Source organism: Hydractinia symbiolongicarpus, chromosome 13, assembly GCF_029227915.1.
Source record: "Hydractinia symbiolongicarpus strain clone_291-10 chromosome 13, HSymV2.1, whole genome shotgun sequence".
In the NCBI taxonomy this organism is placed as follows: Eukaryota; Metazoa; Cnidaria; class Hydrozoa; order Anthoathecata; family Hydractiniidae; genus Hydractinia; species Hydractinia symbiolongicarpus.
In genome coordinates, this window is record NC_079887.1 from 21,633,646 (window position 1) to 21,705,734 (window position 72,089).

The 72,089-nt window shown below is 33.9% G+C and overlaps 5 protein-coding genes across 5 annotated transcripts; 2 read left to right on the plus strand and 3 right to left on the minus strand.

Moving 5' to 3' along the window:
- Window positions 1-1,508: 1,508 nt before the first annotated feature.
- On the minus strand, window positions 1,509-7,366 carry LOC130624306 (uncharacterized). Its single transcript, XM_057439886.1, has 2 exons — window positions 3,443-7,366; window positions 1,509-3,370 (listed from the first exon to the last, which is right to left on the minus strand). The coding sequence occupies exons 1-2, from the start codon at window positions 3,570-3,572 to the stop codon at window positions 3,057-3,059; spliced, it is 444 nt and encodes a 147-aa protein (XP_057295869.1). The 5' UTR covers window positions 3,573-7,366; the 3' UTR covers window positions 1,509-3,056.
- A 545-nt stretch (window positions 7,367-7,911) lies between these two features.
- On the minus strand, window positions 7,912-12,012 carry LOC130623214 (uncharacterized protein K02A2.6-like). Its single transcript, XM_057438693.1, has one exon. The coding sequence runs from the start codon at window positions 12,010-12,012 to the stop codon at window positions 7,912-7,914; it is 4,101 nt and encodes a 1,366-aa protein (XP_057294676.1).
- Window positions 12,013-23,055: 11,043 nt separating this feature from the next.
- On the plus strand, window positions 23,056-44,023 carry LOC130624305 (A disintegrin and metalloproteinase with thrombospondin motifs adt-1-like). Its single transcript, XM_057439885.1, has 19 exons — window positions 23,056-23,215; window positions 26,420-26,490; window positions 26,664-26,822; window positions 28,702-29,301; window positions 33,826-33,999; window positions 34,251-34,430; window positions 34,690-34,863; window positions 35,299-35,472; window positions 35,752-35,928; window positions 37,374-37,547; window positions 37,622-37,795; window positions 38,044-38,217; window positions 38,611-38,787; window positions 39,156-39,332; window positions 39,950-40,120; window positions 40,484-40,645; window positions 41,202-41,290; window positions 41,737-41,914; window positions 42,810-44,023. The coding sequence occupies exons 2-19, from the start codon at window positions 26,433-26,435 to the stop codon at window positions 42,851-42,853; spliced, it is 3,216 nt and encodes a 1,071-aa protein (XP_057295868.1). The 5' UTR covers window positions 23,056-23,215; window positions 26,420-26,432; the 3' UTR covers window positions 42,854-44,023.
- A 1,300-nt stretch (window positions 44,024-45,323) lies between these two features.
- LOC130624024 (uncharacterized) lies at window positions 45,324-49,927 on the minus strand. Its single transcript, XM_057439588.1, has 3 exons — window positions 49,713-49,927; window positions 46,861-47,226; window positions 45,324-46,753 (listed from the first exon to the last, which is right to left on the minus strand). Exons 1-3 carry the CDS (start codon window positions 49,794-49,796, stop codon window positions 45,908-45,910), a joined length of 1,296 nt encoding a protein of 431 aa, XP_057295571.1. The 5' UTR covers window positions 49,797-49,927; the 3' UTR covers window positions 45,324-45,907.
- A 15,500-nt stretch (window positions 49,928-65,427) lies between these two features.
- Window positions 65,428-70,296, plus strand: LOC130623889 (TNF receptor-associated factor 3-like). The gene is made up of 5 exons (XM_057439429.1): window positions 65,428-66,174; window positions 66,319-66,370; window positions 67,701-67,805; window positions 68,100-68,213; window positions 68,819-70,296. Exons 1-5 carry the CDS (start codon window positions 66,005-66,007, stop codon window positions 69,809-69,811), a joined length of 1,434 nt encoding a protein of 477 aa, XP_057295412.1. The 5' UTR covers window positions 65,428-66,004; the 3' UTR covers window positions 69,812-70,296.
- The last annotated feature ends 1,793 nt before the right edge of the window (window positions 70,297-72,089 follow it).

Below are 72,089 nucleotides of genomic sequence, written 5' to 3' on the forward strand. Positions count from 1 at the left end.
GCGAACTTAAAGCGTCACAGTACTTCTCGCAATGGATACATAACACAAATTATGTTAAGAACAATTTATGTTTTAGGAATGATGATTTTTATTTTTAAAAACGTTTTTGAGAATCGATTCAATACGTGCTTCTATTTATTTTATGTGAGGTAGAATGTAAAGTAGAAAAAAAACTTTGCACGCTTTGAATATTATGCCGAAAGCTGTTCCGAAATTTAATATATTGAAAATTTTTCAATACGTCAGACTTGTGATTGAAAGAATAAATTAGGCTACGTTTTCAGTGAAGAAGGTCATAAAAAATTTTGTTGCTCTCTGAATAGCTCTACTTCTAACTCCTATAAAATACTAACATCGCTTAGCGTGGAACGGATACTCCATAAAATTGTAGATAGGTTTTCACAACTCATTTTTACAACTTACAGAGAACTTATGCCGCAAAGTTTTAATTTTTAGCTAAAACAAATATTTGTTTTTCCTAATTGTTACGATAATTTAAGTCATTTTAGGTAAACCTTTTTTGTCACGGAAGGTAAACTTTAAGGTTTGAATTTAGAAATCAGGAAATCTAAATATGATCAGAACATCAGAAAATCAGAACAAATGAATGTAGACGGAAATAGTGTTAAATTATTAATGTTTCTTTTTTCTTCAGTTCAAAGAAAAAATAACTAAAAAAGGAAAATCTAGAATAAATAACAATGTTTTACTTTTAATAAAAAATATCTTTCTTCTCTCTAAAAACAATTATGTTCGAGCTTCCTTTATAATTCATGAAAAAAAATGTGAAGCAGAAAACAATTTATTTCCAAAGTTATAGATGTGACATAGACATTTGACAATAAACGAACACTTGTATAAGAATAGCTTCTATTCACCAGTTTCAAGAACTTAAATAATTTTACTAGTAAGGATAGTAAGGATAAGAAACATTTTTTTTAGAAAAAAAAGTTTAATGCACATATAAAAAAATTACAAATTGTTTAAAATTGCTAAGATATTTTCAAAAACATTGACCGTAACGGTCTCGTAAAACTCGTTACGGCAATGGGGGCATCGTAATTCCGTCCATTGATCCACACACGTGAAGCATCCAAGTACTTGTTTGCAACACATTGAAATTGCTATTGGTGAAGCACTTATGTCTTGACACACAACACACTTGAATGTTTCTTTTAAAGGTTCAATGAGTAGCGTTGATTTCAGCAATGCTCCGACATCTCTTGGAAGCAATATATTTTCTTGCAACATGGTCTTTATTTCGTCAATACTTTCTCTCACATGATTATCCCCATCAGTAAATCGGTCTGAAGTTCCGACGAATTCTTCACGTTTAACGGCAAAAATCTTTCTCGCACTGCATCGCCAAAATGTATTGTCTAAAAAAGTAAACATTTTCAGCAATTTTAGCCTAGCTGTTTTTAAAATCCTTTCCATATACAAAAATTCGTAAACTTAAAATATAAATTTTCTTGCTTTTAAATATTACTTAAAGAACGCACCACGAGTAGCAGCAGTGTCTTCCATTTGAAGACCATTTGCGTGTACAAGTATTAATGGTTGTACACCGAATCCCTCTTCTGCAAAGCTAATGATCGCTGGGACATTTGCATTGGTTGGCGACAGTGTAAAGTTTTGCATTCTTGAAATTTCACCTAAATTTTAAATTTTTTTTTAAACAAAACATAAAGAAGAATCATTTATTAAGAATAATTTGTGTATGATTTTTAAACTACGCACTTTTGTTATAAGAAATGTGAAAGTAAATAAATAAATAATATAAATTAAAAAGAAAAATTCCACAAAAGAAATAAAAGTAATGCTTACCAACTTTTTTCCCTATCATGTTTGCCAGTTAGACTTTTATGATACATCCATCTGATTTTCGTTTTCTCGGCGTTGGCAACGGAGACGAAAAAGAAGATGACGGTAGTGGCGACGACGAATGTGGTAGTGGTTGAGAAGGACTAAATTGACAAAATGTACTTATCACTAATACTTCATCAAAACAACCCTAAATATTATGCAAAGATAAGCAAAAAGCTAATAAGTAAGACCTCCTTAGCTAGTTTTCAGTAAATTCAAATAGTCCGCACCTTGAAGATATTCGCCGGAACGCCCCAAATGGCACAGGCGATAGCGCAGGGGCTGATACTGCATTGTCACCGAAAACCTCGAATCGATCGTGCTCCATAGCTCGCTCTACGGCGGAAAACGTGCCATCTTCGTTCTGGAAGTCTATAGCCCCAAATTCTTTACTTATGTAAACGGATTCTGGGATTAACTACGAATAAAAACGTAACATATCAGAGCTGAGTGATTTCATCAAATTTAAAAATATTTTGTCAATAAGGATTAAAAATCAAGAAATTCTTGAGTTTAAAAATACAAATTAGGTAAAAAAAATTGCGTACCTTAAAAACAATGGCTAGCCTAGAAGCATTAGCCTGGCATTTTCGAATTGTGAATGTTAAATTTTCTTCACCATTTTTAAAAAATGTGATGCTCTCCATGGCGACTATCTGTGTTTTCCGGGCAAAATTTTGCAATAAATGAAAAAATTAAGAGCTCTGTAGTTATGGCATGCCATGGCTTCATTCATTATTTTTTAGCCATAAGATCAAACGATTCCGCTTGTCTGTCTTTTTTTATAAATTCAGCCGATTGCGGATACTTAACTGTAATATCACGAATAAGCAGATATGCGTTTCAAATATGTTTAAAACTAATTTACCCAAAAGTTAGCAAAATCTAGATTAAATTAAATCTTTTTTTTCATATTAGGCATTATTTATCTAAAAGATGGTTATTTTCCTTCTTACTGCAGTAATTTCGTGCAAGTCATGTTTCTTTCATAAGAAACTTCCTTCTTCCTGTCTTGTCGCATTCAAGATGTTTGAAATGAATGAGAAGAAGAAAAAACGTTTTTTCTCTGTTCTTCTATTTGGGTTTTCTATGTTGTAAATAGCCAGACTGTTATCTTAAAAAAAATATTTCCGTTCATTTTCGTTAGTTTTAATATTTGTTAGTTATTACATACAACGTCATGAGTATGGTTACAATTGGGCTAAGGTTACAGTTTTATTTATGTAAAAAAGGATAGCTTCTCTCAACATTTGTGGTCGTTCGTTAACACATTCGGAAAATATTTCTTCAACAGAAAAATGTTGGAAAAAGCTCTGATCTCTTTCTTCCAATTTTTGCTGTCTTCCTGCAAGCGGATCCTGGCCGAAGGTGTGCTCTTTCGACAATGTACCGCGGTACACTTGTTCATACAGCTGAACAGCTTCGTGTTTTGGGGGCAATTCTTCAACGGATAACGGTGTCAATCTGTTAGTATTTTCTTTTATTACTGACGGAACACCTCTACCTAAATAATATATATAACATTAATAACCCATAAATTTGTGAGAATAGATATTGAAAAACGTACTAAATTGACCTGGTATTGAGTGTTCATTCCACGCTGAAACAACTCGATTGACACCAAAACCAGTCACCAGACATACAATGGATGACACACAAAATTTTTGAACTTCATCTTCCATATTGATAGTATTGCTGTTGTCCATTTCTACCAGTATTTTTTTTACCGGATAATTTACCCGCGAATTTATAAAATTTTGTTTTTAAACAAAATATCCCTCAGTGGTGAGAAAATGTTTTTTGAACAACAAAACCTTTTTATGCTTTTTTCCTTTACAAAATTTATGTCTTTCAAACTATATGTTTCAAACTATATGTCTTTCAGTGAAAGCAACGAGAATTTAATTAACCTGTATATTTCATCGTAAATAAGAGCGTTGTTTTTTATTGGCATGGTGGAGTAGCCGACAATGAAGCGAGAATGACCATCAATGGCAATGACATGTGTAGCCCCATACTTAACAAGCTTTTCATTTTGATCATAGTGAATTTTATGACCAAAGTAATCGGCCCGGAAAGGTATTGGGTTAACCATTAGTGCGGTGTCAGTGCGTCTTCTCTGGTGGTTTTGGGGTGCAGCTTTTGCTAAAGCTCGTCCAACTCTATTATGGCTAACACGTATATTGTCTCTATTAGCAATATACCCTGTCATCATTTTCCTCCCATACGTTGGACCAACCTTAAATAAATAAATTTGGTCAATGTCATAAAATAGTGAATAACAGAGTTCATTTATAAAGACGATGTTTTATTCAAAGAAATGAAAATTTTTTTCAAGAAAAAATATTTCAGCAAGAGAAAAAAGTATTAATTAAGAAAAAAAGTTTTAACTTTTGTTTCTGGTATTTTTAATATACTCCAGTAACACAAGCCAGTTCAGGAAACAAATTTGTGGCGCTTTCTTTAAAAAATATTTTCCTCAAGAAAGCACGCAACAAAATTTACAGCTGTTTTCTCTACTTTACTCATATCTTAGAAGACGAGGAGGTAAATCGATAAGAAAATCTGCAATATAAATGTGTCATGTAGAGAAATGTAAAAATCTTAGAAAAACATATTTTTCTAACGAAATGCCGAATTATTAAAAAATAACTGAAGTAAATGTAATAATGTCTTATACATACTTCTTGAACTGCCGTTGCTACAATCTGTTCTAAATGGTCTTGTGAAACCCTTGGCGACAATCCATTTTCTTTACAATACCGTTTTATTGACTTTACGAAATAACCTCTTTCTCCTGGATATCGCGACTGCAAGATATTGCTTATCTCTTCATAAGTTTTTTTTTTGAGAAAAAAAAGAAAGAATTTCTTCAGTAAAAATTTTATTCATGTCTGTTTCTGTGGTAAGACAAACAACATTTAACTGAATCCTACCAATGTTATACAACTCTTTACACTTCACGTCAATTGATCTGATAGGCCAGAATTATCACATGACTTGTCACATGATTTGTTACTCTTTTAGGCATTTACGAGTTAAAAATTTTCAATTTTCTATTTAAACCAAAATTAACAATTGAACTTAAATTTCAATTTTTGATTCAAATTAAAAATCAAAAATTGAACTTAAAATTCAATTTTTGATTTAAACGAAATTTGATTTAATTTTCAAATTTAAAATTCTCTTAAAAATCAGAAATTTAGAAATTGATATTACATTTTGGGATTTTTAGCACCAAATGACCCAAAGTAATCCTTGGGTTCGTAGAAGAAAAACATCTGCGAAGGAGAGCGTACTTTTTTGCTAAAATATGAAGTTCCTTTTTTGTTTTTTGATTTGAAAACGAAAAACGAAAATTGAGTTTAAATTTTCTTTTTGTATTGAATTAAAAAAGAAAAATTGATAGAAAAATTGAAATTTGTTTTTATTTTAAAATGAAAATTAAATGTCCCTTTTAGGTCACGGATTCTTTTTAACTGCATTGCATCAATTTTCTAAAATTACGGTAATATTTAACATGAGCATCACATTTGACATGTGTTTATGTGGGTAGTATATTTGACAAAGATACGAGTGCAAAAACTTATCTATGTTACATTAAATTTGTTATTGTTTGTTAATTTAAACCAATTTTCGTGGTTAAAATAAGTCAGATAGGGAATTATTAACACCTGTTTAAGGCCAATTTTTTATCCAGTTTAAAGAAATTGTACAGCACCGAAATGTTTAAATTAAATTATGTTGGTACAAATCATAATGACAAGTACGGTTTAAGTGATAAAATTTTTGTTTGTCTTTCATTTATTATGTTATTAATTGACTAATTGAGCAAAACCATTTTGAACAATGGGGTACATATATGTTTGTTTTTTTCTGTAGGGATGCATCCGGCATATTGTGTAATACAGAAGTTAGTTTTGACATTTTACTTATTTCCTGGGAGAATTATTTTTAGCTCTAAACTCACTGGAAATCTGCCAAGAATTGGTAAATCCCTCCAAACATGAAAAATCTTTTTAATTAATAGTGCTCTTGGTTTCTCACATGTCCAAATAAAAATATTTAATTGTATAAACATTGATAAAATCGACAAACTTAAGCACTGTAATGGATTTTAAGTATGTCTATCCAACACCTGAAAAACAAGCCATTGACTCAACACGTTCCTAATATGGCATGTGCTCATTCACGCATCGCAATCACAATAAATAGAACAAAAGAGGCGTTCGTTATTGCTTTTTGTAAACTACCTTATTAGTGAAAAATCTGTCGGTGAAAAGTGACGAATTTTTGCCTTGGTGACAAATTATTGTAACAGAAGATTTTTTTCATCGACGATATTTTTTACCGACGAATTTTTCTGGACATTATTTTCTATTTTTACTTTAAAGACACCTTAGGGCTTCCTATTTACCCCATTATTGCTTAATTCTTGATGATAAGTACAGTAATCTCTCTAATTAACGGACACCTCTAATTAACGGACAAATCTTTTTCGCGGCAGACAGAAATTTTGCACCATAGTTGTCCGCTATTCAGAGAGACTATTGGCACATAAAGAGAATGCATTAAGTATTTTTAGTTTACTGGTACATTCTGTAATAATAAACAATATACATGCCAATCATTTCTGATTATTATCTACTCCTTTCTGATAGAATGGGTTTTCAATTCTCGAGAAGACTTTGTTTGCAGATTTAACAGTCTCAGTAATCCTGCAGCTTGAGGTTTTCAAACATTTCAGCAATCCACCGCGCCTGGGACGGTTTCAAATCGGACACAATTTCCTCGATACTTTCACATCACCAGGAGCTACACCTCTCTAACTAACTCTCAGCTCTCTTTAACTAGCCCCTAACACGATCTGTGTACCATTTCTTGAATTTGTAAGAGACAAGCTTTTTTGCTTTGTGATTGATAGAATTATCAGGCGACTTAAACTTGTTGGCTAAGTTATGCGGGCAATAGTTAGTTTACAATTATCTTGGAAAGAATTAACTCATAAAATTATCCACAAACTTCAACTTAAGCTAAGTCCCGTTTGTTGGGAAAATTTTATTTCATAAATTATTCCCAGACTCCTGAGAGTGAAGTGAGATTTTACAATTGACCGCCAGTGAGTAAAGTTGTAGTGGAATATGTTAATAAAATATAAATAGAAATACAAGTCATTTTCTTGTTATTGTGAATCCTTTATTTATATTCAGAATATTTCACAATTTACAAGGCTATAGTAGCAGTTTATGTTCTCTGGATTGAAGACAATAACAACTATCGGCCTATGCTCGCTAACAACAGCGGTGTAAATCTAATAACTTCGGTAACAGAACTTTGAGAAAACGCAACTATTTCTTAACTCAAGAATTCGAGCAAATTATTGTTTTTAATGAGTTCCTTGTTTTTAATAATTAGCAAAAGTATTTCCCTCGACCATCCAGCATAATCGAGTATTTCACCGATCTCAACACCACGGGTTTTCGCCTTTAAGCTACCAGCAGATCTAGACGAATATGAAGTAAAAACGTTTATTAATACCAGAAATGCTGCACATGAACTTACGCCATCTAGAGATGGTGTCCCTTGAAACAGGGTTATGTGGCTTAATTGAGCTTATAAAGAGCTTTGACGAGGACCTAAGTGTAGTAGTTATCTATCATCAGATAAAAAGTATTCTTCTGATAAAAGAAGCTAATCACATATAAACATAAAGTCTGATATCAGATGCTGTGACACCATCTTGGATCGTGTTTAGAGAGCGCGAGCCGAAACTCACGGCATCCGATATATACCTAGTAAAATATATTACAATCCCTCTTTTTCTCGAAGTTATTGTTGTTGATTTCTTGATTGTTTGTTTTATAACATGTTCACATATTTGCTTTTCAACTCAGTTCCTCTGCACGTACATAAAACGTTTTTGTTCTTCAGCTATACACATCGGTCTTTTACTATATACATCGTATCGTTCGTCTGCTATATATATACATCGTTTATCATTATCGTTCTTGTTATCATTATCTTGTTATCGTTCTTATTTTTTCTCTAAGTCTTCTTCTTGCGCTTCGGATTGATGATGACGTAACGCTCTGTAGTTTTTCTTTGTCGTTTCGGGTAGGTTTTTGCACCGTTCTTGTGGTTTTTCTTTTCGTATAGATCTTCTTCTTTGTTATGGCCATCATTCGGTTTAGATTGTTGGTTCTCATCAAAATTCGCATTGCTTGAGCAGGTACAAGGGTCTGCCCTGTTTCGCGCGTTAGAAACACTCGATTGCTTACCCTTCGCAGATCTATACAGTTTCGCGTGTCCGTTTGCTCGTAGAAACGTTTTTCCTTCCTTGTTTCGAACCATGATGCTTCGTTTGTATACTTTAATGATGGTGAAGACTTCCTTTAACCAGGGCGGTGAAAGTTTGTTTTTGTTGTCGGTAAGATTTTTCAACAATACCTTTTGTCCGACTTCAAAAGTGACAGTTTTTGCCTTGCGGTTCTGGTCGGTGTTTTCCTTGGATTTCTGTTTGTGCTTTTCATCATTCTTGTTTACTTCTATATCCAATTCACTGTTGCTTTTCACAAGTTGACTAACGTCAGGAAGATCATTCGTTAGCGGTCTACCGAACATCAGTGTTGCAGGTGGAACTTTAGTTACGGTATGAGGTGTGGTTCGGTAACTCAAAAGGAATGTGTCAAGAGTTTTACGCCAATCCTTTCCAGTGATGACAGCAGTTTGATTGTGTCGCTTCAATGTGCGGTTAAATCTCTCAACCTCACCATTAGCTTGTGGCCAGTATGGAGTTGTACGCCGGTGTTTTATACCATGTTGTTGAAGGTATCGGCTGAATTTGAAGGACGTGAATTGTGAACCGTTGTCAGTTACAATTGTTTTTGGATAACCAAAAATACTAAAGGTTCGCTTCATAACATTTATTATGTTTTGCACACCAGTGTTCTTGATAGAAGAAACTATTGGGTATCTGGATCTGTAATCAATCAAAACTAACAGGTTGTCACCAGAGGGATAGGGGCCTTGAATGTCCATTGCAATAGTGTTCCAAGGTTGTTTGGGAATTTCTGTTGGTTGTGACGGTTCATGCCTGGTGGTGGAGGGTGCAGTTACTTGGCAGGCATGACAGGTAAGTGTTAGATCTTCGATTTGTTTGTTCATCAGCGGCCACCAAACTTTTTCACGTAATAGTAGTTTAGTTTTGGTTGTTCCTTGATGCGTAGCATGTGCTATCTGCAACATTTTCTGTTGTAGAGTGCTTGGGATGACAATTCGTTGTCCTTTGAGTAAAATGTTATTCACACAGGATAACTCATGCTTTGCATGTCTGTATGGATTCAAAGCAGAATCTTTTGGCCAGGCCTTCGAGTTAATGGCTTTGGTGACTTTTTGAAGAATGATGTCTTTTGCAGTTTCATCTTGTATCTCTTCGATATTGCAGCTTTTAGGTACTGCTTCTGCTGCTGTAAAGTTGATAAAGGATTCAATTGAGTCGTCAGTTTCTCCTTCACTGTCTGTACAAACAGGGTCTCTTGATAGTATGTCAGCAGCATTTTTGGCACCAGAAATGTATTTTAATTTGTAGTTATACCCTTGTATGCGAAGAAGCCATCTCTGGATCCTCGGTGGTGGAGATGTGGAAGTTGGTGACATTACGTGCAAAAGACTCTTGTGATCAGTGGTGATATCGAAGTCACGGTCATATATGAAAAAGTGAAAGTGTGTGCAGCCAAAGGCAACTGCAAGAGCTTCTCGTTCTGTTTGTGAGTATCTCTGTTCAACAGGTGTTAATGCTCTACTTCCATATGCTACCGGCTTGAAGTTTCCATCTTTCTGTTTCTGTGTAAGTATGGCACCAAGACCATACGGACTTGCATCAACAATTATGTCTGTTTCCGCCTCAGGATTGTAAAATGCCATAGTTTCAGAAGTGCAAAGTTTTTCTTTGAGTAAATCAAATGATTTCTGTTCAAGATCTGTCCATATGAATGGTGTATTTTTCTTGGTGAGTTTCCTCAGTGGAGCTGATAATGTACTGTAGTCTTTGATGAACTGACTGCAATAATTTACTAGACCAAGAAAGGATCTGACTTCTGTCGATGTTGTTGGTGTTTTGAATTTGTTGACTGCAGTGACTTTGGAAGGGTCTGGAGATATGCCATCTGTTGTGAGAGTATATCCACTAAATAAAATTTTATTCTTGCTAAACTCACATTTTTCTGGGTTGACACGCAGGCCATTCTCAGAAAGATTACGAAGAACCTTATCGAGATTGCGGTCATGCTCAGCTTGTGTTTTTCCCCAGATAAAAATATCATCAGAGATGTTCTTTGCCCCTTCACAATCAGCAATTACCATTTCAATATTTTTCTGAAAATGTTCAAAGGCACTTGAAATACCATATATGAGACGCTTGTATCTGAAAATTCCTTTATGGGTAATGAAGGCAGTAATGTTTCTGCTTTCTTCGGCTAACTCAATTTGATGGTAGCCTTCTCGCAGGTCAATTTTTGAGAAGACAGTGGCTCCATTTAATAATGGTAGGATTTCTTCCAGTTTTGGAATAGGATGCTTCTCTCTGATAATGGCAGTGTTTGCTCTGCGCATGTCCACACACAATCTAATTTTGCCATTTTTCTTAGGTACTGCGACAATTGGTGAAACCCACGAAGTTGGTCCATTAACTGGCTCAATGATATCTAATTTCAGCAGTCTATCGAGCTCTGCTTCAACTTTCTTTCTGGTGTGAAACGGCAGTCTCCTAGTTGGTTGCTGGATGGGGGTGACATCTGGATCAATATGGAGTTTCTGTTTGAAGTTGTTAAGTTTTCCCATTCCTTTGAATACCTTGTTGTTTTTGTTGAGGACTTGTTCTGTTGATACTGGTATGCCTTTTGACAGACTTCTGCTACCTAACTGGAATGTTCTATGGTTGATGGGTGTTGTAGCTGGTCCAATTCGTAATAGATCTAGCTGCTCAGCTGTTTTGTGACCAAGTAAATTGCCTCCTTGACCAGGTATTACGTAGAATTTTGCTAGTATTTTATGGTGATTTGCTGCAACTGTAGCTTTGAAGGTACCAGTGATTGGGAGCTTCTTAGTAGCATGGTATGGGTAGATTCGGGCATTGGATTTCTGAAGCTGGATGTTGCTGAATAAGCGTTTATAGGTTCGAAAATCGATGATATTTGTTGTGCTTCCAGAATCAATGATAGCAGTCATTTCGCTATTGTTTACTAGAACGGGGAAGTTATTTGACTTCGTAGTGTTCATCTTGTATAGGTAGATATCCTCATCTTCGTCATCAGAGTTTTCATGGTTGGTTTGATGAACTTGCTGTTTATTTTTGGTGCGGCACATTTTTGCAAAATGTCCTTTAATACCACATTTGTTACATGTTTTATCTCTTGATCTCCGACATTCATGACTTTTGTGGTTCTTCATACCACAGCGACCACATTCTGGTTTGTTGAATGATTTGGTTGGGTTGTTCCGATGTGGTGGTGCATTGTGTTTCCTATGGCTACGATGAGGTGGTCTACGCCCATGTAGTTTGTTGATTTGTTCAGAGCTTTCTTCTTCAGTGTCATGTTGTGTTTGTTTACCATTAGCTATTTCTTTGTTTTGGTGTTCTGCAGATTCAAAAAGTCGTCCAAGGTCCTGTGTTTTCTGGAGATTCAAATCAGTTTCCATAAGTAAACGTTTGCGGAATTTAATATTCGATGTTTTTGCTATGACCATGTCTCGGATTTCATTGTCAGTTTCTGATCCATATTCACAATATAAGGAAAGTTGTCGTAGACGGGTAATGAATTGATCCGTACTTTCCCCTACTTGTTGTGAGGTTTGGTGAAATTTATGCCTTTCGAAAGGTATGTTCTTTTTGACTGAAAAATGTTCATCAAATTTATGGAGGGCTTCTTCAAATGTTGTTCCAGGATCAGAGAAAGTTTCAAATATTTCCTGGCATTTAGGTCCAATCATGTGGAGTAAAATTGCCCTCTTTCTTTCATCATCCCTAACTCCACTTGCTAGTATGTAGTATTTAAGACTGGTCTGCCATTTCGTCCATCGTTGACCAACTGAAGTCGGTTCTCCATTTGGGTCAAAGGGTGGTATGGCTGGAAGTTGCAAAACGGACATGCTAGCTGCACAGAAATGCTCAGAGCGCGCGCACAAGTATAACTATCGCTTGAAATTACAAAGGACAGCCTAGCAAAGTTTCCTTTCGCACAGTAAGAGTCAGCAAAATTTGTTGTTTTGATTCGAAAATTCACACGTCTTGTTTCACGCGAGATTGCTTTGTAATTATGAAATATACCTCTCCATGAGTTCTTGGAATCCTCGTCGCCAATTTGTAGTAGTTATCTATCATCAGATAAAAAGTATTCTTCTGATAAAAGAAGCTAATCACATATAAACATAAAGTCTGATATCAGATGCTGTGACACCATCTTGGATCGTGTTTAGAGAGCGCGAGCCGAAACTCACGGCATCCGATATATACCTAGTAAAATATATTACACTAAGCTCGGCTGTTTTTATCAAATAACAGTTAAGATTTTCAAGGACGCGCAATTTTTCTTTCCTAAATGCTATAAATTGTAAGGGAGTCATGTGATTGGAAGGTCGTGTTTGTTTTAGTTATACTGTAATATGTATAACTAACTAAGTTTAGCATATTTATATTAATGGCACGTAAAGTTTAGACCCTTTTTCTCCCAACAGCTAGTGTTACGAGGACTGCCAGATTTGGTACCAAAAGAGCTCGCTCTAAATCTTTTGGATGTGGTAGAGATCGGAAAGAGTCGAATGCAAGAGAAACATCCCATATAAAATTGTTTTTTAGAAGTACTATTTTTTTTCTCAAAGACACCCTTTATAAATCTTTTTACAATTGGTAGTTGTTTATAAGGGTTTTATAAGGGTCATAAGGGTTTTATAAGGGTCATCAAACTGCAATATTGAAGATAATGCACTACGGGTAGTGTTTATTTGGCTATAGGTTTTTCTGCATTAAAAAGTAAAGACAGAAAACGAAGTGCGTTCAGTATAGATGGTTGAAGGTAATCAATGTAATTTTCTGATGTATAACTTCTCCATTTTCTGAGAAATGGGCTATACTGGTTTTTTGTTCCCGTTCTCCAGCTAAATATTAGTAGGTTTGTAGTTGTACTGTCAAAGCTTTGTTTTAGATATTTTCCCCTGACACCAGACATGGTACGAGAGTCAGTTTTTTCCACAAGGGGTAAAGGGAAAAAACATTGTACTCGATGATCACAGTATACTAAATACCTGATTCATTTCTTGTATTGGCGCTTGTTGCTGATGTTGTTGGAAGAGGACATCCCCTTCCGGCGTTTTCCTAAAAAAGGGCAACTATTTCTGTTATAATATCTGTTTTGTGAGCCGTTATTTCTATAGTATAACTTGTTTCTATAACGGTTTGTATATAGTTGCTGCATGCTTTAATTTATTTCTCATTTTCAACTATTTAATGTGCTGTGGCAAGTTGTCACCAAATAGGTTTTTTTTAACCTCAGTAGACACCATATTCAAGTCCTTATACTCTTCTTTCAGTACAGATCTTACAAAGAGTTTTTTTTGGCACAATTCTGTATTCGCATGACCTAAAAAGCCAATTAGATCAGCAGTTTTTTGGATCAGACTTTTCCTATTTATATTTTCAGAACTAAGGATCTCATTGGCGATGGAAAGTGATGCAAAGAGAGGGTTCACTTTTGAGCCATTTTTACGTCTGAGCGTTTTTGCATACTGGACAACATTTGTCAGAGTTCTATGTTTAGTTTAGGAAAGAACATTCCACAAATTTCAGGTCTGGGATTTTTTTAGCAAGCTTTTTCATTTCCTCCTTGCCTTTTTTGCCTGCCCAATTCTGGTTTATTATAGTGGCCTATTTTTCTTCAACAGCAGGGCCTGTTTTACAAACCTCTGTAATAATCCTGATATGCTTTAATCCACCTTTTTTAAGATTTAGACATCTCATCATCCTTTTGCTAGCTATTGAATCAGAGACTGTTCAGTCTCTGATTCACAAGCTTGGAACTCCTTGTCGTTCTAAGATGCATACAGTTTTAGTTCATATTCATATGCTTGGCTGAGATGTGAGTATTCTCCATTCTGAGGTACATCATTTTTCCTCAAAGGAGAATTGTTTAGGCTCACTTGAGGAGCTGAGATAACTGTACGAGTAGCAGTGAAGGCACTTTCTTGTTGCTTAAGAGAGGTCACAATTTTAGGATGCTCTCCTAACCTGAGATTTTATACGCCCAATGTCGCAGTACTCTTAAATTTTTCTATCTCATTTGACAAAGATTTGAAAAGCGAAACTAAGTCGCAGTGGGAGGAATGGGTGTTGTGTTGTTGTTTTGTGTCTCCTCGCCTGCTGGTGTAGGATTTGTGGTCGAATTTCCACAAATACCACGTAGAGAAGATATTCCGTCGTCTGCTGTATTTATTTTTACATAGAAGAAAGTAAAAAAGAAATACTTATCTTTGTTCTATGTGCATACTTTGTTGTGGTTCGTCAATACTACGCTGCCATCTTACCTCTTTGACGGATATTGCCTCAGAAGTCTGGGAATAATTTCTGAAATAAAATCCTTATTTCAACGATCGGTAAACATATAAAAAAAATATTTCGTTACGTGTATGTTTTTAATAAGCAAGAATGAGTGAAACACTAAAATCCTTAAAGTACAAGCCGTCCCCAATTCCTTCTAGTGGATTGGAAGGCCCGTTACTATTAAAATCTTCTGCGAAAGACAAATGGCTTGTTAATACAATGAAAGAATTTGTTCGAATTTTTATAGTTATGAATAAAGTGGAAGTTCATCAATCGCAGATAATGAGGATGATGATGGTGATGATGATGAGGACCAGGACCATAATCAAGTCATTATGATCGACGAGTCAGAAAAAGGCCGACAGTCAAGAGGCAGAAGATTAGTCCGGAAGTCAAGAAACAGAAATCCAAAAACTGCAAGCAGAACCACAAAGTCAGTCGAGTGAAATTGATTTGCAAATAAATAAGGACGCATTGATGTAAATAATATATAAACGGTATTTTATATACTTTAAAAGCGTCAATTAATCCAACTGCAGCAAAATAGAAATATAAAATACGTTTTCTAGTTTATTTTGTAAAACTCCCCTGGCAAAAAAATCCGTCGGTGAAAATCGACGATTTTTTTCACCGACAAAATATTTCACCGCCAGATTTTTCACTGATGAAGTAGTCACAAAAGTTTATAGCATTAATCGCTGTATCAATCAAAGTGGAGGATTGTGAGAGAACAGGTTAATTAAGATTGGCTTGTCTTAGAAATCAATGATTTTCTGGCTTATCGTTAGCTGCATGTAACCCTGACGTGTCGATTTCACGTTCATACAGAACTCTTGAAATCAAAATATGGAATGTAGGAATAAGTATTTTTCTCTTTCTGGAGTAAAAGTTTCCGTGCTTTTTCTTCGTTTGCTCAATACACGAGTGTAACATACGTTGCCATTTGTCTAGTGAGATGATGATTTTGATCAATGACAGCTAATTTTCTTCGGCCAACAAAACTATCGTGGTACATATAAAAGAGAATGGTAAAAAAGTTATATTTACATTAAAGATGTCCTGGTCAACATTTTTATAAATATTTAATCCACAAATGTGCCCTAAAGGTATGGGTTTAGGTGTATACATTAGTCGAGCATTATGACATGACTCTAAGACACCAGCGTCAGGAATGTTTTTCTAAAATAAAATTGTCATTAGCCACCTAGGTGCCATGTTAGTCGAGCATTATGACATGACTCTAAGACACCAGCGTCACGAATGTTTTTGTAAAATAAAATTGTCATTAGCCACCTAGGTTCCATTGCAATCCGCCATAGCTTCTCCATTGCTGTTTATTCCTTATCAATTCAATTCTTTTGTTTCATCAGAGGCCCATGCAAGCATTGTCCATCATACCATACATGTCCATTAGTTACTTGATGAAGTATAGAATTCATGTAGCCTACAGAAAAACTTGCTTCATTAACTTTCGTAGCTACGGTTTTGAGTTACAATCTATAACCACAAATTAAAAACTATTATTTGTGAGACCTTAAATCTAAAACTATCGCCATTACATTCTTTTGCACAAAACTAAAAATGTTTCCTGATGTCGGCCATCCATTTAAAAAAAATGCTTTTCCCTCTTTTATTTCCAGCCTAGAATTTCAAATGTTAACAAAACAGAATATACGGTATAAAAGCTTCGTACCTCACTTATTTTTGCTGTCAACTTATTACTTTTGTGTCACATATCGATCTGGTGAAGGACATCTTGAAATGACAGATTTTCTCCTAATAAGGAAATAAAAATAAGTAAAATGTATAAAAGTAATTTATATCGTAACTGTTAGTTTTCACAAAACAAAGTAAGACTAAAATATCTATTTGCTGATACAGGCCAAGGAATTAGCTACTATAATTTATGTTGATTACGCAAACTTTGTATTAATTAATCAACTAGCTGTTCTTTTTTGACAGATCACCTCAACATTGGCATCTGGGAGAAACTAGATTCAATTAGGGACGGGTCTTCACGACAAAAAATTGCTAACCTACCAGCTCTTTTCAAAGCAGCCTTTGCTCCAGGGACAATCAGTAAATATCGTAGGGCATGGCATAGGTGGGTGAAATAGACCAGTAACTATCTTGAAGTTTTACACTGTCCGGCTGACCCGTTCTTTGTTTGCATTTTTCTAAACGATTTAGTCGTAGAAAAGAGTTCTGTCAGTACAGTCATTTCAGCTTTTTGTGGAATTCGATGGGGACACCTAAATACAGGTTTTGAATCGCCTACAGACAGCCCAATTGTAAAGTTAGCATTCGAAGGAGCTAAACGGCTACTTTCAAAAAATAGTACAAATCGCAAAAAACCATTTACTGCGGAAATAATTAAGACATTGGTGGCTAAGTATGAAAAGTCCGAAAATATGATGCATCTAAGATTCATAATTTTATGTATTTTTGGCTTCGCGGGCTTTTTTCGTATAAGTGAACTCCTGAGCATTAGACTGAAACACTTAAAATTAGAAAAGGATTCTGCCCAAATTTTCATTGAAAAGTCAAAAACAGATCAGTTGAGAGATAACAAGAGAGCACTCTTTAAGATCAGGGGAAGCGTCCGCAGCTGCTAACAATGGAGTTACTGAGCGATTTTCTTTTCTTTTTTTCTTTTCTTTTCTTTTCAATTTATTTAAAGTCGATTATTCACATATTTACAATAGTTTCCAAAAAAAAAGTAATTAAGAAAACTAATCTAAATCGACTAAATTTTTTTTATGTTTACAATTAAATAAAATCATTTTTTTTATATATATAAACAATAATAACAACAAAGTTCTATAAAGGGACCTTACATTCATCACAGTTACATTTAGATCCGTCCCACATTTTAATCATGCTTTTAAAAACTTTAAGGTTGTCACATCGTTTCAAATGTGATGGTAGGTTATTCCAAATCTTTGGTCCCAGGGCTGATAAGCTATTAGTTCCAAAAGTCGCGGTCCTTTTCCTTGAGACTACCAAATTATTTGTATTTTGTTCTCTGACTGTCCTACCGTTATCATTTAAACAAAATATATCTTTCATAAAAAGAGGGCTGCTGTTATTTATAGTTTTAGAGATTTCTATACACAATGACCGTAAGCGATTTACATTCATGTGACTCTTGCTGGAATTTTTAAGTAAATTTTCGTATGTACTTACCGTATCATTATACAGAAATCTTAATGCTCGTTTTTGTATCATTTCGACTTTAGATAAAGATTTAGAAGAAGAAAAATGCCATATAAGGGAACAATAATTGAAATTTGCGTAGATAAAACTTTGAACTAAAATATATTTTGCTTGAAAGGATAAGAAACTTCTAAATCGAAATAAGGCATTTAGTTGGGCTGATGCTTTGCGACACAAATCACTAACGTGTCTGTCAAAATTTAATTTATTGTCTATAGTCACACCTAGTAATTTCACATTATTTTCACTTTCAATAGTTTTATTTCCTATATTAAATTTTAGACCTAAATTATCTGCCTTATTCTTTGTCAGAATTATCGAGTGAAACTTTTCAGGGTTTGCAATCATTTTATTCTCTTTTAACCAGGAGAGGGCAGTTTTAGCTTCGTTTTCTAAAGTATTTATCAAATTAGGAATAGAATTTGAGAAGTTGGATATTGTGTTATCATCAGCGTAATTATGTAGCTTATATTTTTCTATAAAAAGAAACAAATCATTTATAAATATATTGAATATGATAGGTCCCAAAATAGAACCTTGTGGTACACCAGATAAGATAATTTGAAATAGACTATAGATCCCATTTATTCGAGTGGCTTGCTCTCTATCAGTAAGATAAGATAGAATGAATTGAAGAGACTTATTGTCAAATCCATAAGCAGCTAGTTTCGCAATTAGTAAGTCATGTGGTACACAGTCAAAAGCTTTTGAAAGATCCATCAAGATCGCACCCACCACATAATTCTTATCAAGTTTACTCTTCCATTCCTCAATTAAGCGAATTAGTACTTGTTGGGTACTATAGCATTTCCTATAGGCGGAGAGAAAGGTCGACAATTTTGATTCCATATAAGCGGTTATTTGTTCTTTCATAACCCTTTCGTAAAATTTAGAAAAAACATTTAAAACACTGACAGGCCTGTAGTTTGATATTTTAGTTTTATCTTTTCCTCCCTTATCCAATGGCGTTACAGCAGCTCGCTTAGCTTTGCTTGGAAATTTGTTTGAAACTATGCTACTATTTATAGCATCTGTTAGTGGCGTTACTAGGTGCCTTTTTGCTAATTTTGTCAGCTTTGATGGTATTGTATCTTCACCTGTTGATACTTTGGTGTTTAAATCATTAAACAGTTTAGAAATTGTATTTTCATCAACTTCTTGGAATGTGAAGTTCTCATTGTTGTTAGAATCATTGATTTCCTTTATTTTAATGATACTTGGATGATTTTCAAAACTATCAACAATTTCTTCAATCATTTTTGACTTATCATTTACATTCTTATATTTTATAGGATTTGGTTTCATGCCACAAGAATTTTCTAAAATATTGATGTAGTATTCGTTGAAAAGTTTGGTTAGCTGTTTTTTATCAGTAACTAAACTTTCATTTTGAACGATCGCTATATCTCCTTTGCTTATTCCACTTTTATTTGAGATCAAGGGTTTAACAGTTTCCCAAAACGTTTTTTTGGAAATAAAACCTGATTCTGTTACCCTTTTGAAATGGTTTTTGATAGCCTTTTTGCGTAAATTTACACACTTGTTTCTCTGTTTCTTGTACGTGATTTTGTTTTCAGAAGTAGGATTTTTATTGTATTTATTTTTGAACCTAGACCTTGTATATATTGCCTTTTTTAACTCTTTTGTCATAAATGGTGCCTCGTTTCCACGCAGAGTTTTTTGCTTCTGTGGGGCATGCTTTTCTATGATAGATGTGAAAACATTGATGAGGTTTTCATAATTCAGTTCAGGATCTTTACTATTACAAATAAAATTTGCGTTCTCAACATCACGTAAAAAGTTGGCTTCATTAAAATTTTTGTAACTTCTGTAAATAATTTTCTTGGATGCTAAGCGTGCTAAATGAGATTTTAAAAATGTTGTTACCATTTGATGATGATCACTTAATCCTGTTTCACATGTTAGTGTGTGTTGAAAACATCTGGGTCTATTTGTAAGAATGACATCTATAGCTGTTCCGTTAGGACTAGCAAAACAGGTTTTGTTTTTGACAAGATTTTCAAGACTAAAAATATCACAGAAATTATTTAAGGTTTCGAAACCAGAATCGTTCGAGTTATGGCAATCGATATTTATATCACCCATAATTATTATGTTTTCGACTTTAGATAGAGCTTTATTTAAAGCTATCTCTAATTCCTCAAAAAAGTTGTTTAAGTTTGAATAATGAGGTGGTCTATAAATACTGATAACTGTCCATTTTTTATTTCTTATCGTTAATTCTGAGCAAATGATTTCATTATTTGTTATACCCAAATCATTAACTTGTCTACAGGCTATTCCTTTCTTAACATATTCAATTAACCCTCCTCCATTTTTGTTCCTATCTTTTCTAGTTCTAATTTCATAGTTATCAATATAGAATTGTTCGTTTGGAAAACTCTCATCTAGTTTGGTTTCAGCAAATACAAAATAATCAGGTGAAAATTTTGTCAGAATTTCTCTTGCATCAATTATTTTGTTTCTGAGACTATTAATGTTTAAATAGCCTAAAAGAGGATTGGAAGGGTACTTAATTCGTAATTTATGTATTTCATCTAAAGAACTTTGGTGAGAATTATGTGTCGGATTTTGATCATTTCTATATTGACTCCCAACACATTCATCAGGAATATCAGATTTATTATCATCGCAAACTAGTCCAAGCCTATTGAATACCCCTGCTGATCTAAAAAATTATTTATAAAAGCTATAAAATTTCGTGCTAACATTATCTTACCATTCTCTCGTAAATGTATGCCATCTTTCCATAGGTGTTCTTCTCTGATATTGTTGTGTCTGATGTAGCCATAACCGTGTAGATCGGATCCTTCTCTTAATAGTTTGTTAATACTGTTTATTCTATCAGAGTCGACACGTCTGCTCGTAACCAAGGCAGAGATAAAAACTTTTTCTACTCCGTTACGCACACATTTTTTTCCGATGTCCAGGATCTGTTCGGCAATTTTGTTATCTGACGCTGCATTTAGATGACTTGATAAAAGATTGTTGATTCCTACATGGATAACGACAATATCAGGTTTTTCTTGTTCCAGTGTTGGTTGTACGTAATAATTTAAGTTTTCGACACTTGCTCCTGGGAATATCTTAAATCTCACATTTCCATTTTTTATTTGCTCGTTAAATTCTTTCACTCGAATACCTTTTGGTATACTATCGGTCATTATCCGTATCTTCTTAAAATGGTGTACATTTTGATGCTCAAGATTCGTAGCTAATTGATCTCTTTCGGGAAACGGATTGATAACAGGGTTGGGTCTTCGTCTGTGTGTTACATTATTTTTAAAGATATTTGACGAACGAATATGGTTGTTAACATCTACGTGGTGCGTATTTTGACTCTCCTTCGTAAAATTACAATCTTGATCACCCCAACTTTGTTGATTAGAATCGTCATTAACTTCAACTCTTAGGTCGTTAAATCTGTTATGATGTAATTCTTCATTTCTATTAACTTTATTTGTAGAAAACCTTGAGGGACCTTTGATTACGTTGTTCCATTGATTATGCTGTTTAATCGGTTCCACATGTTTACACGTTTCAACTGAATGATCACGTTGATTACTGTTTAAAATTTCGCTAACCAATTTTTTGTAATCTTTTATTTCTTCTTTAAGGAAATCTATTTCACTCCTCAGTTGTTTAATTAATATATTTGACGAGTTGTCCCCGATCTTGCTCAGTTTATACGAAATAAATTCTTTTAAATCGCAAACCTGTGTTGTCAAACTTTTAAATTTAAATTTAAATTTATTGATAGGGAAGCCGTTCGCTTGTCCCCTAGCAGCACTGTCAAAGACAGATACATAAAAGATAGCAAAAAGAAACGTTTGGACATTTTTCTGAATTTAGGTATATAGCAGCCTACAGACTTAACCTCTTTTACCCCTTAGTGTATTGTATATGCGCTTTGCCAAGCCAACGAGGCGAGAATACCGATATCACCATATTGAGTTTTTATTTATCCTTAATCACCCATTGCTGGGAAGAAGTGAAAAGAAGCGAGGTTTCCACTATCGCAGATTGCTGGAAACTAAGTTTCTTTTCAGATTCTGTACGGCAATGCTTTGCAGGTGTGACTGCTCATGCGCAGTGAGTTAGTATTTCAGTCGACTCTCGCAAGGGTTCTTCCGCAATCGTCAGTTAGCCTTGGCGTCGCAAACTTTTGCTAACAGTGTTTAATGTTCATCATATCTTTTATTTTTTCATGTACCACCCAACTTCGAGTTTATGACGAAAATCGTGGAAAACAGACTACAAAGATATATATTGTAAGATGCACGGCATAACAAATGGTCATCTTCACGGTTTTTCTTCTCTAGAAAAAAGGCTATAAAGCTCCCACGTTTGGATCTATGGGCTAGAGAAGTTTTTTCATCCAGTTGCTGATCATCATGCCGTTCATCATAGCTGTGTGTATTGTGTATGTGCTTTGTATTGTATATGTGCTTTGCCAAGCCAACGAGGCGAGAATTGTATTGTATATGTGCTTTGCCAAGCCAACGAGGCGAGAAGTGTATTGTGTATGTGCTTTGCCAAGCCAACGAGGTGAGAGTGTATTGTATATGCGCTTTGCCAAGCCAACGAGGCGAGAATACCAGTATCACCATATTGAGTTTTTATTTATTCTTAATCACCCATTGCTGGGAAGAAGTGAAAAGAAAATTCGCGGGAAATCACCCGTCGCTAGTTGCAGCTACCATTTTAGCTTACAAGCAGATAGAGAAACGCATAGCTGGCATTATAATAAGAACTAGTCCTTGCCCGTGGAAATATCCACGGGTTTGCCCGTCCTTTCAATTTACCCGTTGCAACAAAATGGATAAAAATATATCGCATTTGATATTTGTGTTTCCGCAACATCTTTTCTAACTCAGCGGGAGTCCGCGCAAAAACAGACAGACGACGGCTATTATTATAGAGACTAGTCGTTAGCCTGTGGAAAAATCCACGGGGTCGTCCGTCCTTTAAATTAACCCGTCGCAACAAAGTGGACAGAAATATATCGCATTTGGTATTGATGCGCATTTTAAAAATTTCGTGTTTCTGTTACGGGACACGGCTTTCGCGGACACACAGACAGACAGACGGAATACGGCTATTATTAAAGAGATATTTTGCTGTGTTTGCTGTGAGTAATTATCATGCGGAGTCAGTTGACTTGTCATGCGTTACATGGCGTTTACTATAAAATATGCCAAGTATTACTTTTGTTAATGTTTCGTTGGACATCCCACGACATTAGTATTCTTTTTTACAAAAGCCTTTATAGAAATAATCCCTAGAGAATTTTATCACACGTAGCTTTAAAAAAGGTATTAGTTAATTAATTAATTTGCAGTCTTCGCAACACAATTCGTAAATTAGCAAAGAATTCCCTTTTGTTTAGATTTACCAATGTGATTTTATCTCAATAATAATAAACCTTTAAAATTCTCTACTTAATGCATTTGCATTACTCATAGTAAGAACGCATTGCAGGAGTTGTATCGGAGAGTAAGAAGAACTTAAACAAGTATTGTTGTGAGTATTTTATGTAATTTCATAATTATTATTTGGTATTATTTTTTAGTTTATATCAATATTTTTTTATGTGTTATTCTCCATTAGAACTTGAGAGAATAATTTTCTTGCCGACATATATATATAACGCTTCATAGAGCGTTTTTATTTACTGAAAGCATTTTAAACTTTTCATATACGATAACATTTTTTTTAATGTTTTTACGTGAAATCTGAATGCTAAAAGTGGGTATAATAAAGCAGGGCGCATGTTAGTTTAATTTAAAACAAATGGGGTAATCATAGGTAGTCTTGGCTTCTAAATCTGACACCACTTCTGTCTTACTTTTCTTTGTATATTATGGCCAACTAGCTTCTTCTTTCTCCTTGCAACAATTCTTTTCTTAATGCATGTATTGTTTACCTCAAGGGTCCAAACTTGTGGGTACAAACCTTTAAGAGGAAATGCTGCAGAAGAAACAATAAAATTTATTTGTAAATAAGTTCGCTTGAAAACATAACACGTTGTGTTGACTGTCTAGCACTAAGATATTGCTAATTTTCTCTTTGTTTTAAACATACGCAATAATAAATATAAATATGCAATAATAAATATTTTCGAGAATATACCTATTCAGACCTTCTAAAAGCATGATGTGTTTCAAACAATAGGCTTGTATTTCTAAAGTGTTAAACATTTGTTTGGATCACTTGCATTTCCAAACACACAAAAAATAGTGAAAAAAAAGGTCTCGATGGTTGAAATTAAAAAAAAATAGATGTGGCAGGGAACTGAAAGCTAAAGTCGATATTCAAAACATCACAGCTCTATTACTCATAACATCGATATGATGACAATTAAATTAGTAATAGCAGGTTTTTTATATTAATAAAGAAGTTAATTAAGCTGTAGTAAAAGAAACAATAATGAAATTATAAATGGAGCGATAAGCTAAGTCGCTTATTCTTTATCATCAAATCTTTAGACTCCTACCTTTTTTAGACGCTTCGCTAGTTAATCCTATTTATGGTCGGCACAGTGTGGATTTCATCGTCAACTGACCAGTTTTATTTTAGGAGTTTCCCAATTGTGTTGCTGTGCGGTGGTTCCCGAAGAAAATCTCGATTTTTTTTGTATTTTGTTTACTCAGCTTTAAATTGTTCCAACTGTTAACATTGTAGCTACAGATAACATGGAAGCTATATTTTTTTTAAAAAAAGTTCGCACAATAACTAAACCAGTAAAAGCATTTTTGAAAAAAATAATGACGACGTCATAGAAAATAGCTAACGTCAGTAGATGTGACATGACCAATCATTTTTCTATTCCACACTACATCCCTCCCAAGTTAATTTGATGTTGTTTAAACCAATGATATATAACACCCCAAAAGTAAATGTTAGATACCGTGAAAAAATTAAGTAGCAGAGAGTCTTGTTGGAATAATTTCCAATGCCGAGGCAATAACCTTTAGATCAAAAATCCCAAAATCATCTAAAAAATAGGTAAAAAAAATACTTGCATTAAATGAAATTAAGCAAACGCGTGATAAACAATAAAGACACGAAACCAAAGTTTGAAGCAAAAGTTAATTAATCTGAGTCATGATTAACATTCACATTACGTCGTTTGATAATGTCAAATCTAATTAAAAAGCAGCGGGTAATTTCATCAATATCTTGCTGAGTAGAATATAAAAACTAAAGTTGAAAAGTTCCAAAAGAATGTGTCATCTTTATTTTCGGCACCCACATGTTAAGCTTCGATTTTAGATATTAAAAATTATGGGGGAAATGAACGTGGAAATTTAGAGCAAAAGAAAAGCCTGTCACAGAACGTTGCTTTCCACTTGTTTCAAGGAATGACAAGTCGAAGTCAAAGTCAGCTAAAGAAAGTCAAAGAAGTATAAGTCCTGTTCGCAGAATATTTTTTATGGCGTTTTGATTGGACGATATTTTAAAGTTTCATAAAATGCAAAAAAGCGCAACGAAAAAAAACTATTTTCGCTTAGCTGTGATAAAACTTTATTAACGCTGCAACTAGTCGTTAATAATATTACTGACACTGTTCGTTAATAATAATTCTGCAACTACTCATTAATTATAATACTGTAAACTAGTCGCTTAATTTATACTGAGAGTATTCTTTAGTAATAATACTGAGACTATTCGTTAATAAAATACTGAGACTAATCGTTAGTAATAATACTGTAACTAGTCGTTAATAATAATACTGCAACTAGTCGTTAATAATAATACTGTAACTAGTCGTTAATAATAATACTGCAACTAGTCGTTAATAATAATACTGCACTAGTCGTTAATAATAATACTGCACTAGTCGTTAATAATAATACTGCACTAGTCGTTAATAATAATACTGCAACTAGTCGTTAATAATAATACTGTAACTAGTCGTTAATAATAATACTGTAACTAGTCGTTAATAATAATACTGCAACTAGTCGTTAATAATAATACTGCACTAGTCGTTAATAATAATACTGCACTAGTCGTTAATAATAATACTGCAACTAGTCGTTAATAATAATACTGCACTAGTCGTTAATAATAATAATGCAACTAGTCGTTAATAATAATATTGCACTAGTCGTTAATAATAATACTGCAACTAGTCGTTAATAATAATACTGTAACTAGTCGTTAATAATAATACTGTAACTAGTCGTTAATAATAATACTGCACTAGTCGTTAATAATAATACTGCAACTAGTCGTTAATAATAATACTGTAACTAGTCGTTAATAATAATACTGCAACTAGTCGTTAATAATAATACTGCACTAGTCGTTAATAATAATACTGCACGAAAGCGATATAATCTGACTAAATAAAAAAGTGAGTCAACCTCTTCCCTAGGGCTTTTTAGGTGTTAATAGTTCCGTTACAATAAAAAAAACGTAAAAACCCTGGGGACAAGGTTGAATGTGGGCACGAAAGTTACACATGTTACTTATTGGTCACTTTGGCCTAAATTTAATTCGTTTAATACAGAAGTGAGATTTATTTAAGAATTAATAATGAAAGTGGGAATATGTTGTGAATGTCAGTACATAATAGTAGTCAAATCTACATCGATATGACAACTGAAAATGATTTTTAGGTGATAAAAACACTACTGTATGTTTTAACACGTTATTTTAAAACATTTTATCATTATGACTGAAATAAAGTGCAATATAATATATCTTTTTCTGTTCTAGATTAGGAGAAATAATGGAAACACGAAGTTTCATATGCATTTTGCTCTTTGCAACAGCTGTGCAAATTAATGGTAATTTGATTTTGTTGGGTTATTCTTCGTTTTACCAATTTTCATAATGAGCCTAAATATAAAAAAAATCACTTATTGTGCGATAAAAGTTGAATTTTTGTCTCGCCTTACTAGATTTTTCAATGCAAGAACTAAAAATTATTTTTATTTATCAAAAATATTTTATATTTTAGGGCAGTCAACGACAGAATGGACTAGCTGGGGTTCGTGTTCAGCTACCTGCCGCTTTGGTTCTACATCGCCTACTCAAACTCGTTCACGTACTTGCACTGGCAGTTGCAACAATGTATTTGTAATGGAAATGCGCAATTGCAATGATGTGTCGTGTCAAGGTGCATATATCTCCATTGTTTTTCCCTTCTTCACGTCATCTTTATTGGAATAGAATAATAAGCAAATGCTGGTGTTAATTCGTTTCACATTACATCAATATGTTGTGGCAATATTTTGCAATTTTTTTCAATATGCTGTATGTGAAACGACGGTTACACATTTATATAGCTTAAGGCAGCAGTAACCCTTTTAAAAACCGGAAATTTTGTTTTTACATAATTAGTTACGAAAGTTTGTTTATAGACTATATATTCATTTTTTTCTGATATAACACACTTGTCACAATTTTATGGCTAAAATACTAATATCTTTCACCAAAAATATTCAGCCTCAACAATTTCTCTTTGAAATATAATTCATGAATAATTAATTAGTCTACGCGCTTGTGAAATTTTACAGAAAGAAATGACGTAATTATTAAAGAGAAACGTTAATAACAACAGAGATGGCGCATTATGTAGAAATTTAAAACGATCTTCATTATGCTACACTGCACGAGCTTTAACTTTCGATAGCATGTTCGTTTTCAGACATGCTTGGTGAACCATGCAGCCATGATACGGTGTGCGGAAATCTTCGTAATATTTTTCTTTTAGCAGTGTTCGCACGGGATGCTAAGAAAGAATCTTTTGAAAAAAACAAAAGGCTATTGTTAAAAAAATAAGAATGAACAAAAAAATCCGCACACCGTTTTAACAGGGTTAACCCAAGGTTCATTTAAAATCAGAAGCTGGTGTAAAATAACGAGATTGTAAAACGTTGGAACTAGTAGAAGCCAATTTTTTTCTTGTTTATGATACATTTTAAAATAGAAATTTCTGCTGACTTAGCAATTTTAGTGTTATTTTAAAATCAATTTATTATGTATTAAGGCCTATATTTTTAGGAAATAGTAAAAAATGGTATAAATAAAACACTGAGTAAATAATTCAGCTATTTGGACAGCTAAAAAAAGTGTTACTGCCACCTTAAGGACAGCAGAAAATTACAGCAAACTTTTTCCTCAAAAATTTACCTACACAATTTTAAATATAAACCAGGCATTTCAGCAGGAGGTTCTGCGAACAATTAATAAAATATAAAATATTACTAAATATTATTTCGCAAAACTATGCTTCTAACTTCTTTTGTTTAGAAACTGTCAAGATCAAAATTTCTTTTTGTTTAAATGCATTTGTGCGCAAAATGTTTCCTCACCAAAAATTAAATATTTTAACAACAGTTGCTGACATAATTTTATGAACACGATTTAAGTTTGTAAATAATGCCTGAACATAAAATCTGAACGCCAGGCAATATATTTTATGAGCATATGTAACAAATGAATATTCACACATATTCTGGTCTTTTAATGGATTCTGGCTAGTTAAATTTCTGATAAACAAAACAAAAAATTTTCTAGATAATTATTTAAAATCCCTTTATCAGGCCTTAGATCACTACACAGTACTTTACATAAAAGTTAGCAAAAACAAAAATCGATAACATTGTGGTTTCCGCGAAATAAACCAAGGTCAATAAATAACATACTCGTTAAGAAATTACGGGTACCTTTTAACAACGTAATTCTTTTTACAACGCTTACCGACTTGAAAATTTCGTATGCTGCAGTTGACTGGTACTGCACGGTAGCTGCAGAACAATGAATACAAGGCTGAAATAACATTTAAAGATTTTGACTGTCAGAGACGGTTATAGGATACACAAATGGAGTCAGTTACCTAGGCTAGTATGTGCTCTAAGTAATTACATTTAGGTTTGTCATCAGAATCATACCAGCCTAACATTTCAGCAAATAATAGCACCATGGGGTTTTGAATATTGAAATTGATAACATTTTATTGTTGAAATGTACTTACTTAACTTTTTTTTTATTAGTGATACCATGTAACACCGTCAATATATCTTACATCATTGTCATCGATTCATCAAGCAGTGTCAAAACGTCATTGCCAGATGAATGGAGTCAAGAAAAAACGTTTGTCAAGAATTTTGCTGCACAGCTCGGCCTTGGTACAAACCCACTAATCAGAGTTGGTGTAGTTAACTACGGTACTGAAGCTGAAATCGTCGCTAACTGTGACTCTGTACAAACTAGTAATTTGGCCAATTTTAATGCATTCATTGATGGTTTACCTCGAAAACTTGGCGGTACTGCCATCAATGATGCCTTACTTCAGACCAGAGCACTATACCAAGGAGATGGTTGCAATCGACAAAACGAAGTTAGAATCGTTTTATTTCTCACAGATGGATTTGAAAACATTGAATTTAACAACAGGACACGTTTTTCAACGGAAAATCGTGTCCGCAGTGAAGCCGGCTTCTGTGTGGGTGCAGTTGGACCTGACCCCAGAATAAACGATTTGCTCCGCTTAACTGGCATGAGTTACATCACAAGAACAGCTAATTTTCAAGAGCTGTCCCAACTTGATGTTTCGGTGTGTTATAATCAAGTATTAAACAAATACTGCGCTGGTATGTCTTTATTCTTTCCTACTTTCAGGCATCTCTGAGGCTATTAACCCTATGAGCTTTTTTGACCCTTGTAGCTATGGGGAGGGGGCGAGGGGTGGTAGGGAGAGCATTATTTTCATTTATAAAAAAAGGCAAGGTCCATAGATTTTTAACAGTTCCACCTTGTCACACTTTGTAATCTCTTAAGCTTGGTCCCCACTGTGGTTTAACCCTATTCATTTTTTTTAGGGAGGGGAGGGGCAAAAATGCCCACCCTTTCGTTTTTTACTTGTAACTTTTGTTCACCTGGATGATTTTACTTGAAATTTTCAGTAGCTGAGTTTCTATCTATATTTCGCCCTCAACAGGTGGCCAGTTACGCCAACATTTCTAAGGTCCCTTATGCAAAAATTAAACATAAATATAATTTGTTAGAATATTAAGCGCATTTTGCAATATGTGATCAGTATCTTAGATTTTACGCCCTCACATATTATTTTGCGCCATAAGGGCGTAATTTAGGCGAGTATTTTGCAGTAAATCACTTTTTATCTGTTTGGCACTTCATTTAAGGCTTAATTAACAGTTTTAGCACAATAGGCACCCTATTACATAAGTGGCTTAAATAAAATTAACCCTATTTGCTGTGGGCTTTTTTGACCCATGTAGGTATGGGGAGGTGTAACTTTTGTTCTGTTTAGTTTTAAGTGACGACACTTGTCACAGAGAAGCATCAAAATTTTGTGACATAATAGGTCATAGGTTATGTATCTATTTGCACCGAACGCTATGCGACAAGCATGTTTCTGTTTATTGTGGAGTTTGTTCAATTTAGACTGGTGTGTGCTTGCCCAAACAATGTTACCAGTGGTGGATACAGGAATTTAAACAATTAGTCCATTTTTTTACAAAGCCACTAAGAAATGGGCGTTATAAAAAGCAAGGCGTTTAAGGGCGTGTTTTACTTAGAGCTTAAAATCCCATTAAAAAATACATTAAAGCGAATATGAGAAAAACCAAGCAGGGACAAGTCTATATAATAGCCAGTTTTATACTGAGATTTAAGCTGGTTTTTATAAAGTGACCAGTTTGCACACCGTGTTGAGGTCAAAAATTCTGCACGTTTTGAAAAAAATCTTGAGTATTTTAACCCTCTATCCAGGAGAAGACAACATCAAATTATATTTTATAAAATATAAATTACATTTTTTATGTGAATAAGCCATTTTCCGGTTTTTTTATAACTAACAAAAATTTTATAGCTTAGTGATTTTTTATCTTACTAACTAGTTCAAAAGTAGTACGAAATTTTTTCTGCACAATTTATCTGCATTCTAACTAGCTAAAATCACATTGGAAACATTACAAAATCTACTTCTACCTAAACACCATTCATCTATAAAAGTTCACCAGAAAATAGTATTTTTTGAGCTCCTGTACAGTAAACCATTCTTTCGAGCTATAATCGTTGATTTAAAAAGAGCAGCTTTCACATCTGCTTTTAATTCGAAAATTCGTAGTCCCAGACCCAACAACCTTCTTTATCCAACTTAACTAAAAGCAAAGCTTTAATAAAAAAACATCATGCGTTTTCTTTCTCCAGCTGATAAAAAAACTTTGTACGAACACCACACATGCTAGCTGCGGCTTCAAAGTTTCATCTTCGATTCAGCATGGAAGTCTCTTCACAAGTCAGTCGCAATAAATTTATCAGGGGGTAGATGTACAATTTTTGTCAAGTTCTTATTTTTTTGCTGTTTTATGACCTTGATAACAAATCTGTTATTTTATTTTTGTGGCAAAAAACTATTGTGCTACGAAGAAAAGCATCATTTGTTTTTATTTTTAATGGTTTTGAACGGTATTTCACAAGCCACTACCCCTTAATGAATATTCTCGCCATATTTGACTTGTGTTAAAATTACGGGGGTTGGTTTATGCTTTTTACTGTCACATGTTACCAACATTTATATTTCTCACCCCTAATACATAAAGTAAGTCGAAGTACAGCGATAATAAATTAAGGGGTATACGCTTCAATTTTTACATAGAATTTAAGGAAATAACTGGATTTTCTGCCCTCTAATAAAACAACATGCAAAGTAAGTCGCAGGATGTATCATTGATGAATATGCGCTCAACTATATAAAACATGCATGCATGTGTGTATATGTGTAGAAATTCTATAGACATTTAACGCAGAGCATATTACGAAAGCCACCCTAAAAGATTTTTGTGCTTAAACGAAACACTTTTTTGAAATTGCAACGACAAGGCTTTTGACAAATATAAAGTACGTCCACCCGACTGGCTTGATAAACCCTAATCTCTAAATCCGCCGCTGGTTACAACACGTTATATAACTATGTAAAAATGAAAAATAGAAGTTTTTAAAGAGTTAAAATTAAGGGTTTTAAAAAACTTTTCTTTCAACAGTTTGGATATGTTTTTTCCATGTTAGATTTTCATCTAACAAAACACCTAAAAAAAATCATGGATGATTGCCTTTTAATTCTTATGTTTTTAAAATTAAATTAGATAGCTTAAGAGGGTATGTTGTCGACTTTAAAAACTTTATTGTGAAATAGAGTATATTTTGTTTTATCTACATTTAACGAAAGTTTATTGCTTTTGAACCATTCTTCTAAATGTTTTAATTCGCTGTTACCTACTTCAAAAAGAATTACCTACTTGTTACCTACTTCAAAAAGAGTTTATATGTGAGTAAAATATATTAGTATCGTCTGCAAATAATATGAAATTCAGAAATTTCAACGCAGAATGGTATATCATTAATGTATAGTATAAAAAGAAGTGGCGCAAGTATTGAGCCTTGGGTACCCCACAAGTGACAGTTCCTTGTTTAGTTGTATCTGTTTCGTAACGTATGCACTGTTTCCTGTTTGTCAAGTAATTTTCAAGCCAACTGAGATTTTTATTTTCACACCGTAGTGTTCGAGTTTAGTAATGAGAATTTCATGATCTACTGTGTCAAAGGCTTTAGGAAGGTCAATAAACACTCCAAGAGTAAAAAGATTTCTTTTAAAAGCATCTGTCACATCATGGACTAAATAAAGTAAAGCGTGATCTGTTGAGTCTTTTTTAAAAACAAGGAAGTACAGATATGGGTCTGTAGTTTGTAACTTTGGCATTATCTCCAGTTCTGAGAATGGACGTCACTTGCGCAATTTTTAATTTATCTATAATATTACCACTTCTAAATTGAATATTAATATATAATGAAGAGGGAAAATGATGAGGTCAAAAATGTTCTTTATTATATTAGCACTAATGCCATCAATACCTGCACTTTTATTATTTTGGAGACTTTCAAAAGCTGTTAGTAATTCTTGTATAGTCAATTCGGATTCGATCATTGTTGAGTTAAACGTTTTCAGATCAGATTGATAGTTCTTACGACTCACTTGACGCTAACTTTGGGCCAACATTTACAAAAAAATCATTTAAACTATTAGCAATAGCATAGCTACTTACTTTTTCCAATAATTTCTTTAATAATTTCCCAAGTCCTTTTGCATTCCTACTACTTTTGCTTACAAGGCCTTGGAAATGGAGTTTTTTTATTGATGCTTAGTTTTTTCAAATAGGTTTTTGTAGCTTTTCTTATTTAGTTTCATTATAAAATGAATTTTTCTTCAAAATATTTTCATATAATTTTTGTTTTTTCTTTGATAATTTCAATAGACCCCTGATCATCCAGGGACTAAGAATTGTTTTCCTCTTGTTGTTTTTCTCTTTGTCATATTGTTTACAAAAGAGATTTAGAAATAGATCATACACCTCATTTAATTCGCTAACTGTAGTTGTTACCATTCCCCAATTAATTTCGGAGATTAATTGCCTTAAAGTAGCTAAGGGATTGTTCGTATTTTCTTGCAGGTAAGACCTGTCTAATATGTGTTGGTGGATGTTCTAATTCTTAAATTCAAACAAAAATAACTTTTACACATTTTTCTTTGGACGTAAAAGTCTGTCTAGAAGTTTCTTGTGAATAACTGAAGACTTAATATCTTTGTCTTTTTTCAATAAATCAACAAAGAACAAAGCAAACTGAACATGCATGGTTTTTTTCGTGGTAACGTGGTGTGTATCCATTTATAGCTATCTACTACTGAAGTACCTGTGTATTAGGAATAATGTACTGTAGTTATATAGTTTGGAGAGAATAAAGAGCCAGGCGTTGGGACGGATTTACCGCCAATGATGTTAAACTCTCGGTTACTTTGCTTTACTTATCTAAATTTATGTAGTGGCTTTATTCAGCTACAGTATTGTAAAAGTCTAATTGGAAAAGACGTGTAGCTGTCATCTGTTTTTGTCTAATTTAATACACAAAAGGTTTAAGAAACAAGGACAAAACTATACGATAGAAATATTATATCGCAAAAATATCGGGGATTAAAAAGTGTGATGACCTGGGATTACAAAGCACGACAGGTCGGGGGATTGGCGACATAAAGTATTATTAAATGCGATTAAAAAATGCGTTATTATACACTACAATTTTCATTTTGATTTTTCTAGTTCCTGGATCTTGGACTGCTTGGTCCAACTTTGGTGCCTGCTCTATTAGCTGCGGTGCGAACGGCACAAGAACAAGAAATCGACAATGCGTCAACCCAATCACCAATGCTGTCCAAAATGACTGTCCAGGGTCAGCTACAGAGAGAGAAGTATGTTTTATGGGACATTGTGTAGGCAAGTATATAAAATATACTGTTCTGTCTTTTGTGTGGCATTGTGTAATCAATTAAGGTCCAGCTTTTCAATAAAGGAGATTATCTAATGGAGCTTTGAGTCTTCGAGGCAAAATATTTGACTACTACGGTAAAATGAATAATTAGTTTTAGTTTTGTTCTTTACAATAACGAAGCGAAATAAGTTATGATATGGAGTTTTACATCTAATCAATAAATCCAAGCAGAGTTAAACGTTTCAGCTTTTTCTAGGTTCATGGACACAATGGTCAACCTATGGCGTTTGTTCAGCAACCTGTCACTTTGGAGCGGTCGAATCTCCTCCTACGCAAATGAGAACAAGAGCTTGTGTTGGCGCCACTGGTGGTCAAAATTGCGGCGGTGGAGATTCGTCGGAAACACAAAGCTGTAACTTTCGCGTTCCTTGTCCAGGTCTGTTTGCTTGCTCACAGCAATTTATATTTCTCGTGCATACAAATACACATGGTCCAATCTCGTGTTGTGCAAGAAATTTCAGGGCGAAATCGCAAATGTGATATATTTCTAATGATTTTCGCGGATTTTAAAAGGTTATAGTAAACAATAATATCTAAACTAAAGAACTGAAAACTTATTTATCATATACTAGCTAATGTACTAGCTAAATGCTGCTATAGAGGTGTAAATAAAATGTATACTTGTTCTCATTCAGGAAATTGGGGTCAGTGGGGTGCTTTTGGTGCTTGCTCTGAACTATGTCAGTCTGACGTTAATAACTCTCCAACGATGAGCAGGACAAGAACATGCTTAGGCGGAACATTTAATGGAGGCTGTGTAGGAAGTGCTACTGATAGCGTTGTTTGCAATGCTCGTGTGCCCTGCCAAGGTATTTATTTGTTTCCACATAGTCAACATCTTCACACACATCTACAGTGAAAGTAAAATAAACAGTTGATATTTTATCCTTATTTTTATCCTCAATGTTGCAAATTTGAGAGACTTTTGTTTCATGATAAAGAATAGTGCATACGTTGAAAATCCTAAGATGCAAAAAGCTCTTGATGCGATATTCCTTCTGTGTGATTTTCATCACACATCATCGTTAACTGCAGCAACAACCAGTGATCGCATAGATTTAACAGCCTCGCCTAAAAATAACAGAAAAAAATAGAATCTTACAGAATGAGAAAGTCGCTCAAAAATTTTTTTTTAAACAAATTGTCAATTTGGTAGCTAACATAGACATTAAAAGTAAGATATTTACTTTATCACCTATTCGTGCGTGGACCAATATGCAGTTTTATTTCTTTATACTTTCCAGGCAGTTTAACACAGTGGTCTGGCTATGGTGCTTGTTCTGCATCTTGTCAGCTCGGTCTGGTAGCTCCTACCCAACAAAGACAAAGGTCTTGTGTAGGATCAACATTTGGTGGGAATTGCAATAATGCCGCTTTGACTGAAACAACAGATTGTAATGTGGAAGTACCTTGCTTTGGTAAGAGAAATGAAAATCATTTGTGATTAAAAAGTTTTAATTTAATCTTGTTCTTGTTAAAAGTCAAAAAAATTTTAATAAACTGTTTAATACTTACTATAATTTTTAGACTAGTCACAAAGTTACTCTTATCGAAGAAAGGTTTCTTTCTTTACTATTTTTATGAAAAATTAAGAATGCTCTCAAGAAAATATAAAGAAATCTATGAAATTTAGGGTTTTTTTGTTTCTGATCAGTCCTGATACGAACTATCTTATTTTAACTATATGTTATACATAGGTGTGCTCACCAATTGGGGACAGTGGGGAGCTTGTAGTGAAAATTGTCAAAGTAATCCCAATCAGGTACCAACAAGAATGCGTAGCAGACAATGCATTAACGTCAGTTTTGGAGGAAATTGCGGAGGTGCTGCTCTCACAATGACTGGAACATGTAATGTTAACATAGGATGTGAAGGTTTGTGGGTTGTTTTTAACATTACTTTTTTTATAAGCAGGCCTGCAAAAGACATCAAATACTGTCGTATCAGGCTAAGTAGTTAAATGATCACCAATTAGGTCGAGGTCTAAGTGACTGAATGAAATGCTGAGGAAAGGTAGGCTAGAAATGCTATTAAAAAAGTAACTTTGAAACAGCAAACTTATTTTAAGGTTACTAAGTACAAATGACCCCCTGATAAAGTACGTGAAAGTAAGTAAGTAAAACATGATTAATTGCTCTGGTCAGCATAATTAAAACATTTATTATTTAGATTGTAAAAATGCTTACCCTAAAGGGAAGTAACAAGTTCCCAGTTAGCTTTGCGCTACTTTTATTAAGAGTGACTTGTCGATAAAGCCCGTGGAAAAATCCACTGAGGCAGGATAAAATTGAAAAATAAGCGTCAAATGAATTTTGATGACGTCAGCAACCCATCTGCTAAATAATTAGAACCCTGTTTGTACGTTACCTCTATTGTGTAGATCTTATAGCGCTGACCAAGAAAATGTATGTAATCACGTGCTTTTGATGAAGATACAAGGGTTTAAAAATAGGTTGTTTTAGATATTTTGCTGACGACAGTAGTGAAGATCCAAAAAAAATTTGAGAAGTTTATTTTATTCTTTTATTGTAATATGTAAATGTTGAAACGCTGATCAAAATAACGTATAGGATGATATGTCTTCGAGGAACGCAAAAGGAGATATAAGGGCTTAAAAATTGTGCTGACGTCATCAGAGGCCGTTGAAAACACAAAAAAAATTTTTTAAGAAATAAAAATTAACCCGTCAATTCCGAAACGGATGTTGGGACCCAGGTTTGGGAAATTTACCCAAATTGGTCCTAGGTGGTCCATAGTTACCCACGCGGTGAAAAATCATTGACGTCACCACCTCGTTTCCAAGTTACTTGGTCTCAAAGTTTTAAGTGCACTGTAACGGCTTCATTAATTTAATAGAGGATGTTGACGTTAAAGTAGTGTTATTGACGTCGCGCCGTAACATCAGAAATTTTAACATATTAGACATGCATTTTTCGGTTACTTCAAAGAAAATTTCGGTAACATAAAAAAAATGAACATACCCACTTTGCCTGTTACAGACACACAGAATGATGAATCTCGTTGCAAATTTACAATCGTTTTTTGATCACATAAATTACTCATATAAGAGAAAATATGGTTTGAGAAAGCTATCATAACCCAATCATCAGTTCAAACGCTCATAAGTTCAAACAAGTTATCTACTCATAATAAATTTGATTTAGCAAGTTGCGTAACTGAGAAGTTCAAATTGATACATGTTAGATGCAGGGTTTAACAAAAAGTTATGCATAAATAAAATCAGTGACTGTAGTAAGTACGCACTAAATAGATAACCTTTTATTTTGATGGTTATTATACTTTTTTTTATAATATCAAGGTGCGTGGTCTAACTGGGGAGCGTATGAATCCTGCAGTGAAACTTGTCAATCAAATGTTAATACTGCACCAACACAAATAAGAAGAAGGACATGCAACGGTGGAACATTTGGTCAAACATGTCCTGGAAGCTCCGTAGACACAAGAAACTGTACGGAGCGAGTCTCGTGTCCAGGTATATATATTTTTCTTTCTTCACGCTGTCATGTCCTGGTTCTGTTCTTATTTTTTATTGAAAAATTTATCTAGGAAATCTTAATACATGGTCTGCATATAGTCCATGTTCTGCTAGCTGTCAATTAGGCCTAAATGCTCCAACCCAACAAAGAACACGTTCCTGTATTGGTGCGACATTTGGTGGAAATTGTAATAACGCTGCATTAAGTGAAACTACTGACTGTAACGTGGAAGTTCGATGTCCAGGTAACATTTTATTTATAGTAGTATTGAATATAAAAACTTGGTTTTACCTACAAGCATTGCTACATGATAGATTGTTAGGCATTTTTATTGGCAAGGCAATTCACTAATTCTGCTTTTGTATCCGACAGCATGACGTGACAATATAAAAAGGAAATAATATAAAGTACAATAATTAAATTATTAAACTAAAACGAATAATTCTGTTATCATTTGAAGATGCCTAATAATAATTTTTTTCCATAATTTAGGTGATTTGTCTCAATGGTCGAACTTTAGTATGTGTCCAGAATCTTGTCAAACTGGTGCCACCCCTGCTCAACACACTAGAACACGTACTTGCAATAATACCAGCTTTGGAGGGAACTGTGGTGGAGCTGTCCTTACTGAAAGCCAAGACTGCAGTGCAGGAGTGGCATGTCCAGGTACATAAAAAATTCTTAACACGATGGTGTATTTAAAATGCAAAATAAGTGGTCTTGGCCTGCAAATAAAAATTCTAATTATATATGATTTATTATCTGCATTACATATATGAGAGAGACTTTATATATATTTATATATTTTTATGCAAGTTGCCAGTGAATGTGATCATACCGATAAGCACACTCCACCAAAACCTAGCTAACATTATCATATGTATCTGATATCTTTTAAATTAAGTTTTAATGAGTATGTGAAGGGTGTAAATACGAATTCATATTGACAACAAAAGTAGGAGATCTGCTTTGTAAAAAATCAACATTTTCGTGGTGAGACTAACATTCTATCTCCAAAATTTCAATCCAAAACGCCATTAACGACTTTTACTTCTTTAGGTACGTTGACGCAATGGTCATCATGGTCAGACTGTTCCGCAACTTGCCATGCAGCAGGCTCAAGTTCACCAATGAGAAATCGAACGCGATTGTGCCAAGGAGCAACATTGGGTGATAATTGTGGTGGTGCAAATTTAATTGAAACCGTAAACTGCAACTTTCAAGTTCCATGCCAGGGTCAGTTTATTTATTTATACTTGTATAGTAACGTCCTTAATAGCACAACTTAGACTTAATGAAAAAATTATAAACAACTATTAAGCCCTGAGTATTTACTCAAAGATTTCAAACAGCTCCAGTAACTGCTCTTTTGTTGTTGGTTGTGTATTTTATTGCCAAGCAGCAATTTATTGAAGTATGTTCTGTAGTTAATGAGCTAAAAGTACTTACAAAGGAAAGCTCAGTGCATTGCATTTCCAAGTATAAAATAAAGTAGCTTATTCCTTTAATAGAGGAAATTTTATAAGAGGAAATGGTTATTCCATTTCAAATAACCTCTATACAAGCCAGCGATTAAATTTGTATTTATTTGCGAAAACTTTCAGGACGACTTACAACCTGGGGACCGTGGACAGCATGCTCACACACGTGTCAAAGTGATGGCAGTACAATTCCTTCGCGATCACGAGCTCGATTTTGCGTTGACACAAGCTTTGGTGGTAATTGCCTTGGTGCAAATCTGCAGCAATCTGAGAACTGCAACGTGGGCGTTATTTGTCCAGGTAAGATAAGAATTGATTTCAGGTTGTACCAATACTGCAGAAACAATTACAGCACGTTGTTATGTGTCTGAAAGTGACGTTATTCATAACTAAACTTGCAAGACATTTCCAGCTATATATAGCTAGAATACTTTTCAACGAATGACGTTTCAACGAATCTTAAAAAAAAATTCACCAACGTAAACTTTTAACAACTCTTTGTTATGACTCGATATATTTTTCTCTGTATAAATGAAATTTCTCTTTTTTTACAGACAACATTTATGGATTATTAGCATAATTTTAATTTTTTCTGGGAATAATAATTTTGCGAAATGATATGTTATGTCATATATAAAAATACGTGAAAAGTGCGAAACTAAATACATGCGAAAATTAGTAACATCTGCAAGCTATGAGGCAGGGGTCTCATAGCTTGCAGTGTACGCAGATCATGCTAGTTCTTCACATTTTTTTACAGCAATATTTTTGCATTGTCAATATATCGACAGTTAAAAGATCGACAGTTGGAATAAAATTATGAGCTTGTAATTTCAATGTTCTTTCTCTATAATCATTGCTTTTTGCACTGTTTCCTTTTCTATTTATTTTATACATTGCATTTTTTTCATTTTCAGTTCTTGGTACGTGGACAGCATGGGGTGAATGGAGCACTTGCTCAAAGACTTGTGATATGGGTATGAGGACACGAAGTCGAAATTGTACTGATCCTTTCCCTGCCAGTGCTGGAAATGATTGTGTTGGTTCAAGTACGAGTAGCTCTACCTGCAAACTTGCTGATTGCCCAGGTATGGAACCGCACTTTTGCGTATTTTTTTAACGTTGTGATAGATTAGACTTTGCTGCTATCAATATTAAGAAGTTTAATTATTTTCGTAAAAATAAGTTAGGCTTTTAAACTAATATATTGCATAATTTAAAAAAATGCAATGTTAAACGCCTAAAAAGTTAGCTAAAGTGCTTAAAATGGAAGGAGCAAGAAAATGCCTACACTAATCTTATCACCAAAACTCTTTTCTAAGGTTTTTATTAGGCCGAAGTAAAAACGTAAAAATTTATTGACCAAAATTTAGGTTTTTTAGTATAGTTAAACCTATTATTACAGAATTCTTTGATAGTGCAAGTAAAGGTATATATATTACATATCTTAGTGGCATGTCCAGTGACGAAGAGATGCAACTGCTCATTAACCACTCAATTTCCAACAACTGCACCCACACTAAGCTTCTTCAACATCGATGATGCAACCATACATGCGGCTATAAATACGATGTCTTACTGGACAGAAGCAGTACAAAATCAAATTTGTGAATGTATGATGTTGAATTATTTAGTTTTGCTTATTTGGAAGGAATTATATCTAACTTGGTCTCCGTAAGAAATGTGTAAAATCTCCAGAAAGTGTAAATCGAGCTTTACAAACTCACATCAAGGGTAAAGCTTTTGAAGTAAGACAGAAATTTGTCAGGCTTAAAAAAAAGTCTGTTTGTTTAACTCATGAACCTGTCGCTTGTAAATAAACAAATCTTTTAACATGCTTCTGTTAATTAGACCGTGCCGCAACGTGCACAAGCGAACTCGTAAAATATACATCGCGCCTCGGCCTAGCTTGGCTCGGCTCGGCTCAGCTCGGATCGGCTCGGCACACGTTTTTTGAGAGTCGAATCAAGCCGAATTCTACAGTAGCTATAGTAGCTGTATGAAACAACAATTTTTGACCTAATAAGCAGATCTACAACGCTAAGCGCATCAACTCAGCTCGACAAACCTATAGGATCATTTCCTTAAACTTGCGTTATAATAAGAAACAAAATTGTAGGTTCTTGGTTTCAAAACATATTTATACGTAACTTTTCGTTTTTATTTTAGCATGCAATCTTCAAAGGCTCCAAGTGAGCGTCAACACGGTCAATTCGCATGTAACACAAGTCAAGAATGTATTGACACGATTAAATGAGGTATATCTTTTATAATAGTGACATTTTATAGAAATAAATAGGTTTATAGAAAAAGGTTATAAATGGAATCACAGTCCCGATATTTACTTGCGCACGCATCTAAGTGATTACGTAATGCCCGATGCGCGCGCAGAAATGGAGGTAAAAATGTAAACAAACTAACCGGAAAAGTTACCTCCATTTCTGCGCGCGCCGGAAAAACACGGCACTATAATTGAGTGTATTGTAGCTGTAATAAACAGGCAGCTCTGGTGTTGGAAAATCGTCTGAGTCCCTTTCTGTAATAATCTTGGCGCTGTAAGTTATTTTGCCAAAAACTTATTTTTAACTAGTTGTCATTTCGTGGAAAATTCCGCGGGGTTCGCCCTTTGTATATATCAACTTGTTCTCGAAGTTACCGAAGTTAAAATTAGACCTGATGTTGTAAAAAACTTCAACAATTTTAGATAAAGCTTCGTCTAAAAGACATCATCAACTGCAACAAAAACGTTTTCATTGGTGCGGACTTATGGGCGCTCTATGATTACTTGTACACTCGTTGCACTATGTTGAAGGGAATTCACATTGAATTGTCGGCATGCAAGTTGAGGTTTGATGCAGCAAATAATTCCTGCAAAAAATTCGGTAAGTACTCGTTATGCTTCCAGTGACGTGGTTTTGTAACATGACTATAATGTAACTTCAACGTGGCTGAGTGTACGGTAAATTTCTATATATGTGCGGGTTTTTCCTTACTTTGCATATACGGGGCAGTTTATTAAGTAAGAAGACGTAAAAACAGGACTCATTTTATGCACTCAATGTGCTAACTAGCTTTACTTCAAAAAGATAAGATAGAAATGATTTTTTCTTTTGGAAACAAAATTTAAAAATTGGCACAATGTTCGAGTCATCCAAACTTCTCTTATTACAAGCTCGTGAGCTTGTATTAAAACGCAAATGTGTCCCACAAGAATGGAAATTTTTGCCTCTCTGAGCACCGAAACGGGAGTAGTCGTGTGTTCGAATCTCATCTTGGTAATTATTTTTACTTTTTTTTTTTTTTTTTTGCTGTTTTATAAGATAAGTGTTCAAAATCATTTTTTAACTAACTGGTAAAGTAAAAGTGTCTCCATCAAAGTTTACAAAGGTGAATGTAAGCAGACTTAAGGTCTCCCAAATGCCTGGAAAGTAGCCTGCAAAATTTCCACAACATTACGTAAGAGAGAAACGAAGACAACCATCAACTCTCTGCATTCCTCTTCTGGGCTTCAAATTCGAAGAGTTTTCCGTTCAAAAAGATATCACAAATCTATTTTGAAAAAATAACTGCATAGTGCGTAACAACTATTATAGCCTATCTGAATAGCATAATATGTCGTTTCTAACTTCGTAACAGAAATCACAATCTGATTGACAGCTTTTTGTAAACTTTATTCGCGAGGTTGTTTACGTATATCATACGTCTTGTTGATATTAAATTAGTATGAACTTTTAAACTCTCTTTGAAATAAACGTGTTTTTTTTTTACCTTATTTAGGATGGTTCCATCAACTGGTGAATCAAGTCTATCGAAAATTGTAACAGTAATATTTGTGGCATACGAATTCCATACTTATTTTAACCAACCATATTTAACCGAGTTTTGTTTTTCCCTTATTTATACATTGGAGGGTATATTATGTAATTTTCTTATTTTATTTGTAGAAAACGTAGTCTTGTTGAATTTGTTTTGGTTAGTTTTTATAAAAATTTCATGAAATCACCCATTAATTAACAGCATATTCTACGCTGACCTTTTAATTTTTTTATTAAAAAAATGACTTTGCAGATTATTGAGAGAATGCCCAAGTTCATGTTTTTCTCGCTCCTTATTAGCTGATTAGGTGATTATTATATAAATCTTGTACATTTTTTTATTTTGGACATAACTTTTACTGTCTGTCTATTTTGAGTATTTAACAGATATTGGATGTGGTGGAATCGGATATCAAAAATTATTTAGTCGAGTTTGTGATATTCAACTTGGCTTTGGCCGAGTTGAATATATGCAGGATGTCATTTAAGTTGAATACTGCTTTTCAATCGAGTCCTGTGAAATTTTCAAAGTAAAACCGCTTTAACCGAATTGAATATCTGTGTTATTATGCACTTGTTTTAAAACGAATACTTCGTCAAATTATGCATGCGCAATCTCAACAAGTATAGTTTCTGCACTAGACATAAAGCTTGCAAATCTTTCTGCATCTCCCTTCTTTTTTATTTACATTTTTATTTTTTATTAACAAATAACACAAAAAAATTTTTTACGACATTGAAAAATAGAATGTTCTATAGCATTATTTTTCCCGCCATTCTCCCCCTTCGAGATTATTCAAAATAATGGATGGTTCACATAAAAAGATAACTGAACGATCTTTAGATAAATTTTTTGTTAGAGAGAGAGAGAGAGAGAGAGTTGAGTCACAGAAAAATGAAACTTTCTTTGAGGTTTCTGTCTAATGTTTTGAACATCCGTATTAACCCTCTGTGATACTAGTATGATACAAAACAAGCAAACTCCAATTACTACTTTCAGGAACTAAATAACGTTATCCAACCCTGTTCGCAAAACTAAGTTATTTTATTTTACTTAACATTAGATCTTCATATGATGTTTTGTTGTCATATATTGTGGATACATTTGAAGTCGTTTTACTTATAGAAAACTCAAATTGTAAACGTTTCCAAAGAAAAAAATTTTCCCCATCGCTAGTTCTGCATTTTCCTCGTGATAGCTGCTAAACTAAAAAATAAGTTTCACATTTTACATAAAGAAACGTCAAACCGCAAAAATATTTTCGCAAAACAAAAATTTATTTGGACGTTTTATTCGCAAAAAAATTGCCCCAAGCATCTTGCCCTGAAATAAACACCAATTTAATAGACCTTGACTTGAAAATTTGAGCTTTAGGTTGCTTGTCAAGAAGAAACTTCAAAGTGATTTTGTAAGAATAAATGACCGGAAATTACTTACATGATTTAATTAACTCGGCGTACTAGTAAACGCCAGTTGAAAAATAAATCTCGTTAATTAACAACTTATTGACTTATTGATTTGTGCTCCAACAAGCGAGGCACATATATCTAAAAAACCGTGCGCGTTATTTTGTAATCACATGTAGCTACGATATAGTGTAATATGTTTTTGGTTTATTCTTTTCTCGTGGTATTGGTTATCTTCGTACATAGTAAGTAAGGAAGGGGATTCCATCCAAACGGTTGGCTCTTCCTCCCCTCTGACTGTAAATATGTTACATTACGTATAGCATTGTTCTTGTTGCCCTCTCCAAACTGTAGGTAAATTTTTACAGTTGATCAGCTAAATTTTGTCTAATTATTAGTAAAATGTTGGTTAACTGAGACAATACAATTAGTTTTGTAGAGTTTTTTTATGCGTATTTTTTATAATAATCTCTTGTATTTAATAGTTATCACCTTACTTTTTAAAGAAATGCAGTATTGTCCCTAATTAACGGCTACTCCAAATGGCGTAAACCTCTAATTAACGAACATATTTCATTACACTGGCCAAATTCTGTAACTTTCCAAAAAATCCGAAAAAGGATTAAGTCGCGGGGAATTTGTCCAGGCAGATGCAACGAAATTTGCATTTGCATGTGAAATTTACTTGTGTGTACATGCATGCATTAATATCGTGAGCAACACAAAAGGTTGTCACAGGATTATCGTTGGATAAGTTTCTCTCTTTTACAGGCTTTTCTACTTCCTTGATGCTTGTTCACTCTATACTTACGAAGAAAAAATTCACGTGCTTCTTTTTCCGGTAATGCAAACTTTTACACGGCACTGTTGTTTGCCCTGCACTTTTTGTTGTTTACTCAATCTGAGTTGTTACTTACTCGTCGCTTAGTTTTTACACAGACACAGACTGGTTTTAAAACCCGTACAAAACTTTTATTTATAATAAGGAAAATCTAAACGAATTTTTTTAATTTTGATGATGTCAGCAATTGCTGTATCTTGTAAACTCACAAAAAGAGAACACACAAAGAGATGCTTACACGAGCGTATATTTCTAAAATCTAAAAAAAGGCGTGGCCGTCACACCTATATACATACAAAAGTGTATAAAACGCAGACTCAAAGTTGTCGAACTATTAAAGCAATGACCCGCGTAATTACAACAAAACCTCTTCCTTGTTGGCAGTTGCGATAACAAAATTGGTGTCACTGAGTCTCGAATTACTTCTGCGTGCAAGAAAGTACATGTTTATTTGTTTAAAAAGGTGGAAATTTAAACTTAAACCTTGGACAATTTAGCACAAAGCAATATTTAGCGTAAATCTAAGCTCCTTTATCCTTCAATAGTATGGAGTTCCAACTATCAACAACTTTTAAAAAGGCAAATTATTCTGTCTAAAAACAGGATTTATATCTATTTCATTATAGTATCGCCTTTAAAATTTAATTTCTCTACTAATATTGGCATATAAAGTGTACGAAATTAAAATTACTAAATGTGCAAATCCCTGCTATGCTTAATTTATACGTATTACAAAGTAAATTGTTCAATTGTGATGGAGATTTTTAAAGAACTGTATCTTGTTCTATTATTTTCTCGTAACATGCTGCATGTTAAGCATAAAAGTTCTTATACAACCTGTACACACAGACGGCCAGTTTCTGCATCATTTTTTCTTCTAATACTTTGAATTTTAGAACATCATTATGGGCTTCACCAGTCGATAATTGCTGCACATAGACTACGAAATCCAACGCTCGTTTGAAGGAGATCCACATTGAATGACTATACCACCTCCTGATGTCACTCAAACTTAACCAATCACATCCATTGTTTTGCAAAACACTGACATACAATTCGAGTAATTCTTCCTCGTGGTCAACAAGATCTTTTAAGTCAAAGGAATTTGAAATGAATGCAGATAGATCAAAGCAGCCACATCCAATTCTGGCGAACTGCCAGTCTATAAACTTAATTTGGTTTTCGTAAACAAGAATATTATCAGATCGGAAATCACCATGGAGGAGGGTCAAGGCAGCTTCTTCTGTAAATAATTTCATAGAGTCGTAAACATTTTCTTCGACACTTCTTTTACCTTGCTTAATTGCAATCATTTTGTCTGGGATGTTATAACCCGCATAAATTTCTGAAAGTTTTTCAAGTTTGCCTGACATTATATCAAATGCTTTATGCCACATTACATCAACTCTTTTCGCAAACTTACGAATGGTGATGTCACTGGTTGTTGTGAATTCATCCAGCTCTTTAACTTTAGAACTTTCAGTTCGAAATGTAACATAATAGAAGACTGTAAAACATTCAGGTATCCAATCTAAACCCTTTTCTTTCATAAACAAATCTGTATTTCCACCTAAAATACCTTTAGATATATGCGACCCACTGTTTCTATGGTAAAATTCTGCATGAAATCGTGCTAGCTTGGGAATGATGAGACGTGCCTGAAGTAATAACAAAGAAAGTAAACTTGAAAGGAATGACTGACAAAGTTTTGTCTAAATAATAATTAAACAAAGAAAGGTATCAGTAGTGAGATAAAACAAATTACCTCATCAACGCCGACTATGTTCATAATCGATTGGTCCTTTCCTTTGACATCATCTTTATGCGAGCAATCCTCCATCAGCATGACGAAATCTTGAATATCATTACAAATGGCGTAATAAACCGTTGGTACAATATCCCTTCCATTTAAAAATTTGTTGATCATTACTTCTTTCTTGTAGATCTCTCCATTTCGCAGAAAATCTTCTTCTGGCGATTGATTAAATAGAACCTCGTTTGCTGGTTTACCAAATTTTGCTACAATGCTGGCTGGAGATAATCCACCATTCTTTTTTTTGATGTCATAGGTTAGAAATATTTTTCTAACTGTAGAGGTGGTACCATATGTGCTTGGATGTTTAACTGTCACCTAAACGCAAAGAATTTTGTCAATTCTTAACTGTAAATGCATTTAAGGCTGTTACCAATCTACCTAGATACCTTATTACATACTTCACGTGATACTTAAATTAATGATGAACAATCAATTAGTAAGCAATCCAAATTAATTGCTCTGTTTTTAAATTTGTGTCCTTCCTTGACATGTTATGATACTAATCCGAAAACGTTTGGCCGGTGTTTTGAATCAAGTATGAAAATAAATAAATCTTAAAATACGTCTCCTTTTCTTTTTTAAGCAAACATAAGGTGAAAAGAAAAGCAATAAAAGCTTTTATATTCTGCTTCTTGTGTATGCGCATGGATTCTAAAGCCCATTAGCAGTGCAAAATCTGTAAAGAAACTTATGTCATTGATGGTATTTAGCTGAATGAAGCAACGAAAAGTTTTATCTTCGAAAGATTTTCGTTTTTCTAACCATCCCCGTTTATTCTAACAACCTTACCATTTCTGCTACGCTAGAGTTATTTTAAAACCTAACACCAACCAGACACAATTAAAAGCTGTTTTATTGTTTTTTTGCCTAAAGTGAAATTTTAACATAGTAACAGCGGAGGAAGGAAGAGCGAGCCGTTAGAATGAAACCAACAGGGACGTTAAACTTACTGTTACTTGTTGAAATAGAAGTACACACAGACTGACGTCTCTTTGGTGTTGCTGTATTTGATCAAAAAGTACCCACCTGTACAGGTACAAACTTTTCAGATAGACTTGTATTCAAATGTTTGAATGCATCAGGTCATTTTCGCTTGCAAAAAAATTATGCAGAAACATATTCCGTGGAAATAAAACTGTGTTTTTGATATGAGAAAGTAGAGACGACTGTGTTAGCCATTGTGCCCATTCAAAGTAAAATACTCCACAACCCCGTCCGGCAAAAACAAATTAATATCGTATAAAAGAGCTTGAAAAGTTGTGTTAGAATTTGTTTGTTTTTTGAAATACCTAAATTGTTTCGTACGATACTTTTGACTTTTGAAATTTTGACTAATTATACATGACATTATGAAAACTAGTTCTGGGTGAGGTGTAGTATGTAGCAGTTATCCATGGCACGTAGGATTGAAAAAAATAACTTTTTAGCCATTTAAGTCGGCGTTTTGAACATTTTACAAAACTTTAACTAATATAATTATGCTCAGTAAAACCAAATACATGTTGAGACGTCATAATTTCTAATAACTAAGCAAACATTTAAAGTGTACCTCGAGAACCAATAAATATTATTCAGAAAAATAGAAATATTCCTAAATAACTTTCAAAGGTCTTCTATATGAGCTGTACTTATTTTTTTACAAGGGGTGGACTTACAGGTTTTTATATGTTTTCAAGAAGCTACAAGGCGATACAACCGTTTATTCAATATAGTGACCAAGGTGGCAAATTTTAATGTTCACACGTATTAGAAAATTAATATTAAATTAATAGAAAATTAATAGAAATTAATATTATTAAACTTATTTCCATACTAGACTTGCCAATAGCCACAGCGGACTTTGGTTATTTGGGTATATCCAACTTTGTCACTTCAGTATGATTCTGTCCAGATTTTTTGTATGTTCGTGTGAGTTCACGTACATAATACAAACAAACCTCTAAGTGACTACTTTAGGACTGGTAAACCCATTGATTTTTATTGTCAGTATGTCATATCTGGATCTCATTAAATTTCTTTATCCTCACTTTTTACTGAGATTTCTTCAATTAAATAATGAACTTAGCTCTTGACAAAAAATATTTAATCTATTTAGCGTAAGAATATCTCTGTGCTCTTTATTCGCCGAGCTCTTAAATTTCGTTAAGCGTTATTAGCTAAATCGTTGAATAAAATCTATGTCTAAAGGCTTTAAGCTGAAACCACCTAATATCAGCTCTTAACCCTTGTTTTGACAGGGATTATATTTTTTTACCTTTAACAAAGATATGGATAGTGACTGTAGAACAACGAATCGAATTTAAACCAACAATTACCACATTCAACAGTTCATATTACAAAAGTTGATTACTTCGTTGATTCAATGCTACCAAGTTTTCTTACTTTAATAGTACTGAACTTTCATTTGCTACCTTGCGCATATATATTTAGTGTTTTTGTTACACGACTTTTTTCTTACGTGCAACCCGAAAGAATGCGAGTACACTTTAAACAGTCTCGCTCTTTTAACACCAATAATGGATGAGGGTTGTTTAAAGCCAATCGATTTAGCTAACAGAGCAAATTCTTGACAAAATGGTACCCTTTTTATAAACAGTAATGCAATTCGGTTCTTTTGTTAAAACTTGATTTATTAACTTATACTTGTACTGATGATTAGCCCCTTTTCACTAGAATCGCCTATTTTACATCCTGCCTAAAATGTATTCTCTCTACTGCATAAATATCATCATTTTATCTCACCTTGAAAATGTAATGAACTTGACTTTTGACCGAAAAAAATGAAAAAATGAATTAGTTACCGATGTTATTGTTTGGAAGCCAGTTAAAACAGAGTTTAGGTATTCGACTGTCAGATCATCATCTGTTGTGGGTATCTTCTCCATCTTGTTGTTATGAAAATCAATGAAATCGTAAACATTAATTTATAGAACTTTTCTCGACTTTTTACGATGATAAAGTTGAGTACAAAATTAAATAAAAAGGGAAAATTCCTTCGTATATAAGTTTTCGTGTATTTAAATACTACTGACCTGAACTTGCTTTAAAACATATTAATAAAACTTGTCAACTAATCCTCTTGATTAACTAAATATATTTGTAGACAAAACATTTTAATTGAATAAGCAGCAGACTATGAGATGGAAAGATACAGAGAATTTTGCAATAACAGAAATGTATATATAGATATGGTCATAATACTTGAAGCTTATGAGAGATGGTTATTTGATGGTGGGCTTACTTGGTTAATTCCTACTGCGTAATAAATAAGCTTAATATTATTCCAGAAAACACAAAGACGTCTTGACGGTGTTTCTTGTCCCTAACTCGTCCCTAACTCATCCGGACGTCTTCCGACTAAAAAAGTCCTCTCAAAGACGTCTTTATTTGGTCTCTATAAGACCAGTAGATTGTCGTTTGAAAAAAGCGTCTAAAAGACGTGTTTATTTGGTTTTAGATAAAGCTTCTACAAACTTGTTCAAATGGAATGGCTCGAAGACGTCTGTTCTTGTCTTTTAAAACACCACTAGAAGACTGTCGATTAAACCTCTTATTTCACAAATTGAAAAATATAACGGTTCAGAAAATGAGCCGTTCGAGTGGAATATTTTCTGCGCACGGGGTAATCGGTATACACTTGCTTTTATAAAAAACATTTTGTAAGAAAAATAAGGCTAAAATTTGCTAAAATTAAAAAAAGTAAGAACATATACATCTCTTATGAAAAAGGAAAATCAACCTTCCCAATACAAAGAAACATAATACGTTATTGAGACGAAATTGTGTTAGGACTGTACTTGGTCATCATTCGTTTTAAAGATAATTTCACAACAATGAAAATAGCGTTGTCTGTTTTGCCACTCGCAATAATCGGCGTGAAAGTAACCGTTTTTGATATTTCACTTCTTTTATAGAGGTAGCCAAAAACTCGAATCAAATTTGTCTAAAAAAGGACATTTTACAATGAAAACAGCGTTCGAATGACCGCATAGAATAAACTTGTAAAGAACATCCTTTTATTTCAACAAATGTTACATTTGACGTTTACATTTGAACGGAAAAGAATGTTTAAAATTAAAGGGTAAGAAAACATCAGCAAAGCAAGAAGTTGTATTTACCCGAGATATGAATGGGCAATAGAGAAAATTATTTGCTGATTAAAAGTGAACATCTTAGAGATTGTTGTACTTTCTCCGGCAGAAACATTCAAGATTTTTTGACTTTTGGACGGAAGATTATACTTACGACTTCTTTTAAGCCAGTTTATAATGAAGTAGAGTTCTTTTTTATCAATACTTGGGAAAAGAATACTTTAAATGGTTAGTTTTAGCTACACTATCCCTTCCCTTCAAGTGCACGTTACGAATGACATTTATACCTGAAAAGTTTATTCTTATAAATAAAAGAATTGCTTACTTGATATATTGATGCAATGGCCGAAGTACATTTTATTACTGGTCTGTTCGGAATACATATCCTCTAAGAAAACACAGCATCCAACGTGCACAAGCAGGGCTCAGACCAAACTGGTGGTGGTTGGCGACAATAAAATGAGGCTTTTGTTCGAGACAACCTTTAAAGATACTAACTGTTATTGTTCATGGTCAACAATTTTAATTTTGTAGTATTACAATGTATATTTTGTGTTATGTACGCTTCTTTATAAGCAAAACAGCAGATTAACTTAATGCAGCTTAGGTTTTTCTGTTTTAAAGGCTCGGTTGTTGCTTACCTGCTGCGCATTGATCATCCACTAAGAAAGTTCATCTATAAGATCAAGAAAAGTTTCCGCAACTAAAGTTTTTATATTTCTGTTGCTTATAAAAAAGCGTGTATTCCATATTATTTTATTGTTATAAAACTGTTTATTTATATAAATGATAGAAATGGAAACTTTTTATTAAATTCTTCATCATCGTTTACCAAATCCATTTTTTTGTTCGTTTGTCACACCCTTATCAGAATTTAAATTACTAATCATTTTATGCATAGGCTAAAATTATCTAAAGCAGGCCTGCTTTAGCAGTATAACAATCAAACGAGACGAAATGAAACGTCGTTGTGGCCTTTATTCACCCGAACTATGTAAAAACCTTAAAATATGTTAAATAACTGTTATTTGGCTGTCAGACTTTAAACAGAATGTAAAAATTCGCCCTCGAACAAAATTAATCAAATTTTAAGTAGATAGTGGTATATTAGACAACTTTAAAGTTGTCGATGACGTCAAAGTAAAAGTGCTAACACAAGCAAACATTTATTGCTACCATTTTGTTTGTTCCATGACGTACTATAGGTGTGCTTAGTTTGATTCAATTTGGACAAGTTATTTGGTAAAATTATGGAAGTCATAATATATTTAAAATACCCCGGACCGACACGTCACAAAAATACGTCTTTACTTCGTCTGTCAAAGACGTCTTTAGGCGTCACGCTATTAGGCAAGTCAGAGATGTCTCAGCGACGTCTGCGCTAGTCTCTAACAGACGTTTTAAAGACGTGTTTCAGACGTTTATTTTTACTGGTAACGCTCCTTTAAAAGCCTTTTAACAGTCCAAAGCTTGACAGAAGAATAAAGCAGTTCTATTGTTTTGAAAAGAAAGTTTCCGAGAAGATTACAATATACTTTAAAAAAACTTCCAGTACGTTTCACATTTTGTCCGTCTGTTTACATTTTTATTCGGGTTTTTAAGCGCATACACAGCCTGTACATGTTACAATAAATTAATTATCATAATTCAAAACATGACAATTTTTTAGATTTGGCTACAAATTTAGATTTTGAGGCAGCATCCTGAGATTAAAGCCAGCTAGCTAGTGATTCCTATTTTTTAACTTTTTCATTCTGTAAAGTTTTCGAAATGGGGTTATAGTGATCCGACTTTTGCAACCTGTGGCTAAAAAGTAGAAGTAGCCAAATGCAGTTGGTTGCAGTAAAGTTTTTAAAAATATATTTTTTATGATAAATGCAGTTAGGTAACTATACCTCTTACTGTAATTTAAACTATGCTTTTCTTTACAACAACATTCTCAAATAACCTGTCATATTTAGGTATTTTTTAACCACAAAACATTTTGTTAGGACAAGCTTTAGGGTGTGGTTTCATTCAAACTTCACTAAAACTTATTCCACGACATGAAATTACTGACTGATTGTTTTAACTGGAATATCACGAAATAGCGAAGCGAAAAATATGTACGACGGGCGATCCACCGTGGAATTAATAGTTCTCTATAAACACTTATCAAGTATGTTTAAACAATTCACCAATGCAGAAAAAAGATTTATTGCGGTATATATAAAAAAACAGAAGTAAATAGTAATGGATAAGTATATCACACGGGGTGTGACTTATTTGAATACTCGGTTTTCTAGGCAACTTTAAATGGAAGTTTCATTTCGAGAACAAATTTCACTTAATCTCCCTTTATTTCACCTTTAAAATATTCATGTAAACATGACTTACCCGCAATAAAACTATTGCATGCGCATGCGTTTAAACCTTTTGCGCATGTAAACAATGTTATTTGGCATGTGCAGTTTCCATATAAAAAATGTATATAAACAGAACGAAACATCTTTACGGTGTGACACTCCATTGCGGGTGAATTTCATTTTGAGTATAGTAAAAGCTATATGGAAAGAAGTTTAATTTAAGTTGCGTTGAGACACAAAAATGAAGTGATTACATGAATAATAAAAGTTGTTAAACATTGGAGATATAATACATGAGTCTAATCCGTATCACAGTCTGTCAAGTTTTATTGTTGTTTTTATCAAAAGCAGCTTCTAATGTTATTAGTATAGTTCGGTTGTATTTACGAAAAATTCCATTTAATTAATCACACGTAAAGGAGTAGCATGATATGTTGGTTTATCCTTTCATCGCGGCGACGGCGGTCTTTAGGAAAGTTTTACCACCCTGGGGTGGAGTTGGTTTAATGTGCGTATATTATTGCATCTAGAATAGCATTTTAATATTAAACATAGTAAAATTTACTTTCTTAATATAAATGTAAATAAAAACTGTTATAATTAAATGTAAATTTCTTTAATAATCTTTAACAAGGTTTCAATACAGTTGACGTTCTCCAATTCGATATTCAGGGGGAATGTGATACTTTAATTGGAGAAACTTTCGCGAGAGAAACTTTCGCGAATTCGCGATTTTCCACGAAAGTTTATCTCGCGAAAATGTGCGAGTTTCTTCATTCGCGAAACTTTATCTCGCGAAAGTTTCCGAATTTCTTCATTCGCGAAAGTTTCTCCAATTAAAGTATTCATCGAATTAGAGAGCTTATCGAATAGTGGGAAGTCTCTCTAATTCGATATTTGGGGGGTAAATGTCGAATTAGAGAGCGGAATGCAAATAACAAACGAGACTATTTTGTTTTCAACGTTCTGCAGTGGCAGTGCGAATATCAAGTTTTTTCTTGGGAACCTAAGTTCTTGGGAAAAATTCTTCGATATTTGCCTGCATAAAGTTTTCTAAATCAATTATGCCCTATTTATATCTTTTAAACCACCTAATACATTATCTCCAAATTTTAGATATAAACAATAATCTTCAAGTATATTAATTGCGGTTAACACGTCATTGAGCGATGGTCTGGCAGGTGGCATCTCGTTTTGTTTGTCACCATCGGAATCGTCATCACTTGAGTAAATAGACTTACCGGATACTTTAGCAATTATGTCAGCGTCGGACAAGGCTCCACTGACAGATGTTTGCGAGTCTACGTCTACAAGTTCTTCAGCCGATAATCGGTAATCAACACTGAAGTTGTTCTTCAATTTTTCGAGATCGGTCTCCAATTCTTCCACTACATTCTCCTCAACTTCCAAATCAGCATATGGCTCGTCTTCATCATTTAAGGCTCTTTCGGCAGTTTTTTGAAACAATTTGCGAACGTTTGGTTAGGAAGAGGATCCCATGATTTCCGTAACATTGTCATAGCGGTCAAAATTGTGAATTTGGGGAGTTCCTTTTTCTTCTCCAAACTCAGAATCTGCTTCCCTGATATTTCGCTTTGGGGAATGTGATGACACCTTGATCCATAGGTTGGGTAATAGAGGTGGTGTTCGGAGGAAGGCAAATTAATTTGGATGTATTTGTTTTCCTTTTTCAACTCCAACAAGGCGTTGTATTTGGTCTCCAAATTGACATCTTTACGTTTTATTTCACCGATGCAGTCGTCATTTTTTGTCAACTGTTTGTATCGCCTCACCCGTTTGTTTTGTAAACGTTTCGAAATCGAACGTACGAAATTCGAAGCCTGAAATTCGTTCGAAATTCGAAATTCGAAATTGTGTAAAGGCCTTTTTACACACTAGAAATCGAATAAGGGAGCAAAATTCCTTCTTGGGACCTCAAATTTGTATCGAAAACAAGAGCTTATCGAATAAAGGAGCGTCGAATTAGAGAGCGTCAACTGTACAACAAAACGTCTTACAAATAGATAACTTAAAAATTTCTGCTATCATCATTACAAAACTGTAATTCTAATTCTTCCAATTTGCATCTTTTTTAACGTCACTATACAGTTGTATAAAAAATCAGAAGAACTAAGTGTCGTTGACATGCAAATCGTAGCATCCTTCTTTACTCTCGTGACGGCGGTAACTGTTTCTCCTGTGAACCAAATAGGAGCTTCTACAAGTGGGCCCCTCAGATAATTACGATTTACAACAATTTGTTCTTTTTAACTGAAACCAGAATTCTCTTATTTGCACGTCTTTAATAAAATATTTTACAGAAAGAAATTTTTCTTAAAAACGGTGGAAGTTGTTATTTACATTTTTTTCTTTATTCATAACACGAAACTGAATCAGTTTAAACACTCACACAACTCATGATAAACCTTATTCCATTCGCTCCGAACACTCACTCTGAATATTTAATTAGAATGGATGGCCAATAATAGAAATGACGTTCTCAATTGCCTATGGTTACGGTCTTCAAAACTTTTCCCTTCTTATCATAACTAAGGGTCATAGATAGCTACAATTATTGCCAAAAGTAGTTGAGACAAATAAAAAAGCTGACCATTAGCGGCAGAAAAGTATGAAAATGTAACGTAGGAAGTTTTATGGGACAAGTTGCAAGTATGAAAATGTAACATAGACAGTTTTGTGGGACGTTTTGGAAGTTTGAAAATGTAACTTAGGCAGTTTTATGGGACCGTTTATGGAGTATGGTGAAACCGTTTATGAAGTATGGAAATGTAACTTAGGCAGTTTTGTGGGACATATATATATATATATATATGTATACATATATATATATATGTATACATATATATATATGTACTATATATATATATATATATATATATATATATATATATATATATATATATATATATAAACACGAAGTAATTTTAACACAAATTACAACAGAGTGCTCAATGTGTAACAGAGCAGTTATATTATTTTTATGTTTTGTTTTCAAGAAAAAACTACATTAATTTTGCTACTTAAAGTTTCATGCTTCTTAGCAATCCTCAGGCAAATGATACAAATTATACAAGTTGGTACTAACTAAAGTATAAACCTTTTAATTACGTGATACAACGTAATAAAACAAATAAATACAAATAAATACATTGTTCGTCACAGTTCATTTCAACCATTTCAAAGTAAATTTGTTGCGATGGCGACATTTGTTGATAAGTTCTGTTCTTTTATTTAACAGTCCCTTCGGTTCAGCTCGTACAATTGCTATTTTTTCTGTTAGGCACAAGTCACACGTGCGCGCTCCTGTCTTATACGGCATTGCACGTTTTTCAATACTCCATAAGATTTCAAAGTCTGTTCCGTCGTCTTTTAATCTCCAAATTAATTTCGACAATTCGGTTTCGTTTCTGTATTTCTCGTGTCGAAAGGACTTTTTGTGGTTGTTAAACCTTTCTTTAAATTCGCCTTCGCATAATCCGTAGTAAAATTCCTTTTTGTCTACGTATTTGACTTCCGCTTTGTAGATGATGCATGCAGCTAAACAGTCACCATTCAGTGGACACTGGGACTTATCCCGGCAGTTGCAAGGTCGTTGTTTTTGCCTTTCTTCAGAAGTGAGAACTTTTTTATTATGGCCCTTTATGATGTTTCGGATGTTTGTGCTACATGAATAGCTCAACTTGACGGTGTTTTTGTTGAAGATTTTATAATATTTGTGATCTTTACTGAAGTTTTTTCTAACAATCTTGAGAAATGATCGTCCAATGTCTGTTTTAACGTTTTTACTGAACGGCGGGTTGAACCAAATTATCTTCCTTTGGCGATTAGGGCGTTGTTTGGGTTTACTCGCGTATGCCATTGTGCTTTTAAATCCGCTGGCGGAGAGTGAAGCTTCGTATAAAGGCTTTGCGTCATCAAATGCTTTTCTGTTACATGATGTCGCAATTAATCTTTCATTGACCATCTTCGGAATGACTTTCAATACATTATTCGGGTGGTTTGAATTAATGTTAATGTATAGCGGATCGTTGTTGGGTTTCCTGTAGGGTTTGTAGGTTTTACTATTCACGTTAAATGATACATCCAAAAAGTCTGTTTCAATCAGGTTCGTTTCGATAGTTACTGACAATTTGTCTTCCTTAAACAAGGTTATGATGTCCTTTCGAATTTTGTTCATTCGTGGTCCATTGGCGTTTTGGATAATTGCAAGTCCATCGTCTCTGTATAGACCAACATGTTTGATATCGATAATATTGCTGATCTTTTTTAATATATATAGTCCAACTAACTCACAGATCTCCGCTCCATCGAATGAACCCATTGTTACATCGAAAAGAACGTTTCCTTTTTTAACCCAAGTCGATGATTTATCAAATAACAAGGACTTCCGACTGTGCCTTATTATATCGAGGACTTTGTTGTCGATTGGTACAGCAGATCTTGCGAAATTAATTGCTTTGTCGAGTAGTTCTTCAGAGATAGAAGGGTAAAACTCGACAATGTCGAATTTGATGAATTTTGACTTTGCATCAGTTGGTGTTTTTTTGAACCATTCAATTACAGTAGATGTATTTCGCCATTGGTTGACCTGCGTTGCTTTCTGAACTTTTTCTATGATGGTCTCCAAGTACTTTTTACTGACGATTCCCATGTCTGTTTTGGCTGGATTAATTAATCTGCACTTGACATTTTGGGGGAAGTTTGGTTTGTGGTCTTTGATTGTAATGTAGGCCTGTTTCTCTGAGTAGCATTGCATTTTGGCGTCTAAATCTAGCGATTTTGCGATTTTTTTGGCCTCTTTATTGATGTTGGTTTTCAAAGAAGTACTACATTTTTCATACGATTTTGTGATATTTTCTGTAACGAGTTTGGTGTAATCATTTTTCGGAAGTTCGTATAGGTTATTAGTTTTATCGGCGAAAGCAAATACATTTTCGGAATTTTGGATGTTCTTAACGTCTGTTTTCAATTTGTTTAAGAACGAATTGTCAACATTGCGGAATTCGATTTTTCGGATGAGGTCGTAAAGGTCGCTTTCGAAGCTTGCAAGGTTCGGGTTAACAGGTGGGGTTGCAACTGCCGGGATAAGTCCCAGTGTCCACTGAATGGTGACTGTTTAGCTGCATGCATCATCTACAAAGCGGAAGTCAAATACGTAGACAAAAAGGAATTTTACTACGGATTATGCGAAGGCGAATTTAAAGAAAGGTTTAACAACCACAAAAAGTCCTTTCGACACGAGAAATACAGAAACGAAACCGAATTGTCGAAATTAATTTGGAGATTAAAAGACGACGGAACAGACTTTGAAATCTTATGGAGTATTGAAAAACGTGCAATGCCGTATAAGACAGGAGCGCGCACGTGTGACTTGTGCCTAACAGAAAAAATAGCAATTGTACGAGCTGAACCGAAGGGACTGTTAAATAAAAGAACAGAACTTATCAACAAATGTCGCCATCGCAACAAATTTACTTTGAAATGGTTGAAATGAACTGTGACGAACAATGTATTTATTTGTATTTATGAAAACAAAACATAAAAATAATATATATATATATATATATATATATATATATATATATATATACTATATATATATACTGGCCCGTGATTGGTTCAACCAGTATATATATATATATATATATATATATATATATATATATATATATACTATATATATATACTGGCCCGTGATTGGTTCAACCAGTATATATATATATATATATATATATATATATATATATATATATATATATATATATATATATATATATATATATATATATATATATATATATATATATATATATATATATATATATATATATATATATATATATATATATATATATATATATATATATATATATATATATATATATACTGGTTGAACCAATCACGGGCCAGTATGCACATTACACAGCCATTATGAAATGGTGTACAAATGACGTAATCGTTATGTTTTTGTGATGAAACCTTCATAAATACAATATTGGATTTTTCAAGGAATTCTTTTTTTTAGCCAAATACTAGTCGGTGGCCCGTCCTTTTTATACAGCATTGCGTGCGTTTCGCTACTTGCGGTACCATTTTACGTGACGGACAGATACGGGTATTATAATATAGACTAGCCGGGGTAAGCCACAAGTCAAGGTGTGACCCGGCGTTGAACACTCTGTGGAGCGCTTAATAAGAGTCGTAAACTGTGCCACACGATGAGATGGAGCGCTTTAGTACAGGTATGTAGAATGTCCTAAATTAAGTGAAGCGCATACACCATTGTAGTGTTGCGACTGTAACATATGTTTCAAAAAATAACTTTTCCGCAACAAAAGCTGAAATAAAAACAGAGTTTACAAACCGTTGTTACACCGTCATAGCAAAAACAATCGGTCAATATTATTTTATTTTGCAGAATAATTGTCTGTGAAAGTTAAAAAATTAATCGTGACACCGAGCTGAGCGCCTAGTACAGGTAAACCGTGTCGAACATGCGTTTAGGCTTAATACTCTTTTCAAAAAAACTGTATTGCAGCTTTGGTTTACAAAACACAGGATACACTCTGTTGAAACGCCGAGTTAAGCCACAAGTAACTGTGTTACCCGGCGTTGAACACCCGAATGAGTGATTAATAAGAACCGTCAACTGTGCCACACATTCAGGCAAGTGTGTAGTAAATCAAGTGAAGCGCACAGAATTTATGGTGTTTCCGGTGTAATAAAGTTTGCAAAAAATAACTTTCGACATTTTAAGCTAAAATAAAAACACAGATTGCAATCCGTTGTTATTCCGTCACAGCAAAAACAATTATATATTCGATATAATTTTTTAAAAACACACGAAACAGCCCGTTGTTTACACTGGACTGAGCGCTTTGTACAGATACACCTTGTCGCACATGAGTATAGGCGTAACACCATTTTTCAAAAAACTTTATCGCAACTTCGGTTGTAAAAATGAGGAAACAGCCTGGCGTTATCCGGTCCAGTTAAGAAAAATACTTAGCAATTTTATTTTGCAGAAAAATGTTCATAACAGTAACAAAAGCTGCAGTCACCTGACTGTATTTAGCATAATTAGTATTCGGAATGTTAGTAGCCAAACTGTATTTGGCTACTTTCATTTTTCAGTTAGAGGTAGCTAAAAAGGGCTAGCTAGATAGCTACAACACCAAATACAAATGGATAATAGTATACCAAACTGAATAAAAACTTCAAAAGAATAGGAATAAGTAAAGCTAAAGTATAGCTAGCTAGCTAGCTAGCTAGCTAGCCAAGCTGGTTCAAAATCTACGTTCCTTGTCAAAATCTTAAAATTGGTGATTTAAGATTTGTACGTGGACAAAAAAACGTAAAAATATATGTGCCTTAACATGAGAAAACAAATACTACAACATTAAAAAGCTTATAAAAGACAAAAAGGTCAAACAGATCTGCAAACCTGACACGATCACTTCCAAACTTAAATGGGCTCCGTAGCATGTTTCCATTGTTTGCCCGGTTTTGGCGTGATTCCGAAATTATTCCGAAATGAAGCTGCGTCCAACCGAAAAGCAAAGGTCCGTAAAAATTGGGCTCTGCTCTATTTTTCCGAAAAGGCTGCGCTTCACAATGAGGAAAAACCAATATCAGCAAATAAAAATTATCTTGTTACCTAGGTAGCTATATACTCAATAAAAACTGTAATATTCCAAAAGTTTATTTATAAATAATATTAATAAAGAACCAACTTACCATTTTTTTGTTTGTATAACTCTTTTTCCCTCTTTAAATGTTTGAATGTGAACCAACAATCTTAACAATGATGACTGTCAGGGCAAGCTTATCAAATTCAAAAATACCACGAGGCCGCGCAACATGACAATTTTAGTTGAAAAACGCGGACCAGATAGCGCGTAACAAAATTACTCGCCATAGTGTAAATTTGTAGCAGGCAGCATTTAGAATGCGTCTTAACGTCGCCGAGTATTACACAATCAAACGAGATGACTAAAATTAAGGTTTGTTGTAAAGTTGATAAAAGGAGAGTGTACTTTAATATTAAAACCTTTTCTCTGAATGAAGTATACTATAAACAGGCATGAAACATAATTGTCTTGGTAAAATTTAAACCATCACTAATAACGCATGAACAACAGAGGAATAATATAGACACAAATGACGCGAAACACAGCTAATTCCCTGCTACATTTGCATAATAAATTTCCATTGTTTTTTTTTTGAAAATTAGGTCTTATAAAATAAGGAACATATAGATTATCTCCTTTATCCGTCTTTGTAAAAAACTGTAGACGGATTTTTCCAACCACGCACAGTGAGATAAGGCTGCCGTTTTAACCGAGTGCATGAAAGGAAATTTAGAAAATGGCTGGGACATACAGTTCCAAAAAGACATTTTGCAACGGGGAAAGTTTTAAGTACCTCGAATAGCTGTAATAGGCTGACGTTAGTAACTCATGATACTGATTATTTTAGGTAGTTACTCTGCGTACTTTTATAGGCATAACATTTGTCCCTTACCCAATTAAAAGGGCCTAGAATTACCAAAAATGAGTAGATAATAGTTTGTCATGACACATCCGTGTTTCCAGTCTCTACTTAGAATTATGGTTAACAACAAGTTGTGAACTTTGTCTTTAATTCAGCTAACATTTTGGGAAATTTATTTTTTATAAATATACAGTACGTAAAAAACGTACTGTAAGCGCTTTATTAAATTTGCGACATACTGTACATCTAACGCTCCTGTTGAATGTGCGACACTATTTACCTGTACTTAAGCACCCAAGCTGACATTCAAAACTGCATATGGTTTAACCCTGCGTTTTGACACCCGGTCTTCCGTCCAGTATCTCTATAATAATAGCCGTATTCCGTCTGTCTGTCTGTTCAAAATAGTTGCGCGCAGTTTTTTCGGAAAATCCCGGCAAAATCCCGCAGTACCCGATTTTTACGGGACGAAGGAATTTTAAATAGATATACGGCCATTTTGAAAGCTGTGGCGTTGAAGTGAAGTTGGTAAGTCTGTTTTTGTCTTTTGAAAGCTGTTTATTTTTGTTTTTTTATATGTTAAGGTAAATATATTGTTACGCTTTTTAGCCACATACAAATCTTGAACTTACCAATTTTAAGATTTTGGCTACGAACGTATAACTATATAGATTTCAAGTGAGCTAGCTAGCTAGCCTTTTCATTCTGTTTGATACAACAGCCTTTTATCTTAGCCAGTATTATTTCTATTTGCGTTATTTTTACTAATCTGATTTTAATAAGTTGCAGCTTTCTAGCTAGCTATTAGCTATACCTCTGGCTAAAAAGTGAAAGTAGCCAAATAAATACAGTTAGCTAGCTATAGCTACAACAAAATTTTCAAATCTTTCTTACGCCTAATGAAAATGCAGCTTCATAGCTACACCTTTTTTATTGTCATAAAAGCGTATTCCCAAAAATAGAATTGCTGAAGGATTTTTTAGCTGAATGGGGTACCGACGGGCTGTTTCCTGTGTTGTTATTTAAACCGAAGTTGCGACAAAGTTTTTTAGGAAAAGGCGATTACGCCTATACGCCTATACGCCTGTTCAACTCTGTTCAACGGTACGAAGCGCTTAGCCCGATGATATCAACGGACTGTTTTTTTGGAAAAGGGTATTTACGTCTATATATTCTTCTGGCAAAAAAGTTATGTGGCTAGGTTTTTATCCAATAGGATTATTGTATTTTTGGGGGAAAACAAACACTGTGGTCAAATGTTCCTAAAACATTATTCTTTGCAAGTCATATAATAAATTCAGGTGAGTGTATTGCTTGCCCCCAGATGTGATGTCATCATTGCCACAAGAATATGTGCAACACCGTTTACCGGTACTAAGCGTTTAGCCCGTTGTTAACGACATATGCAGCACGGGTTACCTGTATAGTGGTTATTCCTGTGTTAACAACAGAGTGCATGCTGTGTTTTTATGTAAACCGAAGTTGCGATACAGTTTTTTTGAATAGAGTATTATTCCTAATGTTTGAGACGGTTTACCTGAACTAAGCGCTCAGTCCAATGTTAACAACGGGTTGATTCCTGTGTTTCTGTTTAACCGAAGTTGCAATAAAGTTTCTTGCGGAAAAGGTGATTACACCTATTGTTTTACCTGTACACTAAGCACTCAGCCTGGAGTAACATTCACTTTTGAACTTTCACCGGGAACATTCTTCGAAAAATAAAAAAGGTTGACCGACTGTTTTTAGGTTGTAAACTGTGTTTTTTTATGGCTAAAGTTGCAGTAAAGTTATATTTTCAAAAATACATTACAACTGAAAGACTATAATGTTGTGTGTGCTTTACTCGATTCACGACACACTGCATACCTCCTAAAGCGCTCCACCTAAATGTGTGACATTGTTTGCGGTTTTTATTAGGCCCTCCACTGGGCCTTCCAACGCTACAGTTTTGAGACTTTAATTCTTATGCTAAATGTAGTTGGCAGCGACCACTTTTATTAATGTTATAAAAATTTATTCTGCAAAATAAAATTGCTGAGTAATTTTTTAAACTGAACCGGGTTAATGCCAGGCTGTTCACTGATTTCTTTTACAACCGAAGCGATAAGGATTTTTAATGACGGGCTGTTTGCTGTGTTTTTATTTAATCCGTTGTGATAAAGTTTTTTTACCTGCAATAAACGTTCAACCGGTGTTAACAACAGGGTGTTTTGTGTGTTTTTTATTTAAATTGAAGTTGCGATAATTTTTTTTGGAAAAGGCTATTATGGCTATAACGCATGCGTGACACCATTTAGCTGTCATAAGTGCTTAGTCCGGTGTCATGATTAATTTGTTAAAGTTTACTGAAACTTATTCCGCAAAATAAAATAATATTGACTATTTTTTTTTGTTATGACGGGGTAACAACAGGTTGTAAACTGTGTTTTTATTTTGGTTAAAATGGCATTAAAGTTATATATATAAATTTTAAAATATACATTACAACCGAAACACTATAATGTTTTGTCAGCTTTACTCGATTCACGACATATATATATATATTCTGCATATCTGTACTAAAGCGCTCCAATTATGGAGGTTTTTTAACTGGATGAGGTAACGACAGGATTTTTCCTGTGTTTTAACTTAAATTTTTTTGCAAAGGGTATTACAGTATGCGTTCTCGGCCCGCTGTCATGATTAAGTTTTGAACTTTCACGGAAACTTATTCCGCAAAATAAAATAATATTGCCTGATTGTTTTTGTTATGACGGAGTAACAACGGTTTGTAAACTCTGTTTTAATTCAGCTTTTGTTGCGGGAAAGTTATTTTTTGGAAAAACATGTTACAGTCGCAACACTACAATGGTGTGTGCGCTCCACTTGATTTCCGACATACTGCATAGCCGTACTAAAGCGCTCCACCTTACTGGGTCGCACAGTTTGCGGTTCTTATTAAGCGCTCCTCAAGGCGTTCAACAACAGTTACTTGTAGCTTAACCCGGCGTTTCGACGCCGGGTCTCCCGGCTAGTTTATAATAATAGCCGCTTTTTGTCTGTTGTCGACCAAAACCGGATTGTGCTAAAAAACCACACATGAAATCTTTAATATACCAATACCAAATGCGATATATTTTTATCAATATTCATCAACATTGCTGTGACTACCTGGGGATTTCCAACGACTAGGTTAATACACGCTTGTTTAGGAAATAGTCATAGTAGGCATATTAGATAGAAGCCGTCTAATGAAAACAGCACTTACTGCGTGAAAACGAATTACCAGAAGCTGTTTTTATTGGGCAAAATTTGTATTGATTCATAAGGTACGTTAAATCATCTGATGAAAACGGATTATTAATCTCCTACGTGTAATTCAAACATTTGCCTCGTTTTGATAAAAAATTGTGCAATGCATCATATAAAGGACTGTTGTGTTGTTTCTAATCGCTATTACCTTTCTATCTGTATTTATCTGTTGTTCTGACAGCGCAATTCGTTTCTATAAAATCAATTGTAAATAACTGCTGTGTCATCTTATGATTCAAATGTTAATGTCTTTTCATAAGTGGTTCGTACTGGTAAGTGCTGGTAAGTTTTTTTATGCATAGCTTACATGCGATATATTAGATTTAGTATTACTATAAATGTTTGTACTACTTTGAAACACTGTGATAACGTTCTTCGTGAAAGTAGCGTTGAAACCAGGTAAGACTTTTTTTGCGACTGTGATAACATTTGCTTTTATATATTTTTGAAGCATTTTTATTGTTGTTAACTTTCTAACCACTTTTTTTGGTAGCTTATGCGCAAAGAGCCGTGGTAAAGGTGACATGCATTACAGCATTCTACTATATTTGGTTCTAACGAAAAACAATAAAATTATTATTAAGGGCACTCTAGGGCATTTGTCATGATAAATAAGGAAAAAATTTGAAATTGTATCTCGTGCAATAGAAATTATTAAATACCCTTGACTTGAGAAAAGAAAGAAAATGGGTGCCTGCTATGGCTCTGTTATTATCACTTGCTGGTAAAGCTTAAAATAAATGCCGTTTATCTGCAACAATTGTAATTGCCAAAGATTGACAATCTGCGAAAATGTTTTATAAAATTCGCATTCTCCAGTCTGTTTAGATATAAGGATAATTACACGCAACCATGGCTGAGTGCAATGGTGGATATGATGCTAACTTTGTGACAGAGGTACATGACCTATTGAAATGTGCTGTATGTCAGTTTGTGTTAAAAAATCCAGTAATTATTGTGGAGTGTGGACACAGACTTTGTAAAGAATGCTTTGAAAACACGAAAGATTATGCAATATTAAGGTACTTGTTTATTTTTTTTATTGTTGTCCCGTTTTACCTTTTTCGTTTTGTTTATTATGCTTTTTAAAATGAATTTTAACTGTGCTGACAATAAATTAGAAGTGTAAGCTGACATCTGACAGCTCGCTGTTGCTTCTCTTTTAGAGGATTTGATTTGTTGTGTCCACTGGACAGAAATTTGATAGATAAAGAAAAGGTACGATGGGTTATGTTTTTGCGCAGATTTCGCCTCTGTGCCTCCTTTCTGTTAATAAGTTTTTTTTGCTTTATAAAAAAAACTCAGTAAATATCATAACCAGGTGGCTTACTATGTTTTTACATATATCTATCAGACACCTGAGTGTTAATTTTTTTCGTCTCATATCTCTCAGAGACTTACATGTTGGACATTAATTAAAACAACTCCTTAAATTTGTGAAATCCTTATAATGGAAGAAATACAATGACCTTCGCTACGATTGTCAAAATTTAAACCTCACACCACAGCTTTATTTTGTCAAGGCGAATCATTGCAAAAAATTGAAATACTTCATTAATCCGATTTTCAGATTTTTTCTTGTTTCACCATAAACTGAGAAAAATCGGATACTGGAAATATTTGGAATCTTTTATTCAAATTCTGTATAATTCGAAAAACGTTATATCAACTTTTATTCGGTTGTCAGAACTTTAAATAGAATGTAAAATAAGTTCTGGAACTGAAGCAAAAGCATTTCAAACAGATATTGGTATTTTACAATTCTAGACAAGAATAATGAGACAGCGGCAGTTTTTTCGTCATTTTTAAGTATGGACAAAAACTCCACATAATGAATGGTTTGCAGTCGGCAGGCTTCAAGGTAGCAACTTTTGCAAACACATAGAACAAGTAGACAGCGTTAACAATATTAAAGTCGCATGATTTAGCACGCCCACACATAATTCACGTCGAAGTTTGTTGAAAATTGCCATGCTAACGTCAGCAACAGTTAGCACATTTCAAGAGTTTGGACTTAACCAAATAACCTAAATCCTAAGTCCACTTCAAACATTGACAAGTGAACTTTTAAACGTTCAAAATGGTTGAATATAATATAGAAATGGCCTATCCAATTACTTGTGGTGGCGAAATTCAAAGTTAGCTGCCCTGTCTCAATATATTTTGACAAGGATTGTAGTAACATATGGAACAAAATTATAAAATAACAAGGGTTATTTAATTTATTATTCACAACAGACTATGGGAAAATAATAACGGAATGTGCCTTCCTCATGCTTTCGGTAGTCTTTTATAATATTTATCTGCAAACGCCATTTTTTGACCATTTGTTAAATTTTTTCGCATTGAAAAAATTCGTGTAAATTAGGGACAAGTTATGCATCGTAACTTTAACCACTAGTCATGAATATTTTTTATTTTAATTTCACTGTCCGATATATTATGCCTTTAAAGTATTAGTCAAGTAAGTCATACCCGGTGACTAATATCTACTAGTTAATTCTTTAAAAAAATTTCCTTATTTAATCATGCCGTAATGTCACTTTAGGTTTATCCAGATAAAGGCATTGAAAGAAGGATCTTGGATTTACAAGTAAAATGTGATAACTTTGATAAGGGATGCGCATGGAGGAATGAATTACGACAGTTGCAGGTAGCAGTCCAAAGTTTCCTTCCCGTGTTAACCTTGTGTCAGTACAAGATGTTTCTGTGGTCGAGTGGAAAAGAGATAAAAAATAAAAAAATTTAACAAAAAACATTTTGAAAAGCGTAGACTTACACTAGCATCCACAGGCGTAGGTTATAACAGTTTTTTTGGAAATACTATTATTCTCACCTTTGAAAAGCATGTGAAACCTTATACTAGAAAATTTGTGGGCATCTAAATTACCCGCTATAGACGTAGGTAGCCAAAAATATTTTTTATTATTTCATGATTTGTTATCAGGAACATGTGAATATGGAATGTCCATTTGAAACAATCACTTGCCATCATGATGGATGTGACGAAAGAATTATGAGAGGTGCACTTCCACCACACGAGGAAAAGTGTCCCATGAAGGTATTTATATCTACATCTCTATTTATATCTTCTGTGTGATTAAATAATAGCTTTCAGATTTTTATTTTCGCAGACAAAAATTATATAAGGGGTTTTAGCTACTTTCGCAAATTAGCAATCTTCGAGTGGTTGACAAGATTCTTAACTATTCGTTTTTGAAAAGAACTTTTTAGCTAAAGAAATAATTAATTATCCAATGCTTAGATAGCTAATTGGAAATTTTTAATTTGCGGTTAAGTAGTCCAATTCATCATCTTTCTAAGTATTCTCCACAACAACCTAGTCCTCCGAATTTTTTGGCGGTCTAACGATGGGGCTGCTTTTCCCGATTTTTTTAATTTCACCAATTCACCTAACGTGAAAATATCTCATTCTACTTGTGAAGGAATGTTTTGCTCAATTATATCGAATATGAAATAAAATGGCCAAGAATTTACCCATCCCGATAGGTTAGACCTTTACATTATATCTACAAACACAGGAACGCTTAGTTGAAAAGAGGATGCAATAGAAATTTTTCTTGCTATACTTCACCAGCCTATTAAGCTAACAGTCTCTTTTGAATCCTATAGTTAAAAGTTATTTTATTTTATGTTTGAAAATAGGAATTTAATCAAACGCGAAGAATGAAGCATTTAGAAATTACTGTTGTGCAAATCATGGAAAGACTGAAAGTATGTGAGAATCAGTTAAAATTGTATGATCAAGAAAAAAAAGATATGTCAATGTTAATAAAATCTAAAGATGAGCAGTTGGATATCCTGACTGCAAATATGAAAGAAAAAGATTTGCAATTGAAAGAGACGGAAGAAAATTTACAAAAGAACGAAGATGCATTGGATAAAATAAAAAAGAACATGGAAAAAGTAAGTAGCAAAGTAAGTAGTAACGCAGAAAGAATTAGCGCTATTGGAAAGGATGTCCAGGATAACAAGAGGGTTGAAAAAATCGAGAAAATATTGGACAATCACGACAAAGCCTTGGATGAAGTAAAAACAAATTTTGCAGATGTTAAAATATGTACTATCGAAAAAGAAACTGCGGCCAATGAGAAAATCATTCGATATTGTAAACCCTTTGAAGAAACACTAATAAAGTCAAATGCCTTAATAGATGGTTTAAAAAGTGAAATGAAATCTATACGTATTTTACAAGAAACTATACTTGTGGGTTACTTCGAATGGCATATCACAAACTACCACGAAATATGGTTAAAAGATTATAGAGATTATAGAGAGAGTTTACCTTTCTCAACGTTAAATGGTTATAGCTGTTATTTGTCTGCTGTGTGGCAATATGAAGAAGTAGAAGCTGTTGGAATTTATTTTCATATACTATTAGGTGAGAGAGATTGCGATCTTGTTTGGCCATTCAATTTGAAAGTCACCTTTGAGTGTTGTAGCGTGGACAATGTTAAACATAAAATGTCTCTTCAACTTGACCAGTCAGACGTTTCGTGGAGAAAAAAACCGACTGAAGAATCACAAGGACGGGGTTTCGGGTTTTTCAACTTTTTGCTAAAACCAGATCTTGATAAATGCATAATCGATGATAGCATTACAATTAAATGCTATAGAGAAACAATGCATAATAATTAGAGAACTGTAGGGAACGTTCCGCTATTGATTTTTGTTTCAACTAAATAAAACTCATTTTTTATCTTTTCTTTTCTTATATGTAGAAGAGCATTGTGATTTCAATTACGATTTGCTATTAAGGCGTTTTACTTACCAATCGTCGCTGTTCTATTGTAGACAATTTCAAAGAATAGAGTATTCATAAGTTGTTTCTACAATATTAGAGATTTGTATCTATGACCAAGGAAAGTCGCGCAGCTTTAAGTTTGGAAAAAGGTGTGCAAGCCCTCGCATGTCAATTAGCTCTTTAACTATGAGTGCGTGTGTATCTGGGATAAGTAGTGTTATGTAATGTTTTTGTTTAAATCGCACCCATACATAACACCCATTTATCGTGTTATGTATAACAAAAACACATCAAATACTCAGATTTTCTCTACGGTAAGAATATGCCGTCTAGTCTTTTGTATTTTTTTATAGTTATTATTTTTTTATAGTAAAAAGTAATTGCCTAAAAGGACGTGTTTCTTCTCTATTTAAATGCTTTTTAAATTTTTAAATTTTGAGTAAGACGGATGCTTCCGAGCTTAATTTTAATCGTGCGCCAGTTATTTACATGTCTATACCACGTGTTTATTGGACATTAGCGTTTTTAGATTACGTAATAGAATAATATGGTCGTTTCATAATGAAAGTTGGATAAAACTCTATACCATTAGCCAATTTTATGGGTTGTAGCGATGACTTCCAAAAGCACATAGTGATAACCCAGTAAACACAAGGCGTCTTAACCCTATTCGGTCGATCCGCCCCCCCCCCCCAGCGTTTTTTTTTAATAAATACTTAATGCTACGTTGCATGACGTTAGAACTTGAACTTACAACACAACTTTGTTTCATCAAGAAGAATCATTTTGCATGTTTTGGACACGTGATTAATCTGATTTCCCGATCTTTTCGGATATTACCCGAAAATCGGAAAAGACCGGATTTCCGGGCAATTTTTGGCAGTTTTTATGCGATCTGTGTAAAAACCGGAAAATCTATTAATTAGCTTTTGTTTAGCTTTCAGAAACTTCAAACGGAATGTAAAATTCGCTCTAGAACTAAAGTAATTGAATTTTAGGCAGATAGTGGCATTTTGGACAAATTTCCAGCTTTTGATGACGTCACAGAAAATGTGGTGGCGCATACAAAATTTTATTGCTGCCATTTTTGTTCCTTTTGTGACGTACTATAAGTGTAACAAGTTTGATTCAATTTGAACAATCCTATAAAAAGTTATTGAGGGGGCGGAATCCCCCCAGTAATTATATATTTGAAAAACCCCGGACCGAATAGGGTTAAAGACGTCTTTAAGACGTCCTTCATGGACTAGTAGAGGCGTCACGTCTCCTACTCGTTTAAAAGCGTAACGCCAAAAGACGTCTTGAAAAAACAAGACAAAGACGTATTTTAAAGACGTCTTAAAGACGTCCTCGTAGCTACAAAAACGTCTTTAAGACGTCTTAAACACGTCTTAAAAACGTCCTTGTAGCTTTCAAAACGTTTTAAGTCGTCTTAAGACATCCTTGTAGCTAACATAACATATTTAAGATGTCTTTTCCTCTTTCAAACGATATACTGCTGGTATACCTTACGATTTCCTGATCTTTAGTATTTATTCTGAAATTTTTCCAAAATGAACAAAAGAAAGGGTTTAATGAAAACATGGTTAAATTTTTTTACGGAAAGCAAGTAAAGACGTCTCTAAGACGTTCTTTTGAGCGAGAATTAACTGGTCTTACGGAGACCAAATAAAAACGTCTTCAAGAAGTTCATTTCGAACAAGATTTTACCTGTCTTACAGAGACGAAATAAAGACGTCTTTAAGACGTTTCTTTCGAACGAGATTTGACTGGTCTTATAAAGAGAAAGACGTCCGAACGATCTAGGGACGAGAAAAGACGTCATTGACACATCTTTATGTTTACTGGGAAACATGTTAGAAATAGGTACCGTTACTCAAAAGACACAATTCATTGAGCACGTGGTGTAAAAACATACGCGGGGAAAGTTGGATGTAACGTATCATTATAAACATTTAGGTGACTCCCTTCGATGTCCAACGAAAGCTGCACGATCAGATGCAGTTACAGAATAAACCTTATCGCATGCTAATGGAGACTGTTCTGTTATTGAATCGATAAACTTTGAACTTTTGCTAAAGTTTAAATTACAGTAAAAGGTGTAGCTACCAACCTCCATTTAGCATAGGGAAGATTTGAACATTTTGTTCCAGCTAACTGTATTATTCAGCT

Coding starts and splice junctions, on each gene's coding strand:
- LOC130624306 (XM_057439886.1), bottom strand. CDS start 3,572: ATGGACAACAGCAATACTATCAATATGGAAGATGAAGTTCAAAAATTT. Junction 3,371..3,442: donor GAATGAACACTCAATACCAG/GTCAATTTAGTA, acceptor TATATTATTTAG/GTAGAGGTGTTCCGTCAGTA.
- LOC130623214 (XM_057438693.1), bottom strand. CDS start 12,012: ATGTCCGTTTTGCAACTTCCAGCCATACCACCCTTTGACCCAAATGGA.
- LOC130624305 (XM_057439885.1), top strand. CDS start 26,433: ATGGAAACACGAAGTTTCATATGCATTTTGCTCTTTGCAACAGCTGTG. Junction 34,431..34,689: donor CTTTCGCGTTCCTTGTCCAG/GTCTGTTTGCTT, acceptor GTTCTCATTCAG/GAAATTGGGGTCAGTGGGGT. Junction 40,121..40,483: donor CAAACTTGCTGATTGCCCAG/GTATGGAACCGC, acceptor TACATATCTTAG/TGGCATGTCCAGTGACGAAG.
- LOC130624024 (XM_057439588.1), bottom strand. CDS start 49,796: ATGGAGAAGATACCCACAACAGATGATGATCTGACAGTCGAATACCTA. Junction 47,227..49,712: donor GCTTCCAAACAATAACATCG/GTAACTAATTCA, acceptor CTTTGCGTTTAG/GTGACAGTTAAACATCCAAG. Junction 46,754..46,860: donor ACATAGTCGGCGTTGATGAG/GTAATTTGTTTT, acceptor TTATTACTTCAG/GCACGTCTCATCATTCCCAA.
- LOC130623889 (XM_057439429.1), top strand. CDS start 66,005: ATGGCTGAGTGCAATGGTGGATATGATGCTAACTTTGTGACAGAGGTA. Junction 66,175..66,318: donor AAAGATTATGCAATATTAAG/GTACTTGTTTAT, acceptor CTTCTCTTTTAG/AGGATTTGATTTGTTGTGTC. Junction 66,371..67,700: donor ATTTGATAGATAAAGAAAAG/GTACGATGGGTT, acceptor ATGTCACTTTAG/GTTTATCCAGATAAAGGCAT.